The following is a 72,089-nucleotide window of genomic DNA, read 5'->3' on the forward strand; positions in this document are numbered from 1 at the left end:
GAAAGACTTACATGTTAGACCTAAAACCATAAAAACCCTAGAAGAAAACCTAGGCAATACCATTCAGGCCATAGGCATGGGCAAGGACTTCATGACTAAAACACGAAAAGCAATGGTGACAAAAGCCAAAATTGACAAATGGGATCTAATTAAACTAAAGAGCTTCTGCACAGTAAAGGAAACTACCATCAGAGTGAACAGGCAACCTACAGAATGGGAGAAAATTTTTACAATCTACCCATCTGACAAAGGGCTAATATCCACAATCTACAAAGTACTTAAACAAATTTATAAGAAAAAATCAAACAACCTGATCAAAAAGTGGGCAAAGGATATGAACAGACACTTCTCAAAAGAAGACATTTATGCAGCCAACAGACACATGAAAAAATGCTCATCATCACTGGCCATCAGAGAAATGCAAATCAAAACCACAATGAGATACCATCTCACACCAGTTAGAATGGTGATCATTAAAAAGTCAGGAAACAACAGGTGCTGGAGAGGATGTGGAGAAATAGGAACACTTTTACACTGCTGGTAGGACTGTGAACTAGTTCCACCATTGTGGAAGACAGTGTGGCAATCTCTCAAGGATCTAGAACTAGAAATACCATTTGACCCAGCCATCCCATTACTGGGTATATACCCAAAGGATTATAAATCATGCTGCTATAAAGACACATACACATGTATGTTTATTGTGGCACTATTCACAATAGCAAAGACTTGGAACCAACCCAAATGTCCATCAATAATAGATTGGATTAAGAAAATGTGGCACATATATGCCATAGAATACTATGCAACCACAAAAAAGGATGAGTTCATATCCTTTGTAGGGACATGGATGAAGCTGGAAACCATCATTCTGAGTAAACTGTCTCAAGGACAGAAAACCAAACACCGCATGTTCTCACTCATAGATGGGAATTGAACAATGAGAACACTTGGACACAGGGTGGGGAATATCACACAACAGGGCCTATTGTGGGGTGGGGTCACGGGGGAGGGATAGCATTAGGAAATCTACCTAATGTAAATGATGAGTTAATGAGTGCAGCACACCAACATGGAACATGTATACGTATGTAACAAACCTGCAAGTTGTGCACATGTACCCTAGAACTTCAAATATGAAAAGAGAAAAAGACTGCCATGTTAGATGTTACCGTGCCCTGTGATTAATGTCAATAGAAAACTACAACAGCTGATCCAGGCAGGACTACTAATGACCCAGACCTTTAGGAATGAAGGCTTGGGTCAGCCCACCAGGTAAACAATCATGACCAGCTGAGGTGCTTGCTGAAGGCAAAGGGAAAAGAGAATGGGTAGTGGAAGAAAGTAGTTATAAATACCAGCTATAACCACATGACTGGTTACAGAAACAAGGATTAATTGTCATGAATATTTCCTCCTACTTTATTATGAATACATGTGTGTGTGGATATATGTGTGTGGATACACACATATATGTATTATACATAGGTTTTCTTTACTCTTATTCCTTTAACATGTAACATAATATGTACTGATTTTGTGTCCTGGTATTTAAGTATTATTAATTTTACTTTATAATTCTGAAGTTATGGGATATTAAGAAGAGTAAACATCACCTGAAGCCTTTACCTTCTCTCCTGGGGAAGGGCTTAGAGTATTTTCTATTGCATGCAGGATAGTTATATCATGGTAGGTGGAATTATGACCTTGCTATTATCTTTATTTGGGAATTAAGTATGGTTTAAGGAAATGTATACGGGTGCCAAATTGACAAGAGGTGGACTGGGAAGATGCTTAATTTGAAGTGTGAACTTGACTAGGCCAGAGGATGCCCAGTAGCTTGTGAAGCATTATTTCTGGGTGTGTCTGTGAGGGTGTTTCTGGACAGGGTTAGTGTTTGAATTGGTGGAATAAGTAGAGCAGATGGCCCTCCCTAGTGTGGGTGGGCATCCTCCAATCCATTGAGAGACTGAATAGAATAAAAAGGCAGAGGAAGACTGGATTCATCATCCTTTTCCCTGAGTGCTTGAGCTGGGGCATCAATCTTCTTCTGCCCTTGCTTCTCCTGGTTCTCAGCCCTTCCGACCTGAACTGGAATCTACGCCATTGTTTCTCTGGTTCTTAAGCCTTTGAATAACAGCCTTAGCTTTCCTCGGTCTCCAGCTCGCAGATCATGGGACTTCTTAGCTTTCATAATTCCATGAACCAATATCTTATAATAAAGTCCTTACATATTTTTCTACTTTTTAAATTAAAAAATATATATCCTATTCATTATGTTTCTTTGGAGAACACTGACTGATACAAGGTCCTACTGTAGGCTTCTGTGACTCCTTGCCTTAGAGCTTCCTCTAGGTTTTTTTTTTGTGTGTGTACCTTTATGTTTGTCCGTGTGTATGTCTTTGTGTATGTGTGTGTGTGCACACACGCACATGGCACTCACTCCATCTTTCATCTCTTTCCTTGTACCAGTCGTCCTTCAACCCTCTGCACCTCCATTCACTAGTTTGTAAAACAAGATAATTCAGTTGTACTATCTCCAAGGTCTCTTCCAGGGCCATCACTGATAATAGGCATCTTGGGTTAGGCCTAAATATGGGGATTTGCACTTCCCAGGAAGATATTTGAACCAAACCGTGAAGGGCAGAGAGTGGGAAAGCAGACCCTGGCTGCTGAGCGGTGGGGTGGGAGCAGAGAGTCATCTTTAACACCCAGAAAAGTGAAAGAGACAGATATGGGGTGATATTGTAAACACTCTCTTCCCATCTTATTGCTGCTAGTTTTCTCTGCACCCAGGACTTTGCAAACTTCAGTGAATGGATCTGAGCTATAACACTGGCTAAACAGCTACTTCCAGTGTCTTTGAGTGGCCCAGGAGGCAGCTGGACAGGAAGGCATACCTTGGAGATATTGTGGGTTCTGTTCCAGACCACTGCAATAAAGTGAGTGTCACAATAAAGCAAGTCACACAAATTTTTTGGTTTTCCAGTGCATATAAAAGTTATATTTACTTTATACTGTGGCCTATTAAGTATGAAATAGCATTGTCTAAAAAATGTACATACCTTAATTTAAAACACTGTATTGCTTAAAAATGCTAACAATCATCAGAGCCTTCATTGAGTCATAATTTTTTGCCTCAACGTTGATGGCTGCTGACTAATCAGGGTGGTGGTTGCTGAAGACTGAGGTGGCTGTGGAAATTTCTTAAAATAAGACAACGATGAAGTTGACCACATTGATTGACTCTTCCTTTCACAAAGGATTTCTCTGTAGCATGTGATGCTGTCTGATAGCATTTTATCCACAGTAGAACTTTCAAAGTTGGAGTTAATCTTCTCAAACCCTGTCACTGCTTTAACAACTTATGGAATGTTCTGAAGTCTTCACTGTCATTTCAACAATGTCCATAGCATCTTCCCCAATAGAAGATTCTACTTCATGAAACCACTTTCTTTGCTCATCCATAAGAAGCAACCCCTCATCCATTCAAGTTTTGCCTTGAGATTGCAGCAATTCAGTCATATCTTCAGGATCCAGTTCTAATTTTAGTTCCCTTGCTCTTTTCACCTCATCTGCAGTTACTTCCTCTACTGAAATCTTGAACTCATCAAAGTCATCCATGAGAGTAGAAGTCAACTTTTAAACTCCTGGTAATGTTGATATTTTGACCATGTTCCATGAATCACAAATGATTGTAATGGCATCTAGAATGGTGAATCCTTTCCAGAAGGTTTTCAATTTGCCATGTCCAGATCTGTCAGAGGAATCACCATGTATGACAGCTATAGCCTTACATAATGTAGTTCATAAATAATAAGGCTTGAAAACCAGATTTACTCTTTGATCCCATGAGCTGAAGAATGTATGTTGTGTTAGCAGGCATTAAAAAAAGAAAAACACATTGATCTCTTTGTACATCTCCACCAGAGCTCTTGGTTGACTGGGTGCATTACCAATGAGTGGCAATGTTTTGAAAAAACTATTTTTTTTTTCTGAGCTGGAGGTCTCAACAGTGGGCTTAAAATATTCAGTAAACCATGCTCTAAACATATGTGCTGCCAACCAGGGTTTGTTTTCTAGAGCACAGGTAGAGTAGGTTTAGCATAATTTTTAAGGGCCCTAGGATTTTCAGAATGGTCAACAAACATTTGCTTCAATTTCAGATCACCAGTTGCATTAGCCACACAAGAGTGTCAGACTGTGCTTTGAAACCTTGAAGCCAAGCATTGACTTCTCATTAGTTACAAAAGTCCTAGGTAGCATCTTTTTCCAATAAAAGGCTGTCTATATTGTCTCCATTGAAAATCTGCTGTTTAGTGTAGCCACCTTCATCAATGATGTTAGCTAGATCTTCTGGATAACTTGCTGTAGCTTCTCCATCAGTACTCCTGCTTCACTTTGCACTTCTTTGGTATGGAGATGACTTCTTTCCTTCAATCTTATACACCAACCTCTGCTAGCTTCCAACTTTTCTTCTGCAGCTTCTTCACCTCTCTCAGCCTTCACAGAATTAAAGAGAGTTACAGCCTTGCTCTAGATTAAGTTTTGGCTTAAGGGAATGTTATGGCTGGTTTGATTTTCTATCCATACCAGTCAAACTTTCTCCTTATCAGCAATATGGCCATATTGCTTTCTTATCATTTGTGGGTTCACTGGAGTAGCACTTTTAATTTCCTTGAAGAACTTTTCCTTTGCATCACAATCTGGCTAAATATTTGGAGCAAGAGACCTAACTTTCAGCCTGTCTCGGCTTTTCACATGCCTTTATAACCAAGCTTAACCACTTCTAGCTTTTGGTTTAAAGTAAGAAATGTGACTTTTTCTTTCACTTGAACACTTAGAGGTCATTGTAGGGTTATTAATTGACCTAATTTCAATATTGGTGTCTCACAGAATAGGAAGGCCCAAGGAGAAGAGAGATTGGGGAACAGCTGGTACGTGGAGCAGTCAGAACAAACACACCATTTACAGATTAGGTTTGCAGTATTATATGGACACAGCTTGTGGGACCCCAGAATAATTACAATAGTAACATCAAAGATCACTGATTACAGATCACCATAACAGATATAACAATAATGAAAGAGTTTGAAATATTGCAAAAATTACTAAAATCTGATAAATAGACATGAAATGAGCACATGCTGTTGGAAAGTGGTGCTGATAAACTTGCTTGAAGCCGTGTTGACACCAACCTTCAATCTGTGAAAAACACAACATCTGCTAAGCATAATATAATGAAGCACAATGAAACTAGGTGTGCCTGTATTTCTGGGCCTCAGTGGTGGCATCTGAGAGTAAATGCATTGCAAAGCCACTCACCTGCTCCTCGGCAGTGCCAGGGCTGTGGTGGGGGCGGGGGTTGGGGAACCCTGCTCTGGGTTGGTCTCTGCAGGTGCATGGAAGGAGGGAGGATGTAGAACGAAGAAGTGGATGGCTGCAAAATCAGTAATGCCCAGCACTGAGGGCACTGAGGAATGTCATTGGCACTGTGAGCCCTCATGGTGCTTGGGTCAGTATCCTAGTAGGCCAGTCAGTGCTGCTTCGAGTTGCATCAGTAGAGCAGTGGGGTGGGTTTGACTACAGGGACTCTTTCTGGGGCTTGGAACTTCGTGATTGGCCTTAAGAGCCTATAGACTTGACCAGTGGGTTATCTGCTTGACCAAAGGGACCACAGCCTCATTGGTTTTTGGCTTTGTGGGCTGAAATTTTGCTTGGGCAGGCCCTTGGGTGGGGGTCTAGCCCCCTGGTAAGAAACGAACCAGGGGACTGAGTCATATGGGTCCCAGGGAGATCAGGGAGTTCCCACATGTTGGAGATCAGGAATGGGGCAGGGAGCACCCAGGCCTTCAGGGTCAAGGGCCAGGAACCCATGATATCAGTCATACCTCCATCCTTGGTAGAAGCCCCTCAATATTGGAGCTTCTTTGGAAACTGGTTAAAAAACTGCTTTTGGAATCAGACAAGATGTCACTATGTACTAGCTTTGTGACCTTGGAAAAGTTATTTCATCTCTCTGGGCCTATTGTCTCATCTCTAAAGAGAAGGTGACAGTATTATTAACCTCTTGGAGTTGTTGGGGCTTAGGTGACATAGAGCCTTGGCATATGATGAGTGCCCCACTGTATCACCATGTCTTTTATTTTTGTATTTCAATGCTTTGGCATCTGGGGTCTCACTGACCATGGATGGGACCAACCCTTCCAGGGTTAGACAATTCCCAGATAGTAAACAACTCACCTGTGAATGCGTTCTTTGCATACAAACCAACCAATCCAGAGCCCACACACCCAGCCAACTCCTTTATGGGGCCACTATCCACCTGCCCTAATAAACCCATGGCCAGGTACCAGGCAACTGGGTACAGCACTGATATGGCTTGGCTCTGTGTCCCTACCCAAATCTCATCTCGAATTATAATCCCCACGTGTCAGGGGAGGGACCTGGTGGGAGATGACTGGATCATGGGGATGGTTCCCTCATGCTGTTCTTGTGATAGTGAGGGAGTCCTCACGAGATAAGATGGTTTTAAAAGTGGAAGTTTCCCCTGCAGTATCTCTCTCTCTCTGTCGCCATATAAGACGTGCCTTGCTTCCCCTTCACCTTCTGCCATGATTGTAAGTTTCCTGAGGCCTCCCCAGCCATGTGGAACTTTGAGTCAATTAAACCTCTTTTGTTTATAAATTACCCGGTCTTGGATATTTCTTTATAGTAGCATGAGAATTGGTAAGGGACTTCAGCTGGGAGGACGTGGGAACAGGGTCTCTTTAATCTTTCTTATTTCTGTCTTTTCTCACCATTTCCCACCACCAGGGGTAGCTTGATGGTAAGGGCAGAGGGGAGGTGGCAGACCTGAAGACCTGCCTCTAATCTTGGGGCATGGTTTCCTCCTATTACTGCTGAACGATGGAGGCTCTGCAGCCTAAATCAAGGAGTGATGATAGGCCTCTGGGTAATGATCCTTTATAACATGCCCTGACAGTGTTGGAGGCTGAGTGCAGTGACACGCAAGCTGGAAATCAGGGACTGCCTAGATACTGTGAGGGTCCAGAGAAGGGTCTTGAAGCCAGCCAGACTTGGATTTGTCTTCCATCTGTGTAACCTTAAACATGCTTATTAACCCTAAGATGTCTCAACTGTCAAATGGGACCAAAACACCAACCTTCCCAGGTTATTATTAGCACTAGATGACATACTAATAAGGAAATGATTAAGCGCACACTGAAAGGTACCTGTTGCATTTCACAGGACAGTGCTACAGAAAGGTGACAGTCTCCCAGAAGAGGCCTCCAGCACGGGTTGCTAATGTGAGGACTGCTGGTGTCCTCCTAGTACCCTGGGTATAGGATCACTCTAAACACTCAGCCTGAGAGACAAGGGGGAGGAGAGAACTGCAAGTCTGGACAAACTTGCAGACTCCCTCCTTCCCTGAACTGGGACATCTGCCAAGAGAGGCCAATGCTGACCTCTCTGTGTCCGGTGATATATCCTGGCACATAGGTGGGCTGGTCAACTACTGGCACCACAGTTAATGGGATGTGCTCAGTTCCAGGAATCTGATAGTCAACAAACCAACCAGACAAACACTAAACAGATTTTACTAATCACCTACTGTGTATAGTGTACTAGGTTTACAGAATCTATGTTTATCCCTGTTCATGGACCAAATGAGAAGCTGAACTTTCTGGGTAGCAAGCAGGCTGGAAACTACCCACTTCTATCAAGGGCTGATTTTTTTTTTTTTTTTTTTTTTTGAGCCCCCCCCCCCCCCCCCCCCCCCCCCCCCCCCCCCCCCCCCCCCCCCCCCCCCCGCTATTTTTTTTTTTTTTTTTCTTCCTACTTCTTCAAGGCTGAGGTTTCTTAAAGCACCGTGGAAGAGAGTCATTGTTAACCTTTCGGTCAGTGGCTATTTTGGACTTTCCAATACAATTCAACCAAAGGTCATTGTAAAACGTAAGGAGGAAAAGTTAGAACAATGTAATTTTCAAGGCTATGACTTTCTGAGGAGAAAAACAAAAGTAACTGCATTGCTTCAACCTCACAAAGATGTTATTTCATAAAGATAACCATCATTCTGTTGAATTAGTGACACAAATAATTTTACATATTATTTTCTTGTTTATTTTAAACTTTAAAAGTAATATGTGCACCTTTACCTTGCACCATGCAAAAAAATTTACTCAAAATGGATGAAAAACCTAAATATAAAACCCCATCTCTACTAAAAATACAAAAAAATTAGCCAGGCGTAGTGGCGGGCGCCTGTAGTCCCAGCTACTTGGAGAGGCTGAAGCAGGAGAATCGCATGAACCCGGGAGGCGGAGCTTGCAGTGAACCGAGATTGCACCATTGCACTCCAGCCTGGGAGACAGAGCGAGACTCCATCTCAAAAAAAAAAAAAAAAAAATGTTAAAAGTATAAAACTCTTTGAAGAAAATATAGGAAGAAAGGTTCATAACAATGGATTTGGCAATAATTCTTAGACCTCACACCAAAAGCATAGGAAACAAAAGAAAAAATAAACTGAATTTCATCAAAATTAAAAACTCTTATGGATCAAAGGCCACAATAGCAGAGTAAAAAGGCAACCCACAGAATGGGAAAAAATATTTGCAAATCATATGTCTGATTCGAGATTAACACCCAGAATATGTAAAGAGTTCCTACAACTCAAAAACAAAAAATCAAATAACTTGATTTAAAAAATGGACTAAGGACTCTAACAGACATTTATTCAAAGAAGAGATACAATTGACTAATAAGCATATGAAAAGATGTTAAACATCACTAGTCATTAGGGAAATGCAAATCAAAGCCAAAATGAGATATCACTTCACACCTATTAGAATGACTCTTATTATAAAATCCAGAAAATAGCAAGTGTTGGCAAAGAAGTGGAGAAATTGGAACATTTGTGGGGTTCCCCCTCACTGGTGGGAATATAAAATAGTGCAACCTCTGCGAAATATAGCTTGGCAGTTCCTCAAAAAGTTAAGTATAGAATTACCATACAATTCAGCAATTCCTGTCCTAGGCATATACCCAAAAGAATTGAAAGCAGGAACCTGAAGAGATATTTGCACAGCAGTGTTCATAGCAGCATTATTTACAGTAACCAAAAAGTGGAAACAAATGTCTATAAACAGATGAATGGATAAACAAAATATGACATAAACATACAATGGAAAATTATTAAGCCCTAAAAGGGAATAAAATTCTGACACATACTACAACATGGATGAACCTTGAAAACATTATGCTAAGTGAAATAAGCCAGACAGAAAAGTACTAATACTGTACAATTCCACTAACATGAGGTACCTAGAGTAGTCAAATTCATAGAGACAGAAAATGGAATGGTGGTTGCCAGAGATGAAGAGGAAAAGGGAAGGGGTAGTTATTGTTTAATGAATACAGAGCTTCTGTTTGGGAAGATGAAAAAGTTCTGGAAATAGATGGGGTGACAGTTATACAACAATGTGAGCATACTTAATGCTACTGAACGTAACATCTAAAAATAATTAAAATAGTAAATTTTATGTAATGTTGACTTTATCACAATGAAAAGGGAATAAAGTTTTGATACATGATATGACATGGATGAACCTTGAAAACATTCTGCTAAGTGAAATAATCCAGACATGAATAGACAAATATTGTATGATTTCACTTATATGAGGCACTAGAATAGGCAAATTCATAAAGACAGAAAGAATAGTGGTTACCAGGGGCTGAGGAAAGGGAGAAATTGAATTATTTTGTTTAATGAGTTTCCATTTGGGATGATGAAAAAAGTTGTGAAAATGGATATTGGAGATGGTTGCGCAACACTGTGAATGTACTTAATGCCACTGAATTGTACACCTAAAAATGATTAAAATTGTAAATTTTATGTTACGTGTATTTTACCACTATAAAAAAGTAATATGTGCATAAGTTAAAAACATCACACTCCAGAAAATTATAGAAAATGAGAAGGGAAACCTCCTTTTTCCTGTCCTCCTCCCCTTAACAAATACCAAGTGTTTGTAGTGGTTGTCTCTGTAATTCTAAATCATTGATGTATCTCTCTATACCTTGATTGTTCCTCTGTACATAGTGTCTGCAACCTCCTCTCAAAGGATGAGGAATTGACTGCACTTTCACTAAGTCCTACCAACCCTCTGCCTCTCTCTGGATATTTGATACTTACATCATACTTTGGATTTTCTAGCCGTTAACTTTTAGCTTTAAATAACATACTTAGGCTTTTATCTCCTAAAATTTTTTAAATATGGAAATTTTCAAGCATATACAAAAGCAGAGAAAAGATTATAGTAAGCCTCTATATACCCAGCCTTCTGCTTCTATTACAAACTCATAGTCAACTTGCTTCATCTGTATCTCCATGCACTCCCCTCCACCAATTATTTTGAAACAAATCTTAGACATTGTATCATTTTATCTACATATTTCAGTGTGTATGTCTTAAAAAATAAGGATTCTCATCTATGTTGATGCCACTGAGAAAGTCTTCAAAGTGTACAATGAAGCTGGTGTGACCTTCACATAGATGGATCGTGGCTGACTTCCTCACTACCCTCTTCACCTGTAACTTCTGCAGACCTATCACAAGTTTACATGTAACCACAGAAATCCCTTTCTCTCCTGACTCATTAGATAATGGATACCATTGTCAACAAGTCAATCCAAATCAGCCCCTTAAGGAGAAACAAATTAATGTTAGGGGATCATGTACAAGCTGAGTGTGAAAGTAGAAATCACCTACTCCAGAGAGCCATTTTGGTATTTTGCATTTAAACTCTCCTCTATCTGGCTGTGCAGTCTTGCTCTGTGGCTTTTCCCAACACAATCAGTGCTATTGCTGGGGAAGGGACAGCCAAGAGCAGTCAGTTGCTCTGGACAAGTCTGGGACATGCTGTAACTTTAGCACATTTAAGAAGTAGGCGTGTGGCATTTTCAGAAGGTGGCATAGTCCTCTAGTGAGTTCTTAGTATTTTATATCAGCAAAATAACTCAATTTTACAGATTGCAAACAAATATAAAAGCAGTTTCTATTTATGAATTTTATTCTTTCAGAATAAAATAAGTACATGCTGCTGTAATAAAATTGCCTTTAATCACCTAACAAGCCTAACCTCGATTCAAACAGTGAATGCCTATAAAAATAAGAAATTTTAAAAACTAGTATTTTTATATCATAAAACAGTGTCATTTATAGCTTATCAGTCATGTATTGTTGTCTAGCAAACATTAAAAGCCCTGTGGATAATTATCTTCATACTTGCAAAAATGATAGAGGCTATTTTCGTACAAACTGTCAGAATTTGCTAACTATAATTATGACCCATGGGCCAAAGAATGCAGTAACCTCCTTATCATGTTAACTAATTGTTCTCTTTTGAAGATCTATTGTTGACTAATTGAAAAATAATTCAAGTAGAGTGTCCCAGAAAGAAACCACTTGGGCTCCCTGTTTGGAGTCTGGCTGGCTCTGAGCATTGCCAATGCCCCTACTCGCCTGACTTTTTGTCCTCTCCTTTTATAGGCCTTGCGTTCTGCAGCTAGCTTCATTAACAGTGGGCTGAAAACAACTTTGGGTTGAGTGTTTCATTTGGGAGTTATTTGGCCAGGGCCTTTAGAACAGTAGTGTCCCAATGAAGTGCTAGATAATAAATGTGTACAAATGAGTTTTTGGTTTTTTTTTTTAACGATAACACCCTTTCAGAAATTTCTAACTACTTTGTAACTGCATTACTTAACCTGGTGATAAAAGCAGTTATTAAAAGTCTACATTTTCCAGGCCAGGCGTGGTAGCTTATGCCTATAATCCCAGCACTTTGGGAGGCCAAGGCAGGTGGATCACCTCAGGTAGGGAGTTTGAGACCAGCCTGACCAACATGGTGAAACCCTGTCTCTAGTAAAAATACAAAAAATTAGCCAGGCATGGTGGCACATGCGTGTAATCCCAGCTATTTGGGAGGCTGAGGCAGGAGAATCACTTGAACCCAGGAGGCGGAGGTTGTGGTGAGCTGAGATTGCGCCATTGCACTCTAGGCTGGGCAACAAGAGCGAAAACTCCATCTCAAAAGAAAAAAAAGTCTACATTTTCCAAAAATAAAAAACAAACAAAAAAAAGGATACTCAAGAAAGCATAACCTCAATGCCATTACCAAACCTAAAAAAAAAAAATTCCTTAATAGCCAGTGACTATTGAAATATTACTCTCAATTTTTTCTGTGTTCAAAGATGTATCTAAATACAGTCCTTATACTACAATCAATTTACATGTCTCTTTAGACTCTTTTAATCTACAGGTCCTCACTCTTCTTTTTCTTCTTATGGCAATATTATTTATTGAAGAAACTGGGTTATTTGACTTGTAGAGTTTCCACCATCTGGATTTTGATAATTGCAACTCAGTGGTGTCATTTAACATGTTCTTCTATCCCTCAGACTTCCTATAAATTGGTAATTAGCTCTAAAGACTTGCTGAGATTGAGATTTAATTTTCTGGCTGGAATACTTTATACACAATGCTGTCGCCTTCCACCAGGAGGTACGTCATTTCTGGTTGTCTCTCTTTGAATGATTCCAGCAGCTCTTGATGACTGTTGCCTTGATCCTTTCATTCATTAAGGGTAGCGACACCTGCATTCCTATGTTTACTGCAGCACTATTCACAATAGCAAAAACATGGAATCAACCTAAGTGTCAATCAATGGATAATTGGGTAAAGAAAATGTAGTTTATGTACACTACGTTTTCATAGTATATGAATGATATACTATTCATCCATAAAAAATAATGAAATTATGTCTTTTGCAGCAACATGGTTGGAACTGGAGGTCATTATCTTAAGTAAAACAAGTCAAACACAGAAAGACAAATACCACATGTTCTCACTCATAAGTGGGAACTAAATAATGTATACACATGGATGTGGAGGGTGGAATGATAGACAATGGAGATTTGGAAAGGTGAAGGTGTGGAAGAGGAGTGGATGGAGAGAAATTACTTAATGGGTACAATGTACATTATTTGGGTGATGGATACCCTAAAAGCTGACTTGACCATTATGTAATCTATGCATGTAAAAAAATTGCACTTATATTCCACAAATGTATGCAAATACAAATAAATATAGAATGAAAAAGTTAGTGATCTTCTCTCAGTCCTTATTTCTTTAATAGTTGAAATGCTTCTCTAGAAATAATTTTTCCTTTGATTATTTGGTTATCCTAAAATACAGAAAAAGCAGAAATAATTGCTTGATTCTTAATTCCTTTAAAACTTGTTTCATTACCAGTTTTTAAAATGATGAGTTTGTTCCCTACCTTCCTCTAATGGTTATTTCTGAGTTCCTTTTTCATTTAGTATCACGATGAACTCATGTTTGATGTGTTTTAGACCCTTGCATTTCAATTTCTTATTGATGTTCAAATTGTCCCCTCTTTGGCCAATGAAAGCGTTTTCAAGGCATTCCCGATTCCTTCTGACCTCAGGTCTTTGGCGCCTTCCTCATTTTCTGGTATGAATAGATGGTCCAGGCTCATGGGATACATTTGTGGGTGCCACAGGCCTGGATTAACTATTTCTCCAAGAAGTTATGTTTACTTTTGGTAGAAAATGGTAGTGAGAGATTATAATTAGGGCATTTAAGTGTCCGTTGATACTACTTTGTTAAATTTTAAAATTTTTAGTTTCTAAATTCATTGTTAAATTTTTATTTCCAAATTCATGACATTCAGACCATATTTATTAACTCCCTTCCCTAAATAAATGAGAAATTGACACACCTTTGTTTTTCCTACTTTCTTCCTTACCCTTCTCAACTTCTATCAGCCGTAACATTAATTTTAAATCTTCAAGATTTGTAACCTTGACACTTTGTTCTGTGACTATAAATCTCCCTCACTTTGTCTATACGCTGATTATAAAGCTATAAAACAAAAAACGGCATTTGCAAGGTTACAGTGATATAAATGTCATCTGCTGATGAACCCTCCAAAAGTATGACTATATTCATAGGAAAAAAAATGTAATCTTATTTCACTAAACTGGGCCACTGGGAGGAAACTTTGTAATCCTCACGGCCAAATGGATTCTTTTTAAAATTAAAATCAAGTGCTCAATATTGGGCCACTTTTAATTCTGCTTCATGTTTGTACTCTGATGTTGTACAGCTACTTATGTTCCCTGGAGTTTCTAGCTGTTTTACTTTTGTTGCTGTTGTTGACAGAAGAAACATATGCTCTCATCTGTTCAGAAATTTCTAGGTTCCTAATAATAGAATTGCATAATGGAAACCACTTGCATTTAAAGACATACATGGTGAGTCTTTTGGTACTTCTCATTTTAGTTTTGAACTATTGTTTTCTAGACCTGCTGCAGAGTTTCCAGCTAAGATTTATTTCCATTGCATTTCTTGGTTAATTTCACTTTTTGCTGGATTGTAGATATTCCTCTTTCTTGGATTCCTGTTTTGCTGTGATGGAATACATCATCAAATACTGTTTTTATTCTTCAAAAAGTTATGGAAGACAAACTTTCTGATTTCTTCCTACCTGAAACTGACTTTATTTTTCTCTCCTATTTGATAGTTTGGCTGGGTATAGCTTTTCAGGTTTGGATTATTTCTTTCCTAGAACTGTAAGTGAATGTCTCTGTTGTCTTCTGGCTAGTGTTGTCACTTATACATTTCATATCCATCTTTGTGACAGTTCTTCCTAGTAGGCTACCCACCATCCCATCTTTCCTTTTTCCTTCTTAACAAACGCCGATTTTGTTCAAGTACCAACACCACTGTTTAGAAAAAGGAAGGTCTCCTTCCTAGCCCTAGGCAGGGATTCATAAATCATTTTCACTGTAAATCCATTCTTCTCATCTGTGATTGATTTACGAATATGCTTTTGGACATTTCTGCTTGAGGATGTGATGATTCTAAATCATTACAGCCATCCAGTGACCATGAGAAGAAGGGCAAAATGTTAGAGATAGCAGAGAAACTAAAAGAATCTAGGTTATTGAAGATATAACTGAGTTGAATTAAATAGGCCTTAAAATACTTTATGCTGTAAAATTCTTATTTGTAGATAGATCTTAGATAGTCTCACTTTGAGTATTACTTTGCCTCTTGAAGAGGTTATTTTTATTATGATTCATAACTCTTATTTTGAATCTTTGGCACCTGAACTTGGCTGATCTTTATGCTAAAATAACTCTGGCCAAATGTTCCTCCGATTTCATTTTCATGGAGGGATAAGAAACTACAAAAAAAGGAATGCTTCTCTACAATAAATCTGATAGACTTGCAGAACCGAAAAGGCTGTCAAGAGTTAATTTAGTCTATTGCTTTGACTCTGAGCAAGCCTGATGAGAAACTACCCCATAAAATTGCTTCATATGCTTTTCATAGACACAGAAATGTCATCACCTCCCTTGCTGTGGTGCATTCCAGCATATCGATGCCAAAGAGGGAGGACACGGCGTCAGAGATTTATCCTGAAATAAATGTGGTGGCGTTTGTCCTAATAGGACCAGTTTTCACTAGTGAGTGGAGGCATTTCTTACTTCAAGAAAACCAACTAATGTGGAAATTTATAAAATAGAAAGATACAAGGAAGTGAGAGTCTGAACTGCAGAATGACTTTGTTTTACAAGTTTTCCTAGAGTTTTCGACATAGAGCTTACCTAATGAATTAGAACAGCAACTTAATTAAATCCGAAAAACTACTTATCTAATGGAAAATTTGTTTTAAGCAACAGTGCTATCACTGTTACAAAACCTCTTTATATGCAGTGGCTATGCGGGAGCCTTGACTTAGGGAGTGGCATTTGCCTTAAGTCTACAAAGGGACTTTCCTGAGATGAGGACATGCTCAGATATCCTAATTCCTTCCACATGGAGGCTACAGCCATCTGCAGTTGTACACCACAATTCTTTGGCATGCAAATCCCAGATAGTGCTTTGAATTTAAGGACCATATTGCATCCAGATTTCTATCACATGTGGTTTAATTTTTGTTCTTATTGTTACTCAACACATGGAGAAAAAAATAGATAGATACATAACTAAAAGAAAAAAATCATTCAGAACCCCAAGACTGTTAATATTTTGGTATTTATCCTTCCAGATGTTTTCTAGACATATTCATTCAAATGTAGATGTTTATTTTTTCTTGCAAAAATGGGATTGTACACTATCCTTTGTGTCCGTGCTGTGCATGGCATGGCTCAGGGGTGACCTGGACATACGGGTCTCTCTGACCAGGCTCATGGTCCTAATGCCATGGTTAGCTGCCATTCACCATCATTAAGGGAAGGGCAAGGAGGCCACGGGACCCCAGAGTGAGCAGGTACTGCTCACCGAGGTTCTGCGCACATCATCTTTGCTTCTCACACCAACCCTTGGGGGTGATTCTGTTTTTGTTGTTGTTCCGAGATGGAATCTCACTCTGTCACCCAGGCTGGAGTACAGTGGCATAATCTTGGCTCACTGCAGCCTCCGCCTCCCAGGTTCCAGCAGTTCTCCTGCCTCAGCCTCTTGGGTAGCTGGGATTACAGGCTTGTGTCACCAGGCCTGGCTAATTTTTGTATTTTTAGTAGAGACGGGGTTTTACCATGTTGGCCAGGTTGGTCTCGAACTCCTGACCTCAGGTGATCTGCCTGCCTTGGCCTCCCAAAAAGGAGTGATTCTTTTTTTTTTTTTTTTTTGAGACAGAGTCTCGCTCTGTCGCCCAGGCTGGAGTGCAGTGGTGTGGTGCAATCTCGGCTTACTGCAAGCTCCGCCTCCCGGGTTCACGCCATTCTCCTGCCTCAGCCTCTCCGAGTAGCTGGGACTACAGGCGCCTGCCACCACGCCCAGCTAATTTTTTGTATTTTTAGTAGAGACAGAGTTTCACCATGGTCTCGATCTCCTGACCTCGTGATCCGCCCGCCTTGGCCTCCCAAAGTGCTGGGATTACAAGCATGAGCCACCGCGCCCGGCCTAAAGGAGTGATTCTTTACTCTCACTTTGCAGATGAGGAAACTGAGACTTAGGCTGAGACAGAATTTAAACTCCCATTGATTTGGCTCCAAAGGCAGTGTTTTCTATGGCACCACAGCTAGTCTCCAGCTAGTCAGCTGAAATGACCTCCAGACCAGAGGCATCTGAGGTGGAGACATCAGGGAAAGGAACATGCTGCTCACAGGACAGAGATGCTGGAGTTTTGCTCCTTAGTTCAGCTAAATCTGAGTTCTTGTCTCGTGACCAGGAAAAAATTAAGCATGCGGACACATTGAAGGGTGAGGAGGGCAGAATTTATGAAGCAAAAGAAAAGCTCTCAGCAAAGAGAGGGGGTCCTGCAAGCAGGTTTCCAGCTCCCACATTGAATACCAGGGCCCCCCAATACGAGCTGAAGAGGCCAGGTTCTTCCCCCTGCATAAGGTGACAATTCCTGGTGACTCCACCCCATTACCCCAGCACATGTGGGCCTCCAGTCTGCTGTGGGTGGGCCCAGGCAGTCCCCTTGTGCAGGTTCCCTTACCTGCACAAAACTTCTGGTGTAAACACTTTTGGGGCAGGTCAGAGATTCTCTGGGGACCCTTCTCTATTTGCCTAGGCCTTTGTTTGCCCCCTGCCTCTACCAAGAGGAGTTGGAGATGGGGAGGGCCTATACTTACCTGCAATGTACCTGGAGGAGGTGTCCAGGGCTGCTTTCTGTAATGTCAGGAGGCAGACACCAATGGCCAGGTTTTAAGCCTCAGGGGGAGAGGAAGGGCCTTCAGTAGATGAGTCAGGGGGCAGAATGGGTTCCCGTGTGCAGGGCTGGGCTGGGGAAAGCCTAATGAAGGGTGGTTTTTGCCCTCTAGCTTGCCCAGTCCCTGCAGCCGTCTCATGAGTCCCAGCCCCATGGCAAGACTCTGTCCTAGAGCACAGGTTTCCTTCCTGTCACATCACAACTCCCATAGCCCAGAAGTGGATGTCTCCAAGTATGTTCTCTGCTAGAGCTAACTAAATAAATGCATTCATATTGTTGGTTTTGGAGATTATTGGTTCAAGGGGTTTCTCCCAAATATTTGCATTTCAACAGCCTTGTTGATACTGGGTGCTGAAAATACAAAGATTAAGCCTCCTTCTCTTAAGCTCGTTAGAGTGGAAAAACAGACATTTCAATGAATGAGTGAGACACAAGGGGTTATGGTAAGATGTATGTGCAAAGGGTTCTGCTAGGTTTTTTTTTTTTGCCCACGGAGAGAGGTGGATGAATATAGGCCCTGAAGGAGATATTCGAATGGGTCTTTGAGGGATGAATAAGAGACATATACCAGGCTGAGGGGTCACTGGGCAGGGAAGGCAGCATAATTTATGCCTGGAATCAATGATGGTCATTCTGCTGTGGCTAAAGTAGGCAGAGGCCAGGGGATTGGGCTGGATTGTGAAGGGCCTAGTAGGACATCATAAGATATTTGGGCTGTTCCCTGTGGAAAGCTGGCTCCAAGAGATTTGAAATTGTTTGAGGCAGGGGAGAGGCCTAATCTGATTTGTGTATTGGAAAGATATTTCTGGTAACAGTGCGGAGGCTGGATGAGTCACTTGGAGAAAAAGAGATCACATTCCAGAGGGTTCCATGATGTGGACACTTTCAGCAGGTGGTGAGGGTGAGTTTGGGTCAAAGAGGCCTCTTCCTAGGATTCTAAGACAGACTAGCTCTGGCCTTGGGGAAAGGAAGACAGCTGTAAGGAAATGCAGGACGTGGTGTCTGATCCTTGGGGAGGTTTGAGGGGGCAGTTTCACTCCACCACCGCAGCTCTTTGGTCCTCAGAGTCTCCCAATGGCACCCAATGCTGGGGGTGACAGGTGGTGGTGGTGGGGTACCGCCCTCACAGCTCCCTTAAGAAACCTGTTATTCATGATCTCAGTAAATCCTGGGACTGGCCGGTGGGGGGCGTTGACCTTTCCTGTGTTTGCTTCATAGGGGCTGTCAAGCTTTGCATGATTCTTCCACTTCCCGAGGTGGGGAATACCGCAGGAAACAGGCGCTGGGGTGATTTGGGGCGGGGAGGGGGTGTTTGGCCGGGAGAGAAAGCTGGTCCCAGGCTTTGGGGAATCTTCCAGGGGTTGAGAGCCAGCTGGGGCGGGGCATAACTACTAAACATCTCTTGGGCCAAATAATTGGTTTTAAAATGCAGTTAAAGAGACAGGGGCGAGTCCTGGTTAAGGGCAGGGACTTTGCACCCAGACCGGGAGTTCAAATCTTGGCCCTGCTGCTTCCTTGCTGTGTGCCTTAGGGAAGCCACTTTATTTCTCTGTGCCTTGGTCTTCTCATCTGTAACATGGGGGCAATCAGGATACCCACTTTGTAGGTTTGTTGCGAGGATTAAATGAGTTCATGCATCTGTAGCATTTAGTGCCGTGACAGGAACTGTCTCACTGCAGACGGGGGTGGCCTGAGCTCTCAGGAAGTCAATCCACCCAGGCACACCCTGGCCAGAGGCTCTTCCTTCCCTCCTCCAGTGTAGGCGGCAGCTGCACCCAGGAGGCCATCCTTCTCTTCCCCCACTTCCTGCAGATGCCAGGACAAACAGGTGCCCAGACACACCCAATTAGAGTGCAAGGGGCGGCCCCTGCCCAGAGCCCTCACTGCCCAGACCGTCCAATTGGACCCGAACCCCACCCCCACCAGATCAGCCCTAGCCTGGAACTTCAAAGTGGTTTATTTTGTTCCTTTTGCATTTGGATTCCAGGAATATTTAATGGGGTGTGTTAGAGCAAAACAGCCATAACTTGCAGGCAGCGTTTCTCTCCAGATTAAACAGGTGCATAATCCCTCTTTAGCCAAGCTAAAGAGGCTGCAGCAGCTGGGGGCTCCCCGTCTCTGTGGGCCCCTGCAGGGGCACTTTCCTCCTGTCTCTGACGCTCCCCAAATGCTCCTCTGTGCAGGGCCTCCCTGGCACCCCCAGTTGTCCTGGGCCACTGCAAACACCGTACTCCCTCACCACACTGAGCAAACCCACTTTGGTTGTGAGAGCCTGAGGTTAAAAGAAAAAGTATTTCCCTGTTTGCATTGCTTTGGCTGCATGCACGTGATTTCATGGGGCAATGTGTTAAGCCCAGTGGGATCCAGGCTGGGACAGGTGCGTGGAGCCACCTAGGTGAGCTCTCCCTCTTCTCCCTCCCCTCCAAGGTGGCTCCCGGGTTAGGGAATGTTCCTGCATCTCCGCAGGGACCATCTGGTGGAAAACCAGCCCAGCCCCACCCATGAGGGGCAAGGGTGAGACCTTGAAGGCCTTCTGCCCTGGTGTGGGCCGGGTGGCTCTCCTGGCCTGAGTTCTTTGCTGGCCTCTCTCTTCCGGAAGTTTCACAATCATGCTCTAATGGAAACAGCATGGTCAGAGAGGCTGGCGGCCCCCCGAGATTGTGGCCGAGCAGTGATGGATGGGCCTGAGGACAGAGCGGTGGCCCACCTCCTGCTTGGCTCCAAAACGGAGCTGTTAGCACAGCCTGACTCGGGTCGTTTATCTCCAAGTCCCAGGGGATTTTTAAACAGCTGTGGAGTCGACCTTTTCCAGAGGGATCATGGTTCTGGCTTGTGGTAAGAAAAACACACACTGCCTGAACCCCAAAACCCAGGCCTGGATTCCTGGAGCACCAGGCCTGCCGTGCATCCCGGGACGCTCCCATTCTGAACCTCCTCCCCAGTGTCTCGGCCATTCAAGCCGGTGCGGGGCTCAAACTCGGGACACGTGGGGGTAGAAGGCATTTTTCTCTTTCCCTCCTCCCCACTGCCTCGTTTCTGTTAATCACCCAGGGGAGCAGGGCTTGGCAGCAACACCTGGGCCTATCCACGCCATCCCGCTGGCCAGGCAGCATCTTTCCACAGATGCAAAATCATTTTCTGTTCTTTCCCGGCCCTGTCCGTGTCCCATGTCCCTATCTTGCCTCCCGCTTCCTTACCTGCCTTATTTTCTGCTTTCCTTCCCGGGAGGTCTTTTTCCCGGGATAGAAGGAGTCCAGCTGGGGTAGGTGCCCAGTCCCCAGTGCTGGCCTGAAGAAGACAAGTGCAGAGTGCACCGGCTGTGAGAGCAGCCCCCGCACCTGTCCCTCTGCAGCAAGCACGGGCACATGGTGGCCTCCTCCTTGGTGTCCTTCTGTGACCTGCTGGAAGCCCAGCATGACCCTTGAGCACCTCATGGAGAGAGTTGGGGGGAGGAGAGGCTGGGTAGGAGCAGGGACAGGGCCTGGCCCTACAGAAAGGGTGGGAGGTGGGCCTTGCTCACTCCAGCTGTGGGGCCCTGGGCTCCCAGAGGAACTTGAGTGGGGCCAGGGTGGGCACAAAGTTCATAGTGAGGGAGACACAGACACAGGTGCCAACAGATGGCAACAAAGCGAAGACAGAGGAGGAGAGAGTCCAAGTACATGAACATCAGCACATCAGAAGGTGATCATCAGTGAGCCACAATGGCCAGAGGGGAGCTGAGAGGGAAGTGGGAGAGCGGAGACACGGGGATAGTGGTGCGAGCCACAGAGAGGCTGAGTGGGAGGGAGGAAGAGGGCGGAGGCTCCAGGGCCCCACACCCCCTGCCCAGCACCCCAGAGCCAACCTCACCACTGCCTGATGGGGCTGGACTCTGCGGAGGGACCTGGAGGCTAGGACCCCCTAACACAGACACACACACATACACATGCCCCCCTCCCATACACACACCAACTTCCAGAAATGCCAGCCCAAGTTGAAGCCAAGGGAACAATGCGTTCCCCATCCACCCTGCTCACCTCAGGGTCCACCTGCAGAGAGGGGCCTCTTGGAGCTGCTGTGGGGGCCTCCCAAGCAGTTGTGTCCAAGTGAGTGGGAAGATTCTAGAGTTTAGTAGATTCAGCTAAGGGCTCCCAGCATGCAGACCTTGGCCTTCAGAAGATTCCCTGCTCTTCCTGCCTGGTCTGGATCCAGGTGGGGGGCACAGGGGCTTCTGGTGGACAGAGGACCTCAGGAAATGAGGACTGGCCTGGGGTGGTCCCAGCTGTGTCTGTGAAACTGGAGTGGTTTACCCCAATAGGAGTTATGGAACCCAGGTGGGGATTCACTTCTGCATTGGTCTCCGAGCTATTGCTACAGGGAGAAAATTTCAGTATTTCAATCTTGGGCCTGTCAGTCCAGGTGTGATCTCCGAGGACAGCATAAGCAGGCTTCTTGGGGACACACTGCCCCTTGCTGGGACTTCCCCGGTCACCTCCTCAACTGAGTGACAACCCTGGTGAGGCCCAGCTGCTCCCCTCCTCTCAGCCTCCACCTCCGTTCTTTCTCTGCCCCTTCCTTGTCCCATTGAGAGGTGACAGCGTGCTGGCAGTCCTCACAGCCCTCGCTTGCTCTCGGTGCCTCCTCTGCCTGGTCTCCCACTTTGGCGGCACTTGAGGAGCCCTTCAGCCCACCGCTGCACTGTGGGAGCCCCTTTCTGGGCTGGCCAAGGCAGGAGCCGGTTCCCTCAGCTTGCAGGGAGGTGTGGAGGGAGAGGCGCGAGCGGGAACCGGGGCTGCATGCGGCCCTTGCGGGCCAGCTGGAGTTCCGGGTGGGCGTGGGCTTGGCGGGCCCTGCACTCGGAGCAGCCGGCCGGCCCTGCCGGCCCCGGGCAATGAGGGACTTAGCACCCAGGCCAGCAGCTGTGGAGGGTGTACTACTGGGTCCCCCAGCAGTGCCAGCCCACTGGTGCTGCGCTCGATTTCTCACGGGACCTTAGCTGCCTTCCTGCAGGGCAGAGCTCGGGACCTGCAGCCCGCCATGCCTGAGCCTCCCACCCGCTCCATGGGCTCCTGTGCGGCCTGAGCCTCCCCGACGAGCGCCACCCCCTGCTCCACAGCGCCCAGTCCCATTGACCACCCAAGGGCTGAGGAGTGCGAGCGCATGGCTCAGGACTGGCAGGCAGCTCCACCTGCAGCCCCAGTGTGGGATCCACTGGGTGAAGCCAGCTGGGCTCCTGAGTCTGGTGGAGATGTGGAGAACCTTTATGTTTAGCTCAGGGATTGTAATTACACCAATCAGCACCCTGTGTCTAGTTCAGGGTCTGTGAATACACCAATCGACACTCTGTATCTAGCTGCTCTGGTGGGGCCTTGAAGAACCTTTATGTCTAGCTGAAGGATTGTAAATACGCCAATCGGCATTCTGTATCTAGCTCAGGGTTTGTGAACACACCAATCAACACCCTGTGTCTAGCTCGAGGTTTGTGAATGCACCAATTGACACTCTGTATCTAGCTGCTCTGGTGGGGCGTTGGAGAACCTTTGTGTTGATACTCTATCTAACTGATCTGATGGGGATGTGGAGAACTTTTATGTCTAGCTCAGGGATGGTAAACGCACCACTCAGCGCCCTGTCAAAACAGACCACTGGGCTCTACCAATCAGCAGGACGTGGGTGGGGCCAGATAAGAGAATAAAAGCAGGCTGCCAGAGCCAGCAGTGGCAACCTGCTCAGGTCCCCTTCCACACTGTGGTAGCTTTGTTCTTTCGCTCTTTGCAATAAATCTTGCTACTGCTCCGTCTTTGGGTCCACACTGCTTTTATGAGCTGTAACACTCACCGCGAAGGTCTGCAGCTTCACTCCTGAAGCCAGCGAGACCACGAACCCACCAGAAGGAAGAAATTCCAAACACCAGAAGGAACAAACTCCAGACGCGCCACCTTAAGAGCTGTAACACTCACCGCGAGGGTCCACGGCTTCATTCTTGAAGTCAGTGGGACCAAGAACCCACCAATTCCGGACACACCATGTCCCTATGTCCCTTCCCTTTTCCTCCCTGCCTGTTTTTCTGCATTTCTTCCCTGGGATGCCTTGCTAATGGGAGGGCAGGATTTGGATCTGGGGTAGGTGCCCAGCCCTCAGTGCTGGTCTGAAGGAGACAAGTGCCGAGCCCACAGGGTGTGGATGTGCAAAGGGAGGACCCAGAACTTACCTCCTTGCACATTTACACAAACACATACACAAACACACACAGTCACTGTGCAAACAATCATAACCACGTTACAGAACATTTAGAAAAAAAGAGGAAAAAATCTCCCCATTCCACCTAACAAAGCTGCTGCAACTATTTCCCTTTTCATATACAAATGCAATTTTAAACACAGTAGTAGTTTTATTCTCTATAAAATTGTGTGCCTTGTTTGTCTCTCTTAGTATGAAAATAAGGTTTCATAAGAATTTTAGATGTGGTTGTATAGTCTTAACAATTATCATTTAAAATGAGAGATCAATATTCTAGAAAATCAATGTACCCCAGATAATAGTCCCCCATTTTGTTTTGGACATTTAGGTGATTGCTGTTTTGTTGTTGTTGTTGTTTTGCTGGCCCACACAGTACTGCAATGGAGCTTCTATCATATTTCAAATTTGTCCCTGGGACAGATGAACTACAAGTTTCTTGAGTCCTAACATGAGGCCAGTGCCACCAATGGGGGCCTCCATCTTCCAGCCCTCTGCCATCAGCCACAATGGAAAGTGGTCCAGAGAGTGTGGGTGGAGCAGTGTGAATCCACCCCAATGCTGGATCAGCTCAGCCCCTTCCTAGATGAAGAATGCCACAGTCATTATGTTGTTGTAGCTTCTAAGTCATTGGGTTAACCACTGAAGTAAAGCAAGTAATAGGCACACCATTCTCAGCTGGCTGAGCTTTGGTGATGTGGCCTCAGCTGGGGCTACTGAGATGGGTTTTAGGGGACATTTGTGGAGCTTTTTCAGTTATTTATTTATGTTCTATTTTAGATTCCAGGGTACATGTTACATGGGTATACTGTGCAATGCTGAGGTTCGAGCTTCTAATGATCTTGTTGCCCAGGAAGTCAACATAGTACCTGACAAGTATATTTTCTTTTTCTTTTTCTTTTTTTTTTTTTTTTTTTTTTTTTTGAGACGAGTCTCGCTCTGTTGCCCAGGCTGGAGTGCAGTGGTGCAATCTCGGCTCACTGCAAACTCCGCCTCCTGGGTTCACGCCATTCTCCTGCCTCAGCCTCTCTGAGTAGCTGGGACTACAGGCGCCCACCACCACTAATTTTTTTGTGTTTTTTTTTAGTAGAGACGGGGTTTCAGCGTGGTCTCGATCTCCTGACCTTGTGATCCGCCCGCCTTGGCCTCCCAAAGTGCTGGGATCACAAGCGTGAGCCACCGCGCCTGGCCCCTGACAAGTATATTTTCAACCCTTGTCCCTCTCCTTCCATCCAGGGCTTCTGAAATGCACCAGGTGCCTCTCCAGGTGAACCACCTGCCTACCTTCCCCCCAGTTCTTAAACAGGAAGAAAAATTATAATGACAAAGATACAAGCACAACATCTAACCCTTCCGTGAGTCTCATATTTTGTATGGCTCCTGTGCTTATGCAAGTTAATAAATTTGTATGCCTTTTTTCCCTGTTAATCTGCCTATTGTCAGTTTATTTCAGTAGACTTGAATCTTCAGGGGGGGAAGTGGCAAGAATTTATTACTCCTCGTTTGCCTGATACTCTAGGATCCCACAAAAATATTCTGATGGGGCTCAGAAAACAATACCCCAAACTATGGTGCTTTGGGCTACTGAACACTTTGAACTGAAGGAAATCAAAAGGCCTTAGACTCAAGCCTCAGAACAAAGGATCTTTTAACCTTCCTCCCCTAAGCACAGGGAGGGACTCTCTCTCTCTGGAAGTTCCCTTATCTGACTGAGAAAAATCTTCTTCCAAAAGAAATACAACTGACTTAAGATTCTCTCTCTAGAAATCTTATCCAATAACCAGGAAAGAGTGACCACAAGAGAAAAGACCTAAAGTCATCACACCCAGATAGATATTGCATCTGTTCTTCTGAGGAAAACTCCTGGGAGACTTTATCTGCATAATAAGACAACCTCTGTTCACAGTGCAGTTCTGCCCCTCACCTTCCCACTACATCCCCAGAGCTCAGAGGAACACTGTCCCAGGCCATTGTCTGTTCTTTGGGCTCATTCAATTCCCTTACAAATCATTTACTATTTCTCCAAATTGCCTACATCCCCTTTCTTCCCTCTTCCCTATGAAGAGGGTAGTTAAGCCTCAACCATCTGACCCTTTCCTCAAGACTCGTATTTTGTACAGCTCCTGTGCTTCTGCACATTAATACGTTTGTATGCCTTTTCTGTTAATCTGTCTATTGTCTGTTTATTTCAGTAGATTAAACCTTCAGAGGGGAGGGAAAATTCTCTTTACTCCTACAGTTCCTACCAGCAGCAGTGAGGGCACAGGGCCAGGTCTGGGTGCTGGCTGTGCTGTGTGCCCCAATGTAAGGCATTTCTCAGCTACACATCTTTCACTTTAATTGAATTAAAACCCATAAGGAGATGTAACTCCCAGCAATGTTTGGCAATGTGGAACATTTGAAAATGACACAACAATCTAACAACAGAGGACACTCTGTGTCAAAATGATAGTGTAGAAACATTTTACTGATGTGACATGCTATTTGTAATGCCTATTTATGGGGAAAGCATAATCTGATTTTTAAATGAAAAATTACACACACACACACACACACAAGCCTGGAAAGCTAAAAATATACAATTAAATGTTAACAGTGTTTCTTCTGGATGATGAAGGGATGGATGGCTGATGGGTGAGTTTTATTGTTCTCTTTTTGCTTAACTGTATTTTCTACTTTACTATAATTAGCCTACATTCATTGTATAATTGTTTAAAAGATGCTCTTTATAGTACAATAATATCACTCATCTATGTTTTTTCACTGTCTTTCATAAATACGATTGTATTTGATATCACAGTAACACAGGAATAAGGCCAGAACAGTATATGCTCTTGTGCTTTATTTTGTAGATGAGGAAAGGGAGGCTCAGGGAATTGTCATGCCTGCCCATGGTCACCCAGCCTGTGGCTGGAGGAGCTGAAGTCCGGCCAGGACTCCTGATGCCTGGTTCAGGACTTGCCATGGCACCACGCTCCTTTGGGTGGAATTCTCACCCTCTCGACCCTCAGCTCACTGGCTCCAACAGCCATCCCTTAGACAAATTCCACTTGAAAGAAACAGCAGTTGCCTAATTTCTCCAATATTGACAAGACATCTGAAAACACATCTGACTGTTTCACTGCCCTGCCTAGAACCTTCAGGGGCTACTCCCGACTCCAGGGCTGGGGTTCTCAACTTTGGACATTCCAAGCTGGATAATTCTTTGTTGTTGGGGGCAGTCCTGTGCATTGTAAGATGTTTAGCCATATCTCTGACCTCTTTCCACTAGATGCTGGTAGCACTCCCTTGGTCCTCACCTACATACCCAATTGCATCAACCAAAAATATCTCTAGACAAAATCTGCCCCTATTAGAACCAGCCAAAACTCTTGGGCCTTCCACCCTGGCCTCTGGTTACTCCCACAGCATTTCCTTCCCCAGGCCCTGTCTCATGTCTGTTTGCTGTATTTCTCCTTGACCCTACAGCCTCCTGTGCCAGCACTTCACTAAGTGTGTGGAAATCACCCAACATATTCTCTGTCTCCCCAACAGAGTGTGAGCTCTTGAGAGCAGGGACTGTGTAATTGTCAGCTTCAAACCCCTCATGGCCTGGTCAGGGGACACTGTATCTACTGTAAATACTTCACAAACACCTGGGCTGGAAGGAAGGAGCAAAGGAGGAAAGGAAAGAGGGAAGGAGAGACAGTTACTTAATGTGGTGCAGTAATTTAAGGACATTTTCATGATCTAGTGATCTAGTTCCATATATTTGTTTTGAAAGGTGTGTTTATGCTTGGCCAAGTCTTTTTTCCTTTGAATTACAAGGGGGCTATTAAAGGGAGCCACAGCCAAACTTGTCTCCACCAACCAGGGAAATGAAGAGAGTGGATGATTCTGTACTTACAGCAGCAGCAGCAGCAGCAGGGGCCAGGGCAATGTAACAGTTAATGACAGTGTACTTCCCAGGCCCCTCTCTCTTTGAGCCTGTTTCCTAACTTTAAAATGAGAATAATAAAAATGCCCATTTTCGTATTAGTAAACTGGTACATGCGGCTCACCCAGGACAGTCCTGGGTACGTAAAATGTTCAACCCAGGTTAACTGAGTCCAAGTCAAAATCTGAATACTAACGTCTGCAGGACCCCGTCCAGCCCAGCAGCCCTGAAAAATGGGCCATCATCTAACCAGCTAACCAGCTAACCAGCCACTGAGGGATTGCATTTCTGCATTTCTCTACCCAAAGGCAGAAGCAAAGGAGACAAATACACCCAGCGTCCATCTAGAAAGGAGCTGCCAGGTCCTTTTCTCTTATTGCTTTGTTTTGTTACAACCATTAGTGGCTGCTTTTCTTGAATTGACATCTCTAATATCTCAAGGGTGTTGTGTTATTTTCTACCTGTTTCTTCCCTGGGTTATTATTTGGTTCATTCAGGGCTTTCTCCCAGGTGATCGGATCCTTCCTGTCCCGGGGTGTGTTGGGTTGACTTGGGCCATGGGGTGGCTGAAGCTATGTGTCGGGAACAAGATCTCCCACAGTGGACAGTGGCACCACATAGGTGGCATTTCATTTTGGAACCCACTGCTACTCCTCTGATTCTGGGGTTTGGTTCTGAGGAAGTGGCAGTAATGGTAGTAGCCATAAAAGCCCCTCTGTCTGGCAGGGTATCAGTGATATCTTTGGGTTCCTTTCCCTCCCGGAATGCTGCCATTGCTGCTGCTGTGGGTCTGAAATCACCAGCATGGAGTCCAAAGACATAAACATGAAATTTCCTGACTGTGGCACTGCAGGATGCTCTTGAGGAGACTGGCCCAGAAAAAAACATCCAAGGTTTCAGCCTCTGAAAAACCTGTACTTCCTCTGAATGAGGGCTTCGTTTTTGTCCTGTGGACAGGAAGGCTCTGGCAACTATTTTCCTTATTGTTTATGCTGCTAGGTAGCTTAGAGTCAAAATTGAGTGCTGCCTCTCTGCAAGTGAGCCATACCATTTGGTATGCATTCCGGTGGTCATCTAACCATTATTTTCCCATTCATGTTCCCCTTCCATTTCTCAATGGTTTTTAATGTTATTATTCTGAACAAAATCTCCTTGTGTGAAGTTCACAGAATCGTTTCTCAACAATCAGCAACCTGGGAAACGAGCATCCCTCTGCCCCATTGTCTCCACGCCATAGCTGAAGGTTGCAGGATTCAGCAGCCCAAACAGCTAGGATTGCTGGTGTTGTGTTTTCTATGTTCGTTTAAAATCCTGTCTTTGGTTTATTTTCTTTCAGTCCCAAGTGAGGCCGTGCGTTTTCATAGCACTTTATGGGGCTCAACACCAAGTGGTAAAGAAGAATTCAAGGGGATCCATGGGCCAGGTACATTTCTGTTAAGACAAATGGTTTTTAAAGGAAATTCTGCGAGTCTTCTCATAGCCCTTTCTTAAGGCCCTCCCTCCCTTTCCTCCTTCCTTCCTTCCTTTCCTTCCATCCCCTGCTAATTTGGAGGCAGAGAAGAACTGAGATCCCACTAATCATGAGCAGTTGTTGAAATTCTGGGAAAGGCTGGGGATTGCACACTGCTTTATCCTCTAGAAACCCTCAGGAGGCTGCTTGTATTCATTCTCATTTCCTATTCTTACCCTATTTTTGGTATCTTCCTCTTTTTGCCTCTGAGACCCTCCTTCTCTGGTTTGGGGTTACCTTTGGGGCTCCTAGACCTTGACCATACTCTAGCCTGGGTACTTCCCAGGACTGAACTCCACTGTTCATCCCTACCTGGGCTACTTCAATTGTCACTACCCTTATGCAAATCAGCCTAACAAAGATGGGTCTCGGTGTTACATTTGCCCACTTTTTTTCCTAATGGTGGCCCGATTACTCTAGGTTCCTCTCTGCTTTTGTGAACCTGTTGTCCTTCTGGCTACCACAGACTCTAAACACTCTCCATTCATTGATGCCATAAGTGATTAATCTCTGGCTCATTTCCTCCCATCTCCCCCAGAGTGTGTGCAGTGCCCATTCATCAAGATGCCCAGATAATTGAAGCAATCCACCTTCATTCGGGCCATGCTCTGGGCAGTGATGCCAGCCTGGCAATCTGCGGTGCTCAATGTGATTACTCTTTCTTAGTGAATCCCTGGGGCTCCTCAGCCTCCTGCAACTGCATCACCTTGAATGGCTTTTCTGTAAATGCCTCCCCTTCCTCTCCATCAAGTCCTTCTGCGGATTTTAATCTTAGGCTGGCTTTAGCAATACAGATAGTCCTGACTTATATATTTTGACATTACAATGGTACAAAAACCATATGCATTCAGTAGAAATTGTACTTAAATTTTGACTTTTGATCTTTTCCCAGGCTAGCAATATGTGGCGTGGTACCCTCTCTTAATGCTGGGCAATGGCGGTGAGCACAGCTCCCAGTTAGCCATGCGATCATCAGGGTAAATGACCAATACTGTATTCTACAATGTACTGTATTCAATAAATTAGATGAGATATTCAACACTTTCTTATAATATAGGCTTTGTGTTAGATGATCTTGCCTAACTGCGGGCTAATGGAAGTGTTCTCAGCATGTTTAAGGCAGGCTAGGCTAAGCTATGATGTTCAGTAGGTTAGATCTACTAAATGCATTTTCTACTTAGAGTGTTTTCGACTTGTGATGGGTTTATTATGAGGTGACCCCATTGTAAGCGGAAGAGCATCTGTAGTCTTACCATGACCCTGAGATGAATTGTTGTCATTGAAGAACCAGGCAGACAGGATGGGCTTAAACTGTGGTTTGAGGGAGTTGAGTTGGCCATTAGAAAAAAATTTTTTCTCTGAAGCTTGGAGAAACTGAAATATACTACTAAGAAGGGTGGTGGTATCTTTTTAAGAAAACTCTAGGGAAAGGGGATAAAGTTGGTCTCTTTTGAGAGACTGCCATTAGAGAATTGAATGGCCTCTTCCCTGCCTTCCCCAACGCAAGGAAAATTCTTAGAGCTAGAAGAGAGCTGAGCAATCATCTATTTCAACCTCCCTCTCAATGTTAATCTTGGAATATCTTAACCTATCATGAATCCTTCCTAATTATTCATTTATTCACTCATTTCACAGATATATGTGACTCAGGACACCATGTTGTCAGATCTTCACCATCCTAAGCACAGTGTAACAACCCATAATGGCTAAGTAGTGTTCCGGTAACATGGAGGAATGAAAAAGTTGTGTAAATGGCATCAAGATTGTCTTAAGATTATCAATCTAATAGAAGCAATAAACAACACCAGTTGTTTTAGAATTTATTTTGCAAGGGAGGGTTTGCACTTAAAGGGACATTATCTCTTCCAACTAATACCAATTAACAATGGTAATGAAACAAACAGGCATAATTTCTACCACCAGAAAACTCTTACATGTGTAGTTTTTAAAATGTATACTATGCAGTAAAAGATACGAAATCCAATATTAGACTAGGTATGTAAAATCAGAAACATTTTTCTCCAGAGACCCAGAGAACTTGAGGTAGTCATTGTCCTCAAAGCCCTTTGCACATCAAGATATGCAAGGTCCAACTGCTTCACTTGGAATTCAAGTCTTCCAAAATATGGTCCCAGCTTTATGTGCTACTAAAGATCTGCATTCAACCTTTCAAGGTCCTTAACACTGATATGATTATGATGTCTCACCTCTATCCTCCATAAATATAAAACAGCATCAAAAGCATAGGCAACAAAAACGACACTAGACAAATGGGACTATGTTGAACTAAACAGCTTCTGCACAGCATCTGCACAGCAAAGGAAACAATCAACAGTGTGAAGAGACAGTCTGGTGTATTGGGGAAAATATTTGCAAACTATTAATGTGACAGAGGACTAATATCCAGAATGTACAAGGAACTCAAACAACCCAACAGTTGAAAAAAAACCCATATAATCCTATTAAAAAGTGAGCAAAGGACATGAATAGACATTTCTCAAAAGAAGACATACAAATGGCCAACAGGTATATGAAAAAATGCTCAACATCACTAATCATCAGGGAAATGCAAATCGAAATCCACAATAAGACATTTTCTTACCCCCGTTAGGATGGCTACTATTAAAAAGACAAAAAAAATAGTAACAGATGCTGGCAAGGATCTGTTGGTGAGAATCTAAATTAGTATAGCCATTATGGAAAACAGTACGGACATTTCTCAAAAAACTAAAAATAGAACTACCATGTGACCCAGCAATCCCACTATGGGGTATTTATCTAAAGGAAAGGAGTTCAGTACATTACAGGCATACCTGTGCTCTCAGTTTATGACAGCACTATTCACAATAGCAAAGATAGGGGATCAACCTAAGTGTCCATCAATGGACAAATGGATTAAAAATGTGATATAAATACATGAATAGAATACTATTTGGCCATAAAAAAGGAATAAAATCTTGTCATTTGTAGCAACATGAATGGAACTGGAGGTCATTATGTTAAGTGAAATAAGGCTGTCAGAGAAAGACAAATATTGCAAGTTCTCACTCATATATGGAAGCTAAAAAAAGTTGATCTTGTGGAGGTAGAGAGGAGAATAATAGATAACAGATGCTGGGAAGGTGTGCTGGTGGGGAAGGGGATTAAGAGAGCACTTAGTTGGTGGGTACATACAGTTAGATAGGAGGAATAAGTTCTAATGTTCTATACCACAGTGGGGTGACTATAGTCAGTAACAATGTATTGTCTATTTCGAAATAGCTAGAAGAGAGAACTTGAAATGTTCCCAACATATAAAAATGATAAATACTTGAGGTGATGTCTACCCTAAACACCCTGACTTGATCATTCCACATTCCATGCATGTTACAAAATATCACATGTACTCCATAAATATGTACAAATATGTGTATCAATTTAAAAAAGGAAAAAAAATAACATAAATGTAAGGAAGTCCAACTGTGTTCTGAGTTTGCCCATAACGTTTTCTTGATATGTTTTTAAAACATCAAATAATAAATTTATAAATAAAATATTTTGTTAAATGAGCACTGTCCACTATAACCCTCCACTTGGTCCAGTCTGATTTCTATCCCAAGCTCAAGACTTTGTGAGCTCTTGGGCTTTCTTCATGCCTAGAATCTCCCCCTCTCTCTCTCTCTCTCTGTCTGTCTCTCTCTTTTTCTACTCTGGAAATATAGCTCCTAACTTTTACTTAAGGCCTTTGTCAATTTTTAGACCAGCATCTACCACCAAGACCCTTCCCCAACAAGGATGCCTCCATTGAATATTCCTACAGGGAAAGCTCTGTGATCTCCTGGAGAAACTGGTATCCACATCTCTTAATAACATGCCACTGGCTGGGCACAGTGGTTCATGCCTGTAATCCCAGTACTTTCGGAGGCTGAGGCAGGCGGATCACCAGGTCAGGAGTTCAAGACCAGCCTGACCAACATGGTGAAACCCCATCTCTACTAAACTAAAACATATAAAAATTAGCTGGGCGTGGTGGTGGGCGCCTGTAATCCCAGCTACTCAAGAGGCTGAGGCAGGAGAATCACTTGAACCTGGGAGGTGGAGGTTGCAGTGAACTGAGATCATGCCATTGCACTCCAGCCTGAGCGACAGTGTGAGATTCTGTCTCATAAAAAAAAAAAAATACCACTTTGTGACATACCTCATGCTGTTACTTCATGCTTGAATTTCATTTCTAAGTCTTTCTGTGTTGTTTTCCCAATGAGCATGTGGGTTTTTGAGGGCAGGACTTAGGTCTTACATTTCTGCGTCTCTCCTCTTGATGCTGCCAGATACATAGACAACACTCACATTCCTACAATGCCTTAAGTACTTAAGTTAGTACTTCCCAATTTGAGGAACAAAGCAATTCATGTTAGAAGAAAAAATTATCTGAATCTTTGAGATTACACCCCACTTTTGAAATATTGCACCAAAAGTTGGTGATTACTTGGGTGCCAGTGGAATGGCAAATTAAAATGCATGATCAGGCACTGATTAACAGTAAAGTGAAAATACAAAAATTAAATGTCTCAAAAACTCTTAGACTCTCAACAATATATTCTCAACCCTTTCTTCCATCCTATACCGGCTCCCCACCACTCCCTTCCACTGTAATCCAACTTTGAGAGATACTGAGCTAAGTCTTGAGAGCTATTGTTAAAATATCAAAATAACTCACCTGTGAATGTCTTAGCTCCAGTAATCGCATTAGATCAGTCAGCCCTCCCTTAGCGGTGCATCAGGAGAGAAGACACAGTCCAGTTGCATTTTTATGGCAATGAGAGGCAGGTTGGAAAAGTCTGGAGCTTTAGATCCTGATTGCTTCTAGTACAGCTTCTGCAGATCAAGCTTTTCTGCATCAGGTCAAGAACCAGCAAGAAAACCATCAAGTGCAGTGGGAGTTTTGAGAAAGAGGAGGTGGTTACTGATGCCAGATGCTGCAGACAAGCGACATAAACACAAGAAATTGGACGTATTCTGCAATGCACTGCCTGTCAAGAGAGTAGCATCAGGAAAATGGGAAGAAAAAATGGAGCAAGATAGCAGCAGCAGATTGGGCATTAAGTAGGAGGTGAGAAAATAGAGATAGTGAGTAGAAGGGAAGGGCAGAAGTTGAAGAGGGTCAGAGATGAAAGATCTTTGCTTATTCAGTTTTTGGGCAGGAAGATGCAACATATGTATCGCTGAAATGACCGAAGATTCTAGAGAAGTGGTGGAAGTGATGGAACAAGATTCACTAGGTGAGGCTGAACCAAGGGTGCAGGAGAAGGAATTAGTCACAGGCAGGAGGAGGGAAATTCTCTGAGAAGCAGGTAAAAAGGCCTTTGACTGTACCTGGCAGAAACCAATTTAAATCTATTAAAACAAAACAAACAAACAAACAAACAAAACCCAAAAAAACAGAAAAAAAAAAAAAAAAAAAAAAAAAAAAAGCAAGAGCATGGCTGGGCCCCAGGACCACTAGACCCAGGACTTTTCTGTTCACATCTGTTTCACTCCAATCTCAGCCCCCGCAGGTCCTAGTTTCTTCAGCCTGGTGGAGAAACAAGGCTGCCTTCAATTCCCAAGTGTTTATCTTCACACGTACAGCCATGGGAGAAAGGCTGCACTAACCTTCTTGGCCTCAAATCAAAAACTCTAGAGAAAGGCTGTCACTGGTCCATCTTGAGTATTTATTTATTTGCTTGTTTGCAGATTTTAATTGAACATTCATTACTTTCAATTTTCCAGCTTTATTTTTTCAAATACATTCTATTGTGCATATTTGATGTTTACAACAAATAAGGTTATAGGATGCATTTGATAGTAAAATTGTTACTATAGTAAAGAAAAGTAACATGTCTCTCACCTTGAGTATTTTAGGAGTCCAATCATGGGTCAGTGAATTCTGGGTAATTCTGGCTGTGGACAGAAGTCCTATGTAAGCACATGTCAGCATCCATGGGTGCCTCACAGATGGAGTGGAAGGAGAGGCAGTTTTCATTGAAGAGGGAGGGTCTGGTCAACAGATAGGTATCCATCCACAAATTTAGTCTGGAGGTGGAGAGTTCAGAAAATCTGAGAGGTTTGTATCTTAAGTATTTTTTTGTTTGTTCAATCGGTTTTGGTTGTTGTTGCTATTGGTGAAGTTAGGGTCTTTTCCAAGAATTAGGGGACAGATGATGATTCGGGCTACAAAAGGTTTGGAACTCTATCATGTGAAATGAGAACACCAACATATGGACTGAGCAATGTTGAGAAGCAGCAGAGGGTAGAAGGCACAACTGTGTCACAGGATCAACCCAGACTTATTCACGTAATGAATGTTATTGATGGCCATCTCTAGTATCACCCAGTATCCTGGACATAGTAGCGTGAAAACACAGTTGGGTTGATCCAAGGTTGGAGAGTGGAAATATAGGTGTTTTGGGCATGGCAGTGGGAACAAAGGAGCTGAGGTGGGAGGAAAGGCTGAAGTAGGGGGGATCTACCTGCAGAAGAAGACTGTGAGATGACTAGCACAGGGAAGAGGACTGTGAGATAACTAGCACAGGGAAGAGGACAGAGAGCTTGGGACACAATCAGGAAATGGTGACAAAAGCTGTTGTGTCTCAGTGGTGCCTCTTACGATGCCCAAGGGAGATGACCCCTCAGGAAGAATGAGCACACCCTGGTGTGCTCAGGAAAGTTCCATGAAATTATCAATGGCACCTCTTTCTGTTATTGAGAGATCCCCAATTTGGATGCTGAATCATGTGATCTGTCCACCCAACGCCAGGTCTGAAGCGACCGAGGAAAATGGCCTCTCGGGATGTCAACTTTGTGTGCTGCAGCTCCAGACCCGTTGGCTGGAAGGAGTAACCCTGGCTTTCCACCTGCTTGTTCCTACCTCTTGTTTCTACCAAGGGAAACGGAGACTCCTTCAAAGTCTCCAGCACTTGCAGATTTGGAGTCTGAAGAGAAAGGGTCAGAGACAGAAACAAAGCTACCCTGGCCTGGCCTGCTGGCTGACTGCAGGGAAAGCCCACATACACTTGAGGCAGAAGGGAATGGCAATGGGCATGAAAATACTGCCCATACCCAAACTGTGTTCCCTGAGGCCATCCGATACACCCAGGGTGCCTCAGGGCAGTAAGTCCCAGAAACCACATGCAATTTCTGACCACACACTTCAGCTTTTCTTGGCGTGAAAAAGGCAAGGGCCATGCCTGAATGGTTTTTGTATCTCCCATAGCGAAGACCAATGTCTTGCCCACACTAGATTCTCAATACATACTTACATGATCAATGGGATGTCCTTTTCAGGACAGATTAGAATGGTCCTGTCTTGGGACAGGTGCCTCAGTTGGTGGCCTTGAACCTGGCTTGTAGATGTAACTGTGCAAGAACAGACCACAGGAAATGGGGCAGCTGAGGATGGGGGAGCAGGTTGGAAGGAGCTGGGGTGGAATTTTTTCCTGACCCCAGCTGGTGATCAGCTTATGCTCTAAAGCAGAAGGATTAATAACCAGGGTAATTTTATCCCACTCAGAATGTAACTACAGATGTGGGCTTATTGGGCGAAACAGCTAATCCCTTCTCCATTTGGCTCACTTGTGAAATACGATGAAATACGACGCCTGGGACTATCAAAACACGATTTCCTCCTGGGCCTGCTGCTGTGTGCAGCCCCACTCTCCTGGGCGAGAGGACAGCTGTCGGTGGACAGTCGTTTGGGCTCCTGCCTATTGGATGGACTGACTCTGCCGCTGACTGAGGGTGGAGGGGAAGAGAAGAGGCATGTGGGTGGGTGTGTGTCTGTGGACTCGGGGAGGGAAGGGTGGAGTTGAAGGAAAATGTCAGGTGTTGGAGCGGACTGGGTGCACGGAGACGCTGGAGGAATAAAAGACTCCTGGAAAAAAACTAAGATTCATTACCACCCCAAGTCCCGAAGGCTAGAGGGATGGGGAGGCAACAGGAGGAGGGCGTGAGGCCAAGGGGGCGCACCTGGGTGTACACGTGGCGCAGATCGGAGCCAGCAGGCCTCGGGTGCTGGCCTCCGGAATTTGTAGCATGATCATAGTGGGAGGCTCTAAAGCCAGGAGAACTCAATCAAAGAGCTGCTGCTGATGGAGCAAAGATGAAAGGGTTTCCAGGCCAGCCAGTGAAACGCTTGGAGTTTTTCCCCGGGCAACCACCCTGGGGCGAGTAACAGCAGATATGGTTGGTGCTCAGGTCTGGGAGTCCATTGCTGCAGCGGGAGGGAGGTACGCAGGGAGTCCCGTAGGGCTTGAGTGGGCGGGGCCCCGGGCGACGGGGCGTGGCCCCCTGAGCCGTCCCGAGGCGGAGCGCGGAGAACTCGAGAAGGGGCGTGGCCCCTGAGCCGTCCGGAGGCCTAGCGCGGGGAATCCGGAAGGGGCGTGGACCCCTGAGCAGTCCGGAGGCCGAGCGCGGGGAATCGGGACGGGGCGTGGCCCTCCCCGAGCTGGCGCCAGGGAGGCTCCCACCTGACAGCGGTTGCACATGGCCGCCTTCCCCCCTCCCCTGCTTCCCCGGGCGGGTCTCTGCGCGCAGTATCCTGCCGGGCGTGGTCAGCCTTGCAGCTCATCCCCCGGGGCTGGCCGGGTGGTCGCCTCCCGCACGTCCCCGACTCCCCGACGCCTCTCCGCGGGGTGCGCCCGGGGCGCTAGAAGCCTGGATCACTTACACCGAAAGGCCCGGGCCCCCCCGTGCCCCGCCTCTTCTTCGCCCCTCCCGTCTTTTCCGTCCCAGGCTGATGGAGCAGGCGAGGTTAAAGCTTCGTTCCAGACACTTTAAGAAATGTTCCGGGGTTCTTGGAAGTTGTTTAGGAAAAGCAGAGTGCCTGGCATCCCCATCCAACGCTCCCGAACTGGAGACGGCATCTGGCTGAGGGGTCGTGGTGGGAGGGTGGAAAGGCAAGAATGACCAGGGGCTTTAAATAAAATCTTTCCCATTTTTCCCTTTCCCTCTGACCTTGCCTCCATAATTAATCCTCCCACTGTCCCCACTCCCAAGCCCAAAGAATATAGAGACTAAAGCCCCTTATCCCAGAGGGCTAGGTGAACCCCCGGGGTCCTCCGGCTCAGCCTGGGAGCCCAGGCAGGGCTGCACAGACAAGGATTTCGCCTCCAGGGCAGGCTTCAGGGTTGGGAGGCGCACATCGCCATGGCAACGAGTTCTTCTCGTGGGAATAAGAAACTCCCGAATGTGGAGCAAATTGGAAAGGGACCTTCCAAGAGCCAGCTGGGGCTCCAGGCAGGCAGGGTAAGGGGAGGTGGTCTGCAGGGGGTGGGGATGGGGAGGCACAGCTGATCCCAATCCGCGACCCTGAGTATGGCGCCAGAGCTGTGCGTGTTGCCTCTGAGTCAGATGGGGCCACACATGGTGGACACGTGACATGACATGCTTTCCCATGGCTGCCAGTTGGCAGATGTGTTTGCTGACTTGCTTAGAACAGCCACTGCCTGGCTAAGTGGGACAGTTCCCTTCTGTGGGTCTGTTCCAACCTCCCCTTGGTGATAAGACCAATAGCTCCTGTTGGGAGAACGAGTTTGAGCTATGGAATTCAGTTCTCTGGCGCCGAGGCCATTGATTTCTCATTACAATTTTTTTTCAAGTTTCAAAAATTTTAAAGTCACAAGTTATATATGTATATATTCCAATTCAGAAAGGTGTGAAGAAGAAAAGGAAAGTGATCCACAACCCCCAATCCTTCTTCCCAGACATAACCATTGTTAACATTTCGTTGTCATTCTTCCAGATTCTTCATGTGCACATGTAGCTATATGTAGGTGTATTTATATAAGCACCACAGACATGCAAAGCTGTCTAAAAATCTATATCATCATTTCTTTTTTTTCTTTTTCTTTTTTTTTGAGACAGAATTTCACTCTTGTTGCCCAGGGTGGAGTGCAGTGGCGCGATCTCGGCTCACCGCAACCTCCGCCTCCCAGGTTCAAGAGATCTCCTGCCTCAGCCTCCCAGGTAGCTGGGATTACAGGCATGCGCCACCATGCCCGGCTAATTTTGTATTTCTAGTAGAGACGGGGTTTCTCCATGTTGGTCAGGCTGGTCTTGAACTCCCGACTTCAGGTGATCCACCGGACTTGGCTTCCCAAAGTGCTGGGATTACAGGCATGAGCCACTGCGCCTGGCCTATATCATCATTGCTAATGGCAACACGGGCTATACCATGATTAACCTATTTGGTATTACTGGACATTAAGTGGCTTCCCAATATTACCCTTCTGTGTGATGATGTGCATCCTTAGACAGTTTTGCACAACTAGTCTGCTAATTTTCTTAGGTAAACTTCTAGGATTCTGGGTCTAAGGGTATATGCATTTAAACTTTCAATGCACATTCCTGTAATCTGGGTCTGTGGATTTTTTAGGAGCCAGTGGGCTTTATTTTCTCCCCTATGAGTAGTAGGAATCAAAGGGAAAGGTCCCTTATATACGGTGTCTGAGTTTGGATTCCCCTTTAAACAAAATGTGAAACAAGAATCTGGGCATGAGTCGTGTTTTTCAGAGGTGATCCAGAAAGCGCTCTGAGCGGTGGGTAATAAAAGGTACATTATTGAATGGGTTATTGCTGGAGTGCTCTGAGAGACCATGAGAACACTCCTCAGGATTGTCCTGCGTTAGTTTCTGTGGGGCATCACCACTCCTGGTCTTCTGACTGTCCCCACCGTTATTTGAAAAATGTCTGCAGGTAAATGCTAAGGGAAGCCAAGGGGACACAGCTGGAATACCTACAGCTTCAGCCATAGAGGAATTACTACTCCTTTCCCCAAAGCCAAGCCAAGGGTGAGGTTACTCCAGCACAAAATTGCATAATGGGTTAAGTTTTGCATCAGTCTCTCCACCTTCTCCCCCTATTCCCTAAACCATCTCTTGATGCCAACCCCAGCTGGCCAAGGTTCCCAAGGCACAGCAGAGAGGTAGTTGGTCTTCTCAACAATTATTTAGAATGTTAGAAACAAGATTTTTTATTTTTCCAGGCATATTAACATTTTAAGACAGAAACCAAAGGAATTGATGACAGTGCTGGCATTTCAGGCACTGTGGCAGCTAAAGGTGTTTTTGGCAGGGGGCACCCAAGCCTGAGGTTGGTCCAGCAGAGAAATTCTGTGTGTCTTCTGAGAAGCAGGAGGTGAGAGGATGCAGGATGAAGGCAGAGGCAGAGTGGGAAGAAAGAGGCTGGTGACTTAGTTCCCTCACATGGATGACACTTGCTGGCCTGGGCATTTTAGAAAATGAAGCAATAAAGAGGATATAGGGCTGGATTTGTGGCTGGAGGGAATGAGAAAGAAGAAGTGAGCCATTCGGGTAGATCACCTGAGGTCAGGAGTTCGAGACCAGCCTGGCCAACATGGCAAAACCCCATCTCTACTAAAAATACAAAAATTAGCCGAGCGTGGTGGCAGGCCCCTGTAGTCCCAGCTGCTCTGGAGGTTGAGGCGGGAGAATTGCTTGAACCCGGGAGGCAGAGGTTGCAGTGAGCCGAGATCATGCCACTGCACTCCAGCCTGGGTGACAGAATGATACTCCGTCTCGTAAAAAAAAAAGGCAAGAAGGAGTGAGATGGGTTGTTGAGAGAGGAAGAGAAGGCTAGGTGCAGTGGTTCATGCTTGTAATTCTAGCTACTTGGGAAGTTGAGGTGGGAGGATTGCTTGAGCACAGGAGTTCGAGACCACAGTGAGTCATGATAGTGACATTCCAACCTGGGTGACAGAGCAAAATGCCATCTGTAAAAAAATAGAGAAGAGTAGTTGAGTGGGAGAAGAGAACAAAGAAGAACCTCACTTGGGCTCAATCAGCTACTAACTTCTTCCCTTCCTACAGTCTTGGCTTTCTGTCTTCCTCTCTGGCCATTTCTGCTCAGAGCCCATTAGGGGTTCACTTTTTTCCTGCCTGTCCCCTAACTGCTGAAGCCACTTAGAGTTCTCCAGCTGCACACTGATCTCTGAGAGATCAGTGTGCCGCCATGGGCTCTGCCGCTGTCACGCACAGATGCTGCACAGATGGCTGGCCCAGCTTGCTCTCAGGAGCTCAGTTCCCACCCATCTAGAAGTTGGCAGAAGTTGAGGCAGTGGGAGGAACGTCGGGGCACACATTCCCTTTACCATGTGTGTTCTCTGGTTGTCTTCATATTCGAAAGCTAGTGTCCCCAATTAAGTTGTTAGCTCCTTGAGCCTGAGGGCTGTGAATGTTACTCCCCAATCAGCCACATGCAGTGACTGTCAGACACTGGCTGAATTGACCCTGTAGGAGTTTCTCTACAGGAGTACCATTCTGGGGACATGAGAAGGTGAGGTCGTGCTTCTACGCAGACACCTTTATTTTCACCAACACAACCCCCTTCAGCGGTCCACAGCTGCTAATAATAATCTGCTCCCCAAATCTGGCAGTCTCTTCCCAGTTCTCATTTTCCTTATTGTCTTTGCAGCATCTGGCACTGTTTCCGGTTCCACCATCTTGAAACTCTTTCTTCTCTTGGCCTCCATAACATCACACCCTCTGATGGTTCTTCTGTCCAAGGAGCTTTTGCCTTTCATCTCCTAAACATAGTTCTCCCCTAAGACTCCATCCTTCAGAGCAGCATGAAGTAGTGGAAAGAATGCAGGCTTTGGAGCCAGAGTAACTGTATTTGCTCCTGGGATGCAACATTTATTAGCTGGGGGACCTCTCTGAGCCTCAGTGTTTTCAACTGTGAAATGCAGATGATCATAAGTGTGTTAGGCTGTTTTTTGTACTGCTATAAAGAAATACTTGAGCCTGAGTAGATTATAAAGGAAAGAAGTTTAATTGGCTCACAGTTCTGCAGACAGTACAAGAAGGTGTGGTGCTGGCATCTGCTTCTGGAGAGGGCCTTGGGAAATTTACAATCATGGTGGAAGGCGAATGAGGAGCAGAAACATCACATGACTAGAGAGGAAGCAAGAGGTGGGGGGAGGTGTCACACCCTTTGAAATAACCAGATCTCATAAGAACTCCCTTATCACCAAGGGGATAGTGCTAAGCCATTCATGAGGAGTCCACCCCCATGATCCAGTCACCCCCAACCAGGCCCCACCTCCAGCACTGGGGATAAGCTTTCAGTGTGAGATTTGGCAGGGACAAACATCCAAACGTTCAGTGAAGTTTGAAGATACTGTAGGTAAAAGGCTTGGCACAAGGGAATTGCTAAATGCATGGAGGTTCTAGGTGTTCTTGAATGACTTTGCAAAAGATGACAGAACCCCATGTTGACTTGCTACTCACCTCAAGTGCAGCAATGCCAGCTCTCCTTCTCCATCCTTTTTTTGAGAAATGGTTATGGCTCTGTCACACAGACTGGAGTGCAGTGGTACGATCATAGCTCACTGCAGCCTCAAACTCCTAGGCTCAAGCAATCCTCCCACCTCAGTCTCTCAAGTAGCTGGGACTACAAGTGTGCACCACCATGCTTAGCTATTTTTTTTTAAGTTTATTTTTTGTACAGACAGAGTCTCACTATGTTGACCAGGCTGGTCTCCAACTCCTGGCCTTAAGCATTCCTCCTGCCTCAGCCTCTCGAATTGCTAGGATTAGAGGCATGAGCCACTGTGCACGGCCCATCCAGGTTTCTCTCCCACATTCTGTGCCCATCTCTATGTATCTGCTCAGTGTTTCCACTTTTGATGCCCTACCGTGACCCCAGCATCAGCCTGTGTGAATTAGCCTTGTTGTCTTCCTTCTCTCAGCCCTTCTTTCCAGGATTTCCACACTGCTGCTTCCCAGATGCTCCAGCTTGAAAACTTGGAGTCATCTTTAATTCAGCCATCTCCTTTGCCTTTCCTTTTGGAAGTAATGGTGATTATCAACAGGGTGCCTCCACGTACATTTCTGCCTTACTCTCAACAGTATGGTGAAGTAGGCTGTCCTACAAATGAGGCCTGGAGAGCCAAAATAATCAGCCTGAGGAGGGAGTGGGCTTATCTAATTTCCTGGAGATTCTCTCCATGGAATGACAGGCTGGTAATTCAAGATGCTGAAGTCTCTCCACCTGAAAAGCTAACTGATAAGCCTCCGCTAATGTCTCCCTTCAGCTCTCAGCCCTCTCTTGACTCCCCTTCACAAACCCAATTTGAAACTCATAGACCCTTCCAAGCTTGACTTACTCTCCCATCTCTGGTTCCTCAGTCACTGCAATGTCACTTCCACCCCAACCACTGGAATAGCCTCACCAAAGTCGTTTATACCAAGCACACTTTGTAGCCCTCCCCACATGTGTGTCCTATTGAACCCCGCAGACAAACCCCTCTTCCTCAAAACACCCCTTGTTCTCTTAGTTTCTCTCCTAGATTTCCTTCTACTCTGGCTGTTCTGCCCTGGTGTCTTTTTTTCAGCTCATCACTTGAATGCTGATAATCCTTGGGTTTTTGTTCTATGACATCTTCTGTTTTCAAACTACATCTTTTCTCTTGTTATCTCATTTACTCCCATGGCATCAGTTACCACCAATGTGTTGTTGACTCCCAAATGTCTCTCTCTCTCTAGCCCAGATATTTCTGAAGACCTTAGCTCAAGGTCTTCATATCCATCTGACTGTGAAATTCAGATCCTGGATCTGCCACTTAGCAGCTGCGTAACTGCGATGGTTGATGTTATGTGCCAGCTCCTTGACCGGGACATGGGGTACCAAGACGTTTGGTCAAACATTACTCTGAGCGTGTCTGTGAGGGTGTTTCTGGATGAGATTAACATTTGGATTAGTAAACTGAGCAAAGCAGAGTGCCCTCCCTAATGTGGGTGGCCCCTGCTCCAATTTGTTTAAGGCCTAAATAAACAGAAGAGCTGAACCTCCTGCAAGTAGGCAGGAACTCCTCCTGTGTGACTGCTTGAGCTGGGGCATTGGTCTTTTTCTGCCTTTGGGCTTGAACTGAAACCTCAGCTCTTCTTGGGTGTTGAGCCTGATGGCTTCTGGACTGGAACTCACACCATCTGCTGTCTTGGTTCTCAGACCTTCAGACTTAGACAGAAATTACTGAGAGATGGACACCACCAAAGGTGGACCCACTCTGAGTTGGATAAGATCTTTATTACTAGATCTTTACATAACACTACTCTAACAGGATCCCAGGGTATGTGCATTAATTCATGCTCTGTATCTAACAGCCCTAAAAATATCTGGGTGTTCTCCTGTCCACACTGTATGGTTACTGGGCAAATGGCCGGCCATAGGTCCCTTTGGAGAAAGACTGAGGCATCACTACTGACTCACCCTTTTCTTTAGTTGATGGATATGGGTCTGAGAACTGGCTTAGGTCTGGATACTGGACAAGAAATTATTATTATCCATTGGGGCTACTGATAGTTTTCTGCTAACCTATTCTTGATCTCTTTTGTTTATATATATTAGGCAGTACCTTTATTGGATGCCCATCTCTCTTGCCTCTGGAACTCCATGTCCTATTAATCATCCTCATGGCTCACTGTAGGTCAAGACCCCTGGCTGCCATCCTAAACTTGCTCCCTATTACAATAATTGTGCCCATATCATTTTTGACAATTAAGTGCTGCCATCCCCCACTGTTATCCCAGGATGCAGTATTGTGCTCATTACTACTAAAAAAGCCTAGTCTGTAACCACATCCCCTACCATCAGCCCCAGCCTTCAGAGAAAGTCACTACTTACTAAAATTTCTTGATGGTGTCCCTCTTACCAGCACTCTCCTGAGCACCTTCACAGATATTTGTCCTCTAGGTTCTCTTCAGAAAAATAAAGTCAGGTCTTGAGTTTTCTAGTCTTACCCAGCAAATTTGTTCCAGCACATCCACTTCTGTGGCCTTTGATCCCTTCTTCTGTAATCAGGCATGATGATTCTGGCATTGTTTTTGCTCAGCTTCTAAGAGCCAACTCAGTAGCATATTGGGACTTCACTCTTTTGTGTCTCCCCTAGGCCCTTGCCTTGATGTTAAATCCATGTCACAGAACAGTACTCCCGTATCAACAAACTTGTCCATTTTCAGATTCTTTCCCCCTTGATCAGCACCTTAAGATGCACCCCAGGCATATTTCTCCAGTTTCTGCTAGCACATATCAGTCGAATCCTGCAGCTCCTTTGGTACATAATTCTCCTCCTTTAGTAGGCCAAGCATTTGCCACATGGGCAATCATGGACTAAATTCTAGTTATTGACCTGGTGGCCAGGAAGAAAATGGAGGGAGAAGATCCTAAGAGAGCAAGCAGTGATCTGTAGGGCATTTTCACTGTTCGAGGCTTCTTCTAATGTGGTGGAGTGAACCACTTCTGCAAACCCAAAAAGTGCAGAGACAGTCGGGGACTTGAAGGTTCTCAAATGCATCTACCCAGTAACCCCCATTCCACATCTCAATCTCATGCAGTCCCTCTCAATCTGTATCAGGCCCTGACTTTAATGTAAGAGATTTGCTTTTCTGAAAGTTTTGAGTTTGGCTGTCTGGTCGGTCTACCTTCTGGCTACAGGAGATTTTTTTTTTTTTTTTTAACAGTGCCAAGGAAGCCTCTGTCTCTTATACTTTGCTTTGAATTGGTAACTGATTGCCCAGAGCATGTCATTTTCTCTCTTTAATGCATCAGTGGTATTCAGCAATAGTCATCACTCCTGCAGTTCTTAGAATTACAATTTGCCTTATATCACCCACCTTCCTTCCTTTCTCTCTCTCTTTCTCTCTCTCTCCTTCCTTCCTTCCTTCCTTCCTCTTTCCTTCCTTCTTTCTAGACAGGGTCTTCCTCTCACCAAGGCTAGGCACAGTGGTGCAATCATAGCTCACCACAACCTCAAACTTCTGGGTTCAAGCGATCCTTATGCCTCAGCCTCCCAGGACTACAGGTGCAAGCATTCAAGCCTGGCTAATAAAACAAAAAATGTAGAGACAGGGTCTAACTATATTACTCAGGCTGGTCTTGAACTCCTGGTCTCAATCAGTCTTCCTACCTTAGCCTCTCAAGTAGCTGGGATTACAGGCATGAGCCATTGCACCCAGCTTAACCTGTAACTCCTTTCAGCTCACCACAGGTGGAAGTCTTAGCAGTTGCATTGCTAGATCAGGCTGAGGCCTTTCAACATTCCATTCTACCACCAATAGTGGGGTCCACATGGCAGCCAGCTGGCAAGCAATCAATTCTGGAGTATCAACCTTTAGAATTTACTTTGAAGAATATTCTTGGAACCAACTGCCTTAGGGTGCGTTTCCTAAAAGCAGAATCTGAGGCAGGGATTGGAGTGCCTGTGATTTACTGAGGGAATGCACTTAGGAGAAAGAGAGTGAAAGGAGCAGGATGGGCCAGGCAAGTAACTTAAGCAGAGAGGTGATCTCAGCTGGAGTCCAGATACAGCTTGACCCCTCAGGGAGCTCTGGAGCATCACAGAATCAGTCTCCTCTTGCAGCAAAGGAGCCAGCCCTTTGCACCCTCCTGGCAGTTGGTCATCAGCTGCAGCTTGGGGAGTGGGGGTTGGGCGGTGTAACCTCCTGTGCAAGGCAGCTCCTGGCTCCTATTTGGCTGAGCGCAATGCTCTGGTAGTTGGCAAATGGGTATACTGGCCTGTAAAGTGATCTGGGCAGAGCACTTGCAGCTCCTAAGATGATTTCAGTAAATAGCACCTCAGTCTACCAGTTGCTCAAGCTAGAAACCTAGGGATCATTTTTGTCTCTTTCCTTTTTCCAACCCTCAATCCAGTCCAATCAAGCTCCATAATATGTATTCAGTCTCCTAATTATTCCATTCAGATTTTTTTCCTATTCTCATGGTCACTATCCAAGTTGACATCACCACCTTCTATTGTCTACATTACTGTCACAGCTCCTAACTAACCTTGAGTTTATTATCTACAAGGCAGCCAAAGAAATCTTTCTAAAATCCCCGTCCTCTCATGGTGCTTCCTTTATTAACCCCTCAGGGCTCTACATTGCTCTTATGATCGCTTCAAACTGCTTTATATGGCTTAAACCTTGGTTCTACTCACAATTCCTGGCTCTTACTACTCACAACCTTAAATAGCTGGACCAAGGGAACTTGTTTTAGTTACTTAAATATGCTGTACCCTCTCTTGACTGTATGTCTTTGCACATATTTTTCTTCTGCGTGCAACACATTTATACCTCCCTGATTACCTCCCATTCATCTTCATCTGCCTAGTTATCACTTGCCACCAACGCTGAGAAGCCCTCCTTACTCTTAGCCTCTTGATTCCTGTAGCCCCCATACTTCCCCATCATTTCCCTCATCCCGTGGCATCATAATCTAGTCACCTATATCCTCTCACTACAGCGCTATTTCTCCAACTCCTCTTCCTCTCCTTCCCTCCCTGCCCCCATTATCTGTATTTCTTTACACAGGTTTCCTTCCATTTTCTCTCCTCTAAGTAGCTTGGCAGTAACGTATCTGATTTCTACTCTTTAATGGTTTAGCAAGAACTGATCACTACCTAACCTAAATTTACTTTGTGGCAGCATGATGCTTACATTATTTCTCACTGTATTGCCAGTGCCTGCTGTGTAGATGGAGCTCAATAGATATTTATTATATGAACTAATAAATGAATACAAATATCCCATCTCTTTTTCTCCCTGCTGCTTTAGATGCTAGCACCAGTTACTATGCCCTGCACATAGTAAGTGCTTAATAAATATTTATTGAATCAGCAATAAACTTAGTTTTGTCCATTTGCATGACAGCTGTCCTGTCTGATTCAGGTTCTCAGCACCTGTGTCCAGAGTCATGTTGCCAAGAGTGACATGAGCAAGATGGCATGCGAGAAGGCTCCAAGTTCTCATTTCCCCACAGATGCATCATAATAAACAAAAAGCAAAAACAAAATCTCAGAAGCTATCTTAACCAACTTTGTAGGAGTCTTGGAAAACAAAGGTTTAGCAAACGACCAAATGCCCAATCAAAAAGAAAGCTGTCTTCAGAATGGAAAGAAAGTGTGTGAAGTTTTTACTCATCCTTGCCACATTTCCCTCAACATCCCCCAGCACAATAGTGGTTTTGGTCTTGAATAGACAGCAGCCCAGTTCCTAATTATACCCTTGAATAGGAGGGAGAAAACCTTATTTTGAAATTATTGTGGATTTCTGTTCTGAGCTGTCTGAGGGACACCTCAAGGAGTGATGTAAGGTGCTAGTCTGTGTTCCACATAACTCGAAATGCAGATGGGAAAATCAGCAGGCACTGCTTTTAAAAGCTACAAGTCAATCACAGACCCAGAGATGTCTGGGGCAAGAGATTCTAGGTGGAGACATACAGTAGATCATCTAAGGCCTGGAGGAGGAGCTAGTGTTAAACTCTCGGGAATTAGTACATTCAAAAGTAGTTATGCATACAGGAGAACTTAGGAACTCATGGACATGGCAAGACAAGATCCATGCTTGGAAAAATCCTGAGAAGATCTTAAGCTGTCACACTGAGGTGGACTCTAGGCTCAAAGCAAGCCTAGGTAAGTCGTAAAGGGGTGCCTCTAGCACAGAGCCAATCTGCAAAGACTGGGAGAGGTGGATGTTCTCTCATTTTGCTTTCTTTTGGGGGGTACTTTTTCTTTGTTTGTTTGTTTTTTTTTTTAGCTCCTGGTATTTCAGAAAATCTCTGTTAAAACATTACCTGAACATAAGCTAAAGAATAAAAACTTCAGTGATCATACATAACAAGCCATAGTCTTTGTGAAAATTGCTTGAAAAAGTCTTAAAACAAATGTACTAATACAGCCTTCAAGCCTCCAACAACAACAACCAGAAGGAGGAAAGAAAGAGGGGAGGGAGGGGAGAGAGAGAGAGAGAGCGCACAGGTGAGCACAGGATCAAGGGAAGGAGTTGAGAGGGAAGGAGGGGAGGGGAAGGAGGGAGCGAGTCAAAGAAAGAAGACAAGACCCCAGCAAATCCTAAGGAAGGGGGGATTTCAATTTCCAGAGTTACCACATTATAATAATCAAATACCTAATTTTCAACACCAACAATACAAAATAACACAAGGCATAAAAAGAAACAGGAACACATGGTTCATTCAAAGGAACATGATAATTGACAAAAGCTGTTCCTAAGAAAGCCTAGACATCAGAAGCACTAGACAAAGACCATAAAACAACTGTCTTAAATATGGCCAGAGAGCTAAGAGAAAACATGAACAAAAAAGTAAATAAAATCAGGAAAACGATATATGTACAAAATGAGAACATCTACCAAAAGATAGAAATTATTTTAAAAAGACCCAAACAGAAAATCTGAAGCTTAAAAACACAATGATTGAAATGAAAAATTTACCAGAGAAATGCACCAGCAGATTGGAGCAGATAGAAGAAAGAATTAGCAAACTTGAAGAGAAGATAATTGAAAATATTGATTCTGAGGAACAGTATAAAAAAATGAAGAAAGGTGAACAGAATATAAGAGTCTTGTGGGACACCATTAAGTGGTTCAACTTATGCATTATAGAAGCTACAGAAGAAGACAGAGACTATCAGAGAGATTATTTGGAGAAATAATGGCTGAAAACTTTCCAGATTTGAAGAAAGACATGAATTTGCAAATTAAAGAAGCTCAGCAAACTCCAAGAATTATAAATCTGAAAGATTCATACTTAGACACATTATAAGATATACATAGATAATAAAGTGGTTACAATAGTGAAGCTGATTTATATATATATTATCTCACATAGTTACATTTTTGGTGACAAATCAGCTAAAATTTACTTATTTAACTAAAACCCTTATACAAAACAAATGCATTAACTTTAGCCCTCAAAACAATACACTCTTAAACAACTAATGGATCAAAGAAGAAATAAAAAGGGAAATTAGAAATACCTTGAGAAAAATGAAAACAAAAATTCAAAATACCAAAAGTAATAGATGCAATTAAAGCAGTATTAAAAGGGATTTTTTTTTTTTTGAGACAGAGTCTCTCTCACTCTGTCACCCAGGCTAGAGTGCAGTGGCACAATCTCAGCTCACTGCAACTTCTGCCTCCTAGGTTCAAGCAATTCTCTTGCTTCAGCCTCCTGATTAGCTGGGATTACAGGCACCCAGCACCACGCCCAACTAATTTTTGTATTTTTAGTGGAGATGGGGTTTCACCGTATGGGCCAGGCTGGTCTTGAACTCCTGACCGCAAGTGATCTGCCCACCTTGGCCTCCCAAAATGCTGGGATTACAGGCATGAGCTACCATGCCCAGCCTAAAAGGGAAATTTGTAGCATAAACACATATGTTAAAAAAGAAGACAGATCTCAAATCAATAACTTATACTAACTTTACACCATAAGGAATAAGAAAAGAAGAGTAAACTAAACCCAAATATAGGAGGAGGAAGGAAATAATAAGAGCAAATATAAATAAAATAGAGAATAGAAAACGACTAGAGAAAATCAAAATCAAAAGTTGGTTATTTAAAAACACCACAAAATTGACAACTTTTAGCTAGATTGATTAAGAAAAAGAGAAAAGACTCAAATTACTAAAATCAGAAGTGAAAGTGGTGATATTACTACTAATATTACCTAAATAAAAAGGACTATAAGAGAATACTGTGAACAAAATGGATAAACTAGATGAAATGAAGAAAATTTCTGGAAAAATACATCTTCCAAAACAGAATCATGCAGAAATAGAAAATCTGAGCAGAACTATAACTAGTAGGAGATGGAATCAGCAGTCAAAAACTTCCCACCAAATAAAAGCCCTTGACCAGATGATTAGACTAGTGAATTCTACCAAATATTGGAATTTGGCTATTACAAGGGGAAAAAAGAGAAAATATCAAGTGTTTGTGAAGATGTGGAAAAACTGGAATTCTTGTGCAATATAAGATGGTACAGCTGCGGTGGAAAACAGTTTGGCAGTTCCTCAAAAAGTTAAACACAGAATTACCACATGATCCTGCAGTTCCACTTCTGATATATACCCCAAAGAACTGAAAGCAGAGATTCAGACAGAGGTTTGCATACCAGTGTTCACAACAGCATTATTCATACCAGCCAAAGGTATAAACAACCCAAAAGTCCATCAACGGCAGAATGGATAAACAAAATGTGGTATATACATACAATAGGAGATTATTTATCCTTAGAAAGGAATAAAATTCTGACACATGCTACAACATGGATGAACCTTGAAGATGTTGTGCTAAGCGACTTAAGGAGTCTCTCCTTACAGAGTCTGATTGTACACTCCAGCCTTTACCTTGGAGCCCAGACCCCTGGGCCATGTTTGCTTTCTTGTCATGAGCTGCCCTGTGTAAAATTCAAGTGTACAAACACACAGAAAGGCAAACTGTATTGATGGGTGAAGCTCAGCATGGCAGCTGCCTGTAGAATGGGATGTGATAAAAATCTAGATTTGTTTCCCTCTTCCCACCTACAAGTATACTCAGGCTCCAGTTTTCCAGTGAAATTTCTAGGGATGACACTAGGAAGGGACACTTTTTTTTATATTGAGATGGAGTCTCATTCTGTCGCTCAGCTGGAGTGCAGTGGTGCGATCTCTGCTCACTGCAACCTCTGCCTCCTGGGCCCAAGTGATTCTCCTGCCTAGGCCTCCCGAGTAGCTAGGATTACAGACACCTGCCACCATGCCTGGCTAATTTTTGTATATTTAGTAGAGATGGGGTTTTACTCTGTTGGCCAGGCTGGTCCCGAACTCCAGAGCTCAAGTGATCCACCCGCCTCAGCCTCTCAAAGTGCTGGGATTACAGGTGTGAGCCATGTGCCCTGCTGGAAGGGACACTTTTAATCCCAGTAACCTGGATTAACTGGGAGAGGGAGAGACAGGAAGGAAAAGAGGCCAGTCTCAAATGTGATAAAGCCAAATAAAATGTATATCAAAATAAATTATGTCTTAATAGTTTCAAGCTATTATTAATAAAAGAAGATCCAATTGGTTAGTGATTCTTGTTAGACTTACTTTCATAATAAAATAAGCATACTTTGTAATTAGCATATTAATTGCCAATATCAGATGAGAGCATAAAGATTTTAGTTTTTTTAAAAGAAATAGACTAACCATGATCATACCATATTCTTGATAGTATCAGTTTGTGTTTTGATAGATAGATATGGTGCAACTGTGAATAGCACAGCTCTGTTTATAAATAGTCACAAAAGTCAAGGGAGTTGCGGCAGGTGCGGTGGTGCATGCCTGAAATCCCAGCACTTTGGGAGGCCGAGGTGGGTGGATCGTGAGGTCAGGAGATTGAGACCATCCTGGCCAACATGGTGAAACCCCATCTGTAATAAAAATACAAAAATTAGCTGGGTGTGGTGGCGTGTGCCTGTAATCCCAGCTACTCGGGAGGCTGGGGCAGGAGAATCACTTGAACCCAGGAGATGGAGGTTGCAGTGAGCCGAGGTCATGCCACTGCACTCCAGCCTGGTGACAGAGCGAAACTCTGTCTCACACACACACACACACAAAATGAAGGGAGTTGCATACAAACTATAGAACTGTTACTCTATTCTCAAAGGGTGGCAGGTCCAAGTACCCTCCATAAAACTGCTGGAGGTAACAGAAGAGGGCAGGGCATGTTTGTGACTCTGGACGCCCCCTTGTCTTTGTCTGAATGAAAGAGGTACGGAGCTCCCCTATCCCGGGCTTCAGGCTCCATTGGGCTTCCTGCCTGGGTGGAATTGTCTTTCTTACCTTGGAAAGTCCTCAAAGAGCAGCTCCAGAGTCCATGCCCCAGAGTCCACGCCCCAGGGTCCACGTGGGGTGGACATAGAACCTTGGGGGTACCAAATGGCCTTGGACCAATCACATTCTCTCAAACTTGAATTTGCAAGTTCAACACAAAACCCAAGTCAGTCAGAAAATGTCGGCAGCTTCAGTTAGGAGGTGAGGCAAGGACATGCTTTTCCGGGTTCTGGCCTTTGTCTGATGATCATGCTTCCTCTTCCTTCTGCCACTGTCACTCCAGGAATTGTGGAGACAATTGAGGGTGCCCTAAACTGTTGCTCTTGCGGAGGGAGCACTTTTTCCCTCCAGCATCCAAGTCGGCACCTTTCCCTGCAAGAGAGTCTGTACCTTGTAGATAACAGGATTAAACTGCAGCCTAGGGGCTTAACGTAGGAAAGACAAAACTTGGTTTTGGCCAAAACCCACCCCAGACACTGCCTTTCTTTCCAGTAAGCCTCGCAGCAGAGGTTAAGGCGTGGAACTGCTTATAGGGAAGGGAGGGGCAGAAAGGGCTGCAGGCCTTGTGCCGGTCCCTCGGCCCAATCTGGACTTGCACTGTGAGAGTGAGAGGTGAAGCCAGCTGGGCTTCTGGGTAGGGTGGCGACTTGGAGAACTTTTCTGTCTAGCTAAAGGATTGTAAATGCACCAATCAGCGCTCCGTGTCTAGCTAAAGGTTTGTAAACATACCAATCAGCACTCTGTAAAAACACACCAATCAGCGCTCTGTGTCTAGCTAATGGGGTGGGGACCTGGAGAACTTTTCTGTCTAGCTAAAGGATTGTAAATGCACTAATCAGCGCTCTGTGTCTAGCTAAAGGTTTGTAAATGCACCAATCAGCACTCTGTAAAAACGCACCAATCAGCACTCTGTGTCTAGCTAAAAGTTTGTAAACGCACCAATCCGCACTCTGTAAAAACAGACCAATCAGCACTCTGCAAAATGGACCAATCAGCAGGATGTGGGTGGGGCCAAATATGGGAATAAAAGCTGGCCACCTGAGCCAGCAGTGGCAACCCAGTTGGGTCCGTTTCCGTGTTGTGGAAGGTTTGTTCTTTTGCTCTTCACAATAAATCTTGCTGCTGCTCATCCTGGGTTCGCACTACCTTTATGAGCTGTAACACTCACCACGAAGGTCTGCAGCTTCTCTCCTGAAGTCAGCGAAACCACTAACCTACCAGAGGAATGAACAACTCTGGACGTGCCACTTTTAAGAGCTGTAACACTCACTGTGAAGGTCTGTGGCTTCACTCTTGAAGTCAGCAAGACCACGAACCCACCAGAAGGAAGAAACGGGATACATCTGAACATTGGAAGGAACAAACTCCAGACACACCATCTTTAAGAACTGTAACACTCACTGCGCGGGTCCGCGGCTTTATTCTTGAAGTCAGCCAGACCAAGAACCCACTGGAAGGAACCAATTCCGGCCACAAGAACAGCAGCTGTTCATGCCCAGAGCTGTTTATCAGGCGGGTCACTCCTTGGCCCCATGCATGCTTGAGGTCACCAGTTCCCTCTTTCAGGGGGCCCCAAGCTGGGACTGAAGGCAGCAAAGCTCAGGGCCATGTACTAGCCCAGGAGTCAGAAGTCTGCCATCCAAGGCTGGGTCTGCCACCCTCTAGCTCTGCATCATGTAGTGGAGCTCTCAGGAGCTCCGGGCTTCAAGCGTTCTTTTCGCATATAGAACACATCTTTTTTTCCCCTCCAATATTTCAAGTTCCTGGATGTGTTCCCATCTGTCCCTGGGCGTAGCATCACCACAGGTTCTTCGATGACTAGAAAGGACTGTTAATTTTTCTGTTTATTGCATTAGGCAGGACTTATTTGGCTGTGTGTAATAGAAACCCCAAATAACAGCAGCTGAAACAGGATCAACATCTCTTTCCTTCTACTGTAAAAGGCTAAATGAAGGTACTTCAGGTGGCAGGATGGCTCTGCGTTAATCCCCAAACCGGGCTCTCCAGGCCACCTGCATGGCTATCCCTGGGAGGCAGTTCTGGGTTTCATGGCTTAGGGGACTCCAGCCATCACATCCATGTCCCCAAGGCAGGAGGGAGAAAGCAAAAGGTGAGGCACGACCCTTCCTTTAGTGGATCTCATCCCAGATGTTGTACAAAACCTTTCCCCAACATTGCATTGGTTGGCAAAGGCACTTGGCCACAGAGGTGGTCAAGAAATGCAATCACAAATCTAGCCTAATATGGAGAGACCTGTTATGCAAGAAAGTGTGAGTGACGATCAAGGGGATAGCAGTCAGCTTCTGCAACATATTTTACATTAAAATTTTCTGCTATAGTGATTTTTTAAGTTTCAAAATGCTTACAACATCAAGCAATATGAAGACATATAAGCAAAAATCCTATGGCCCAGGAGGGAACTAATAATACAGCTCAAGGTGTATTCTTTGCCTTTCTTGAGAGTCACTCAAAAATACACAAACGTGGCTAGGTGTGGTGGCTCACGCGTGTAATCCCAACATTTTGGGAGGCTGAGGCAGACGGATCACCTGAGGTCGGTAGTTTGAGACCAGCCTGACCAACATGGAGAAACCCCGTCTCTACTAAAAATGCAAAAAATTAGCTGGGCATGGTGGCACATGCCTGTAATCCCAGCTACTCAGGAGGCTGAGGCAGGAGAATCGCTTGAACCCGGGAGGCAGAGGTTGCCGTGAGCCGAGATTGCACCATTGCACTCTAGCCTGGACGGCAAGAATGAAACTGTCAAAAAAAAAAAAAAAAACCCGCAAACTTTTCTGCTCCCTCCAATCTTTAATCCCTTTTTTTACAGAAATGAAATCATTCTATACACCCTGCACCAGGCATGGTGGTGCACACCTGCAATTCAGACACTCATCCAAAAGCTGTTGGAGGTTTTGCTTGTTTCTGACACATAATGAACCTGTTTATTGGTAACTAATTGGCTTTAACTTGTTCTTTTTAATAACTGCATAATATCTCACAATACAGTGTAGATTTTATAATATTTTCATTTACCGTTCCCTAATTGAATATATGAGGTATCCCCTTTTTTGTCACTGTAAAAACCGTTGCCATAAACAACCTAGTACACATAGCCTTAGGTATTTATTTCGGCAGGACACTAAACCAAAAGTTATGTACAGTTTCAATAGCAGACGCCACGTGGTAACTTTCTGAAAAGAGTGTCACCAGATATAATGTGAATGACTATGGCCATTTGGCAGCAATCCTTTGCTGTTGGAAGGAAGGAGAGAAAGGTGAAGGAGGGGTGCAAGGAAGACGTCAAGATTTCCAGGAACACTTTTCTTGGTTTAGCAGCCCAGAAAGTGCTTTATCCTCTGCTTCAGAGAGGGAAACAATGACGGCATCTTTCTCTTCTCTGCCTAAGCAGCAGATAAAATCACAGTGCCTGTTTCATGGGCCAGGCCTGCCCTAGGGGAAGGCTGGAATGAAGATTAATTGCGGTGAAGAGAATGGACATGAACTCAACTCATCACAGCCCAGTAAGGGGCCAGGATGGGGGGAGGCAGCACCTGGCCACAGCCCCATGAGCAGAAGGAACAGCTCCTCCCACCCTGACTCACAGAACCTTTCATCCATGTCTAAATGCACAGCTCCCCATTGTTCAGGCAGGGAAACCGAGGCTCATGTTGCTGCAGGCATCTCCCAAGTTCACTGGGGAACGTTGGGGCAGAGCCTGGAGCCTCGGATCCCCATTCCCAATGCCATCGCTGGCAGTCTGCATTGGCCGGCATCAGCGGGCTTTTTAGCTTGGGTTGTCCTCTGCTTTTTCCAGTTTGCAGCCTGGGGAAGGTGAGAGGGTGGTCCCACAGGCTTGTCGTGTGTGGCTGTGCACAGGTGGGGGCAGGGATAGAGCAGAGTGGCCTCGCAGGGGTGAGGTCTGTAGGAGCAGGAGGCCACAGCTGGGGGTGTGGGGGCAGGAAGTAGGGGAGGCTCCATCCTGCTCCTCCTCTTCCTCCTGGGTCTTCTCAGCTTGCTGGGCATGCCCAGCAGACGGGCAGCTTCTGGTGATAAAGATTAAGCACCTCCCAGCTGGTCAAGGCAGGGAGGGAGTGGGCATTTCCTGACCATGTTATTCCCGCCCCCCGCGCCAGCCTTATCTCTGCTTTGATTAGGGGTGGAGAACTGAAACCCTCCAGCGAGTGAATGACAGCAGGTTTGAGCAATGAGCTTGGAACTGACTGGCTCCCCATCCTGGCTTCCCCTCCACTGCTGGGCGTGTTCTGTTGCTCCTTCACACCAACCCAGGGCTCATCCCCACCTGTGGGATGCGGGAGCTGTGCGGGAAGTCGGGGGCGGGGGACTTGTTCCCCGACTCTCCCGGCAAGCAAAGGAGAGGCCACTGGGGCAGGCTGGCTAGTTCTTTGCAAGGCGATGTGTTTTGATGTTGGGGTATTGGCCTGGGGTGGAATATCCACTGCCCAGGTTTCCACCTCCTGGAAAGATGCACCACCACTACCCATCCCCCACAAACCCTCCCTCCCCACCACATGCATACAGTTGCATCTGGGGCAGTAAGCTGACCATTACCCAAGCAATTTTACCCACAGCGAACAGAGAAAATAACCCACACAGCTGGAAAGAGGAGGGCAGTTTCTTCCAGCGCTAAAGATTCTGGGCATCTCGTGTCTTTCAGTGAAATAACTGCTGTCGTTGTCCACAGACAAATCAGTTATTAACTCGGAATAACTCCAATTTAGGAAGCTGCCTTCCTCACTTGGATCTGTTGGCTCTGTCACTATGGTGACTGGGAAGGTTCTCAGCTTTTTGCAGCCTGGGCGTGGAGGTGAGCGCAGCCCACCCTGCAGAGCCAGCACGGAGCGAGCGAGCCCCAGCACAGGTCCTGCATCTCACCTTTTTATCAGCAAGTGGCTTTTCTACGAGGGGACACCTCATTCCAATCCACCTCCCCCTTGTTACTCAGGAGCTTATATTTAGCTGCTGTTTTGCTCACATTTGGGGAAATGCTGACTTCATGCTCTTCAGGGTGGAGACAGAGGCCAAAAGCTGTTGGATGTTTTGCTCGGCAACTCAGAAAGCTGTTGCATCCCAGGATATTTCTGAATTTATAAAAGGAAACAAAATCCTCCAGGATAGCCCTGGACTGTTCTAGGGCAAGAACAGCAGCTAGCTTGTTCTTTTGGATAATCAGATTGTGAACCCCCTGAGAGGTAGCGACTGTGTTCACTTAGTTTCTGAATCCCCAGCACCTATGCAGGGCGTGGCTCAGAGAAAGAGCTGGATAAATATTACTGGGAAAATGCAGAGAGACCCTGGGCTCACAGACAGGCCATGGGCCAGGAATGACTGCACCTAGGAACCGACTGCCTTTTGTGGTAGGAGACCCGAAGGTGACTGCAGCTCAGGCAGGAGGGACCCGAGTGGCATTGCCTCAGCCCCTGGGGCACTGGCTGCATGCTTGTCCCATGGCTTCTCAGGGCTGAGTCATGCTGTACAAAGAAGCTGTAGGTTATACCAGGTGACAGGAGCAGGGAAGGCTGCGCCCAGGGAAGGCCAGTGTACTCAGGGGCAGTGGGTGGGAGCCATGAACCCTAGAAGCTCTCTGGGGCTCTTTATTTCTGTCCTGCCTGCTCTGCTCCAGCAATTTAAATCCACCAGCCCTAGCAACAGTTGCCAAGATAAACAAACAGTAGAGGAAGCCTGGGTCGCAGCTCCCTCCCTTTTGGGGGTGGCCCTGAGGGAGATGTTGGGCTCCACAGAATGCTCTCTCAGGGATGAGTGGAGATGAGGGGTGCCCATGGTGAACTCTTGGTATTGCTGCATGCCAAGAAGATGGGCACAGCCATTTGTTATCTGTAATTAAATTGAGCTAATTTCATTCCGGGGCACACAGCTGGAGAATGAGGGTGCTCAAAAAATGTGATTATCTTATGCCATTTTGTGTAAATGTCATCGTGGCGCAGCTGGAACGGGAATGGACGGGCATTTTTGAGATGTTCCTGGTCCCCTAAATAGATTGTGTTCTCTTCCTTCAGCATTAAAGTCAATCTCATGCCAAGCCTCCAAGAGCTGATGTAGATGAAACACTGCGTTTATGTAATCATTCCACGGACAGACGGGAAAGAGCTTTTTCCAGTTAAATCTAAGAACTGAGTGAGGGAGGCAGACAGATCAGACACGTGCGAGCCCTCTTGGGTCCCTGGCAGTCGCCACTCACAAACCAGCTACAGCCATTCATCTTTCTGGGCTTACCCCAGAGGGGAAATGACTGAAAGAAACGAAGAAAAAAAACCCAGGCAGCCTAGTTCCCCTTTTAGTCACTGTCCTCCAGTGGCTCTGTGAAAGTAGATAGCCCTCAGGGACAGGGCTGGAAAAAGAGTCAGAGAACAACAACAACAAAAATGCCCATACAATTCTTTCCAAGAGGTGCGTTTGAGACATACACCAAACTTAGGACTCTCTCTGTGAAAGGTCAAAATCTGACACACTCAGTCAACTCTTTCAAAGACTTACAAGGGGAGAGGCACATACCAATAAAAAGAGGCCAGCAAGGTGGCTTGCAACTATAATCCCAGCACTTTCAGAGGCCAAGGCGGGAAGATCATTTGAGACCAGGAGTTTGAGATCTGCCGGAACAATATAAGACCCCGTCTCTACAAAAAAATAAAATTAGACAGGCATGGTGGTGCATGCCTCTAGTCCCAGCTATTTGGGAGGCTGGGGTGAGAAGATTGCTTAAGGTCAGAAGTTTGAGGTTGCAGTGAGCTATGATTAAACTACTGCACTCCAATCTGGTCAGCATAGTGAGACCTCATTCCTACAAAAATATTTTTAGGCTGAGCGCGGTGGCTCACGCCTGTAATCCCAGCACTTTGGGAGGCCGAGGCGGGTGGATCACCTGAGGTAGGGAGTTCAGACCAGCCTTACCAACATGGAGAAACCCTGTCTCTACTAAAAATACAAAAAATTAGCTGGGCGTGGTGGTGCATGCCTGTAATCCCAGCTACTCAGGAGGCTGAGGCAGGAGAATTGCTTGAACCTAGGAGGCGGAGGTTGCAGTGAGCTGAGATCGCACCATTGCACTCCTGCCTGGGCAATAAGAGTGAAACTCTGTCTCAAAAAAAAAAAAAAATTTAAATTAGCCAGGCATGGGGGTGCACACCTGCAATCCCAGCTACTCAGGAGGCTGACACAGGAGGACTGCTTGAGCCCAGGAGTTTGAGGTTACAGTGAGCTATGATCTTGCCACTGCTCTCCAGCCTGGGCAACAGAGCAAGACATCTAAGATATCATAGTCTACAAAAAACAAAAAAATTAGCCAGGCATGGTGGTGCATGCTTATAGTCCCAGCTACTCAGGAGTCTGAGGTGGGAAGATCCTTTGAGCCCAGGAGTTTGAGGCTGCAGTGAGCTATGATTGCACTACTGCACTCCAGCCTGGATGACAGAGCGAGGCTCTTCTCAGAAACAAACAAACTGAACAAAAACAACAACAAAAACAAGAGGGACAGCCTCTCTCCAGTGGGCTAAGAACTTTCTGGGCCTTGCAGCCCTCAGCGCTGGCTGTAGGATACAGGCAGGCATCCACACCCTCACTTCCTTCCCTTGCTCAACCCTGCCCTTGGCCTCCAGCCCTCTCAGAAGTCTTTCCCATCTCTGCCTGAAAGAGCTCACTGACTTCTCTCTTCACTGGGGGCAGAGCTATAGTGGATGCTGGGGCCTCCCTTGGGACCAGCAGCGTTTGCCTGGATTGGGATCCCGAATTAGTCCATTCTCACGCTGCTAATAAAGACATACCCAAGACTGGGTAATTCATTAAAGGAAAGAGGCTTAATGGATTCACAGTTCCACATGGCTGAGGAGGCCTCACAATCATGGCGAAAGATGAAGGAAGAGCAAAGGCACATCTTGCATGGCGCCAGGCAAGAGAGATTGAGAGTCAAAAGAAAGGGGAAACCCCTTATAAGAACATCAGAACTCCTGAGACTTATTCACTCCCACAAGAATCACCCCCATGTTTAATTATCTCCCACTGGGTCCCTCCCACAACACATGGGAATTATGGGAGCTACAGTTCAAGTTGAGATTTGGAGGGGGACACAACTAAACCATATCAGCTCCCTAGAAGAACAGCCTGACTGGAGTGATCGATGGCCGTGCCACTCTTCCCAACCATCAGACCATGGCCGTGCCCTCCTCAGTGGCTCTCTCTCTCGGCTTCTCTGCCCTCCAGCTCTCCATGCAGCTGCTTCCCCTCTGTGCCAGGGATTCTGGAAGGTTCCCTTTGTGATTGTCTTGCTGTGAGAGATGAATAAAGCCGATTGTCCAACATGTTTGTGCACCATGAGCCTAGATGCACTTTCATGAAGCCCTGGTGACCTTGCAGTCCTCTGTACCTCTGGCCCACTGAATGTTTTGGTCTCTGGGATTTCTGCAGTTTGCTGCACTGGAAAGGCCCATTATAGATTCAGATTTTAGGAGTGAAGGAGTCCAGCTTCCAGAAGAGGTGTCTCAGATACTAAGGACCACACATGTCATTTTTGCAATGTGCTTGAATTTCTCTATGGTGTGCAACTCATGTGACCACATCAGCCCTGTGTGCTTGTCTCCTTGGGAAGACTACTTGTCCCCATCCACCTCTTTCCTACCCTATACTGCCCCAGCCTGTGCTCAGCCCACACCCGTTCTGCCAAGTCACCAAGTCGCTGGCCCCTCTGCCTCTGGAGTTCACAGAAACATATGGTTTGGGATTGGAAGGGACCTCAGAAAGTAGTTCATGTTTCTGTCATGCTACATATTTGCTTTCCTATATGTTTTCTCATTTTATCATAAATATGGTCATCCATCCCACTGAGACCACAGACTAAGACATCAAGATCTGGGGAGGTTAAGTTGTTTTGTGAAGGCCACAGCTGACTCCATGCCTTCCTGGACGTTTCAAATCCCAATGGCTCATTCTTTCCTCCTTCGACTGTCCCCAACCTCTGGTGTCAGTTAAGTTTCATGCACCAAACCTCAGTCCATCCTTGGCCATCCTAGTGGATGGGACTGCTGGGGACACTGTAAATCTTGAAGCTCCAGTGGCTTGGACAGGTGTATTATCAGCAGACACTAGTTCTCCTGAGCCCCATCCTGGCTGGAAAGTCTTGAGGGCTTTGTTTAGATTCCCCATCATGGTGATTCTGGGCAGGGCTGGCCCAAACACAGATGTTCTAAAGTCCTCCTTTATTGCAGGTCATCCATAATGAGCTGGAAACCCACTGAAGCACGAGTGAAGCCCCTGCCACAAGCCTAAGCTGTGACTGATGACTCATCGGGTGATTTTATTTAAAATCCCCAGCAGACCTTTTCTGCCATGTGCCTGATGGCAGAGATACCGGAGCTCTTACAGAGCCTCTGGCAAAAACAAGCCCTAGGGCCAGCTGATGGGGATGTCACCCTTGAACATTTTACAAACACAATGAAATGCCCAGGACCATGATGCTAAAACAGAATCTGAGGGAAGAGGATGTGTCTTGGGATTCTCCCTTCTGGGTCTTCACAGACCCAAGATTGGAGGAAGGCTCCTTGTTCCTCCAAGCCAGGTCATGACAGACGACCTGCTCCCTGTGGCTGATATGGGTTAAGTTCAACCCTAGCAAGTCATCTCAGCCATCTCCCTGCCTTCCAGGAGGTGGCACATACATCTTTGTAGGCAGGGGAGAGTCTGACCTATTTTTAAAGACCTGTTTGATGAGGAGGCCCTTTCATCTGAGGACACAGATGAAAGACGCTGGTTTGTGACACTGCTTCCTGGCACTGTTTAGAGCTGGCAGTGCAGAGGAGGACACAGTGATGAGGCCCCACTTGGGTGTGTTGTACCGTAAGAGGGCACAGGATGGAGCAGCCATCCTGGAGGGTGAGAGTGATTGAGGAATAAGGAGGCTTTGGCCAGAGTGGAAAGAAGGGAGTCATGGTTTTGGAGGAAGGGAGGTTGCATTTTAGGCTGAGCAATGAGGGCATTTAGGGCATGGCATGCTGGCTGGAGGCTGCAGCAGTTGGCTGCAGTTGGCTCACCTGCTGGAGATTGGCAGGGAGCCAACAGGAGGCTTAGTCATGATGTGAGGGTCTGTGCTTAATCTTGAAGGCCTCAGGAACCATTAATCAACTTAAATTGGGCAGTGACATTCAGGCCATTTCTTCCTCAACCTCTGTGCTGAGCTGCTGATCAACATGATGATGGTGACAGTCCTGTTGCAGCTCTCTGGCAGAGCACTAAAACACAACCCCAGGAAAGAAAATTTTATGGCACCTCCAATTTACCCCTGGACGGAGGAATTCAAGCCGGTATGTCCCCATGCAGAAGCTGATGTGTTTTTGGAGCCAGATGCTCTGGTCTAGAAAACTTAATGCCTTCTGAGGAGGCTGGGAGGTTTCCACAGGGTTATTCAGACAGAGAGGTTCTTTTAAATAGTGTACTCATAAAGACATTCAGCTCATTTTAATGGGTTGGACCCTGGCCACCATCATCAGTGCCCTTGGTGTTTATAGCTTCATGATGGTCTTTGATACCAGGAAAGACATTGAGACTAAGGCCAGGTCTGTGGGGCTCAGGTTGGAGAAGACAGGCAGAGACTTCCTTATGCATAGGTGGAGTATGCTGCATCATTATACCTGTTTGATTATTTCAGATGCACAAGAAGCCTCCTCCATGACTGAACAACATTCCTGCAATTGTGAAATAAAAGGCTTTGGCTTGGTTAAGGCCTATTTCCCTAATAAAGATCAAGTCCTAGGTGAAGTGTTTTCTTTACTCTCATGAGGTTTTGCAGCTTGGTATAAAACAGTCTGCATGAGACTTTCCAAGAAGAGCTTCCATATGGTGAGTGTAGAGAAATGGCCAGCGTGCTGGATACATGAGGGAAGCAAGTGGGTGTCTTAGTCCATTTTCTGCTGCTGTAACAGAATACCACAGGCTGAGTAATTTATAAAGAAAATAAGTTTATTTGACTAGCGGTTCTTGAGGCTGGGAAGTCAAAGAGCATGGTGCCAGCATCTGGTGAGGGTTATCCCATGGTGGAAAAGCAGAAGGCAGAGATGAGCACACAAGACAGAGAGAACAAGTCACCCTTCTTATCAGGAACCCACTCCCAAGATAACTAACTCATCCCAAGATAATAGTATTAACCATTCATGATTGGGAAGCCCTCATGAGCTAATTACCTCTTAAAGGTGATTAGAGGCACCTTCTAATGCCATTGCATTAGAGATTAAGATTCTGACACATAAGCATTGGACACACATTCAAACCACAGCAGTGGGAAAGCAGAAAGGAAAGTTCATATCTCCATCAGCTGCATTATTTGCCTGGGCTTGCTGATGCTCAGCTGTGCTGTGCCTCTCCTCAGGCAGAGTCACAGTGGGATGACCTCCAGGCCCTCTACTGGCCCTTCTATACCATTGGCCCAATTTGCAACCCTTTAAGTTGTTCTGAGGGAACCCAACACATTTCTCAACTTAAGGCCAGGGAAGTGGTCTGAATATTTTTCTTTCTTTCTTTCTTTCTTTCTTTCTTTCTTTCTTTCTTTCTTTCTTTCTTTCTTTCTTTCTCTCTTTCTTTCTTTTTTTTCTTTCTTTCTTTCTTCTTTCTTTCTTAATCAGGACATGTTCCTGTCAAACAATGCTTTGCTTGGTGGAAATTTAGAGTCTTGGGTGAGCCCACAAAGGCTTGACTGATCTGTGAGGTGGCTGGATACAATGCAAGCCTTCCTCATGAGCTCATTTCTATTCCCTTGGAGGTGGGGACTCCCTGGAGGAAGCCTGGGCAATACAGAAGTGGGGAGAAATAAGGAGAGAGAGAAGGGCAGCCCGTGGGATGTGTGTATGCGTGTGCGTGTGTGTGTTTGTGTCTGTCATCTGTCACTATAGTTTTGTCTTCTCTAGAATGGATGGAATCATTAGCTGTTGAGTCTGGCCTCTTTCAGTTAGGTTTCATTCATGTTGCTCCCTTTTCTTGTTCATGGTATTTTCTTCCAATAGAAGGCTGTTTTCATCTCCATGGAAAACCTGTTGTTTAGTGTAGCCACCTTCAGCAATTTTCTTAGCTAGATTTTCTGAATAACTTGTTGCACCTTCTGCATCAGAACCTGCTGCTGCTTCTTGTACTTTCATGTTACGGAGATGACTTTTTTCCTCAAACCTCATGAACCAATCTCTGTTAGCTTCCAGCTCTTCTTCTGAAGCTTCCTTGCCTCCGTCAGCCTTCAAAGAATTGCAGCTCTGGATTAGGCTTTGATTTAAGGGAATATCATGGATGCTTTGGTCTGCTATTTAGACCACTCAAACTTTCTTAGTAATAAAGCTATTCTGTTGTCTTATCATTCCTGTGTGCACTGGAGGAGCACTTTTAATTTCCTTCAAGAGCTTTTCCTTTGCCCTCCCAACTTGGCTGTTTGGTGCAAGAGGTGTGGCTTTTGGCCTGTCTGGGCTCTCCACATTCCTTCCTCACTAAGCTTAATCATTTCTAGCTTTTGATTTAAAGAGAGAGATGTGACTCTTCCTTTCACTTGAACACTTAGAGGTCATTGTAGGGTTATTAATTGGCCTAATTTCAATACTTGTGTGTCTTAAGGAATATGGAGGCCTGAGGAGAGGGAAAGAGAGAGGGGAACGACCAATGAGTGAGGCAGTTGGAACACACACATTTCTGGATTAAGCTTGCAGTCTTATGTGGACACAGTTTATGGCACAATAGTAACATCAAAGATCACTGATCATAGATCACCATAACAGACTTAATAACAATGAAAGGATTTGAAATATTGCAAAAGTTACCAAAATGTGACACAGAAACATGAAGCGAGCACATGCTGTTGGAAAAATGGCATAGATATACTTAACACAGTGTTGCCACAAACCTTCACTGTATTAAAAAAAATACAATATCTGCAAAGCACAGTAAAGTGAAATGCAATAAAATTAGTTATGCCTATATACATTTCCATATTTCCATAAGATAATTAATGTTATGGTCTTTGAATTATTTAAAGCCAGGTGCTTTGGACATCATTTGTGTTACAGGTTTGTTTCCCAACATCCTTGTCAAAGAAGCCTGTCTCTTCAGTGTTGAAAAGCCCGTCTTTCACATAACCTTTTTTCTGTACAACAATTAACAGGTATTAAAAAATTATTCCATAGCCTCCTGATCTGCAGAACTTTCCTTGCCTGCAAGTTTCACATTTTTCATGCTGTTTTGCCTTTTGAAACTTGTGAGGCATCCCACACCAGCCGAGAAGGGTTTAACATTTCCGTGACTCTTGGTAACATGACTGTAAATTTATTTGGCTTTCAGCTTCATAACAATGCTGTCCACTATGAATTTCTGATTGGTCATACTCTCATGAATTCACACAGTTAGCTGCTTTCCCACCTTTTGCATAATTCCTCATGCACTCTAGGTGTTATTTTGGTACTTGCCAAAGCAGTCTCATATACGGATTGATGAATTTCCTCCTCCTTTCTCTGGATGTACTGTGTTGTTGACTCATTAACATTGACCTCACAGCCAACAGCACTGTAACTCATGCCTGAATGAAGCTTACACATGTATTTTTTTCATAAGGCACATCACTGCTTTCTTACTTACGAACACTAGGCAGGCACTTCAGTACTACATATAGAGGCCATTTTAAACAGAGAAATCACTGGCAAAATGCACAGAAATGTGAAAAAACATAACACTTGTTTTACAGTTTGAGAGCTGAAACAAGACGACAGAGTGTCACCTTGTTCAGCTTCAGCTGGGACCAGGCATGTTGAGCAACTCAAAGTTTTCACTTCTGTGCATTTATGGGAATGACTGCTAAAATAAATTTTAACAAGTGGGTGAATTCGTAAATACTATACTTTGGAATGATATCAATATTTAATAGAATAGATTTCCCCACCCTTTGTGTTTCTTCAAAATGAACTTTCCTATTTGTATACATATAGTTTTTCATAGACATTTCATTACATCGTCTTTGAAACCCTGAAGCAATCCAACTGGAATTTTGTTAGGCATTGCATTTAATTTAAAGATTAATTAGGGAATAGTTGACCTTAGACTGTTAAGTTATCCATCTATGAATGTAGTATACCTCACCGTTTATTTAGATTTTCTTTTGTATCAATTAAAAATATTTAAATATTTTTATTTACATTATTCATGAAATAAATTTCTATGTACATTGTAGTTCTTGAAACTATTGTGAATGGTGTCTTATTTTCTATTATATTTTAAAGTTGGCTTTCATAGAATGGCACTATTAATTTTTGTAAGTTGATATTTTATCTTGCAATATTGATAGACTTATTAGTTACAGTAATTCATCGAATGGCACTGTTGATTGTTTTAGGTTTACAGAAAATTTAAAAATTAAACAGCAGTTTTAGGTTTACTACAAAATTGAGAAGAAGTATAGAGACATCCCATAGAACCCACGCCCTTTACACATGCATAGTCTCTTTCACTATCAACATCCCCCACCAGAGTGGGGTATGTTTATTACAATTAATGAGTCTACATTGACACATCATTATCACTCAAAGTTCATAGTTTACACTGGGGTTTACTCTGGTGTTGTACATTCTATGGGCTTGGACTAATGTATGATGACTTGTATCCACTATTATAGTATTTCCCTGCCCCGACCCCTGGCAACCACTGATCTTTTTACTGTCTCCACAGTTTTGCTTTTTCTAGAATGTTATGTAGTTTAAATCCTATAGTATGTATCCTTTTCAGATTGGCTTCTTTTACTTAGTAATATGTTTTTAAGGTTCCTCTATGTCTTTTCACGTCTTGATTGCTCCTTTCTTTTTTGCACTAAATAATATTACATTGCTTATACAGACCAAAGTTTATTTATCCACTCACTGAAAGACATCTTCGTTGCCCTCAAGGTTTGTAAGTGATGAAAAAAGTTACTGTATTGTGTGCAGGTTTTTCATACACATGTTCTCAGCTCCTTTGAGGGAATACCAAGCAGTGCAATTCCTGTATTTCATGGTAAAGTATGTTTAATTTTGTAAGAAACTGAAAACTGTTTTCCAGATTGGCTATACCATTTTGCATTCTCTCCAACAATGAATGAGAATGCCTGTTGCTTCACACCCTTGCTTGTATTTGGTGTTGTCAGTGTTCTGCATTTTGTACCTTCTAATAGGTATGTATTTGCATCTTATTGTTGTTTTAATTTGCATTTTCCCAATGACATATAATGTGGAGCATCTTTTCATATGTTTACTTGCTATCATCTGTATATCTTTGATGAGGTGTCTGTTGAGGTCTTTCCCTCATTTTTAAACCAGGTCATTTTCTTATTGTTGAGGCTTAAGGGTTCTTTATATATTTTGGATGACAGCCCTTTATCAGATGTGTCTTTGGCAAATATTTTCTCACAGTCTGTAGCTTGTCTTTTCATCCTTTTGACAGTGTGTCTTGCAGCAAGGAAATTTCTATTTTTAATGAAATTCAGCTTATTTATTCTTTTTTTAATGAATTGTGCCTTTGGTGTTGTATCTAAAAAGCCATTGCCAAACTCAGCGTCATCTAGATCTTCTCCTATGTTATCTTCTTCAGATTTTGTAGTTTTGCATTTTACATTGAAGTCAGTGATCCATTTGAGTTAATACTTGTGAGGAATGTAAGGTCTGTGTCTAAATTCATCTATTTATTTATTTTCGCATATGGATGGCCAGTTGTTGCAACACTATTTGTTGAAAAGACTATCTTTGCTTCGTTATATTGACTTTGCTTCTTTGTCAAAGGTCAGTTGAATACATTGATGTGAGTCTATCTCTGGGCTTTCTATTCTGTTCCTTTGTTTTATTTGTTTACTTTTCGCCACACTGTCTGGATCACTGTAGATTTTATAGTAAGTCTTTAAGTCAAGTAGTCAGTGCTCCAACTTTGTTCTCCTTCAGTGTTGTGTTGGCTATTCTGAGTTTTTCCTCTCCATACAAGCTTTAGAATCAGTTTGTCAATATGTACAAAATAAGTTGCTGGGATTTGGATTGAGATTGTACTGACTCTATAGATAAAGTTGGGAAAAGCTGGCATCTTGACAATATTGAATATTCCTGTCTTTGAATATGGAATATATCTCCATTTATTTAGTTCTTTTTTGTTTTCTTCCATTAGAGTTTTATAGTTTTCCTCATAGATATCCTGTACATATTTTGTTAGATTTATACTTAAGTATTTCATTTGGAGTGTTAATGTAATTAGTATTATGTTTTTAATTTCAAATTTTGAATCTTCTTTGTTGGTATATTTTAAAAATATTGACTTTTGTATATTAGCTTTGTATCCAGCAACCTTGCTATCATAGCTTAGTAGTTCCAGGAGTTTTCTTGTCATTTCTTTTAAATTTTCTACATGAACAATCATGCCATCTGCAAACACATACAGTTTTATTTCTTCTTTCCCAATCAGTATATCTTTTATTTCTTTTTCTTGACTTATTTTATTAGTTAGCACTTCAGTACAATGTTTAAAATGTTGTGTGATGAGACATCTGGACATCCTTGTCTTATCACTGATCTTTGTGGGAAGGTTTCTGGCTTCCCATCAGTAAGTATTATGTTAACTGCAGGATTTATTTTTTGTAGATATTTTTTATCAAGTTGAAGAAGTTCTCCTCTATTCCTAGTTTACTAATAGTTTTTATTATGAATGGGTGATGGATTTTGCAAATGCTTTTTCTGCATCTATTGATGTGATCATGGGATTTTTCCTCTTTATTCTGTTGATGTGATGGATTACATTAATTGATTTTCAAATGTTAAACCAGCCTTGCCTACCTGGGCTAAATCTCTCTTGGTTGTGGTGTATAATTTCTTTATGTATTCTTGGGTTCAGTTTGCTAATATTTTGTTGAGGATTTTTGCATCTATGTTCATGAGAGATATTAATCTGTATTTTTCTTTTCTTGTAATGCTGTCTTCTGGTTTGTGTTTTAATGTAATGCTGACATCATAAGATGAATTAAGAAATGTTCCTTCTGTTACTATCTTCTGAAAGTTACTGTAGAAAATTAGTATAATTTCTTCCTGAAAATTTTGATAGAATTCACCAGTGAAGCCATCTGGGCCTGGTGCTTTCTGTTTTGGAATGTTGTTAATTATTAATTCAATCACCTTAATAGATACAGGCTTATTCAGAATTTCTGTAACTTCAAGTGTTAGTTTTGGTATATTATGTCTTTCAAGAAATGGATTCATTTCATCTAGGTAATTAAATTTGGGGGCATAGTATTGTTTATGGTATTCTTTCATTCATTTTTGTACATGGGAGCTGTAGTGATATCTCCTTTTTCATTTCTGATATTAGTAATTTATATCCCCTTTCCTTTTTCTCTTGGCCTGTCTAGAGGCTTATCAATTTTATTGGCATTTTCAAAGAACCAGGTTTTGGTTTTACCGATTTTCTGTATTCATTTCCTGTTTTCAATTTCATGGATTTCTGCTCTAATTTTTATTTTATTTTTTTCTGCTTACATTGTATTTAATTCACTCTTCTCCTTCTGGTTTCCTAAGGTGGAAGCTTAAATGATTGATTTTAAATATTTCCTTCTTGTCTAATAAATGCATTCAACCCTATGCTATAAATTTTCCTCTAAGCACTGTTTTCACTGCATCTCACAAATTTTGAAAAGTTCTATTTTAATTTTCATTTAGTTCATAATATTTTAATATTTTTCTTGAGATTTATTCTCTGATGCATGTGATATTTGTTTATTGATTTATTGTATTTCATTTATAAAATAGAGACAGGGTTTCTCTGTATCACCTAGGCTGGAATTCAGTGGCATGATCATAGCTCATTTTAGCCTTAAACTCCTGGGCTCAAGCACTCCTCCCACCTCAGCCTCCAAAGTAGCTGGGACTACAGGTACATACCACCAGGCTGGTTAATTTTCTTTTTTTTTTTTTGTAGCAATGGTGTCTCACCATCTTGCCAGGCTAATCTCAAATTTCAGGGCTCAAGCTATTCTCCCACCTTGACTTCCCAAAGTGCTGAGATTACAGACCTGAACCACTGTGCCCAGCCACCCATACATTATTTAGAAGTGTGTTATTTAATATCCGTGTATTTTTGGATTTTCCAGTTATCTTTCTATTATTGATTTCTAGTTTAATTCCACTGTGGCCCGAGAGCAGACATTATATGATTTCTATTCCTTTCCATTTTTAAGATGTGTTTTATGGCCCAAAATATGGCCTATCATGGTGAATTCTCCATGTGATCTTTAGAAAAATGTGTATTCTGCTTTTGTTGGATGAAGTCATCTACACATGTCAATTATGTCCAATTAATTGATTGTATTGTTGGGTTCAACTATGTCCTCACTGATTGTTCTGCCTGCTGGATCTGTGCATTGCTGATAGAGGGATAAAGTCTCCAACTATAATAGTGGATTCATCTATTTCTTCTTGCAGCCCTATCAGTTTTTGCCTCATGTATTTTGCCTCATTGTTGTTAGGCAATTCTCCAATTGTTCTTGGAGAATTGACATTATTATTATTATTATTATTATTATTATCATCATTATTTTGAGATGGAGTCTTGCACTGTTGCCTGGGCTGGAGTGCAGTGGCACGATCTCAGCTCACTGAAACCTCTGACTCCCAGGTTCAAGAGATTATCCTGCCTCAGCCTCCCGACTAGCTGGAATTATAGGCGCCCGCCACCATGCCTGGCTAATTTTTTGTATTTTTAGTATAGATGGGGGTTTCATTATGTTGTCCAGGCTGGTCTCGAATGCCTGACCTCGTGATCCACCTGCCTCAGCCTCCCAAAGTGCTGGGATTACAGAAGTGAGCCACCTCACTCAGCCCCCTTTATTATTTTGTAATGCCCTTGTCTCTGATAACTTTCCTTGCTTCAAAGTCTGCTCTTACTTTCTTTTGATTAGTATTAACATGGTATATTTTTCTTCATCCATTTACTATTATTTTATATGCACCTTTATATATAAAGTTGTTTCTTATAGATGACATAGTGTTGAGTCTTGTTTTTGGATCCATTCAGACAATCTCTGTCTTCTAATTT

General features: G+C 44.1%; 1 long non-coding RNA gene across 1 annotated transcript; it reads left to right on the forward strand.

Moving 5' to 3' along the window:
* The first annotated feature begins 26,464 nt into the window (after positions 1 to 26,464).
* Positions 26,465 to 31,190, forward strand: LOC115831289. Its single transcript, XR_004026813.1, has 3 exons — positions 26,465 to 26,597; positions 30,282 to 30,366; positions 31,025 to 31,190. It is a non-coding gene; the product is annotated as an uncharacterized LOC115831289 (long non-coding RNA).
* Positions 31,191 to 72,089: the final 40,899 nt, after the last annotated feature.

This window comes from Nomascus leucogenys, chromosome 18 (genome assembly GCF_006542625.1).
Source record: "Nomascus leucogenys isolate Asia chromosome 18, Asia_NLE_v1, whole genome shotgun sequence".
Classification (NCBI taxonomy): domain Eukaryota; kingdom Metazoa; phylum Chordata; class Mammalia; order Primates; family Hylobatidae; genus Nomascus; species Nomascus leucogenys.